A 64,976-nucleotide genomic window follows, 5' to 3' on the forward strand; every position below is an offset into this window, starting at 1 on the left:
CATGTGCAAACCTTATGCCTTCATCATATTTTTTCTTCTGTTTTGATAAATCTTTGTATGCCTGTAATCCCAATTCTAATGCAGCTTTTTTATTGGAATAATTTTTAATATAATCTTCAACAGCTGAAAATTCGTTTCCCTGTTCGAGTGTAATATCATGTATTTTGGAGTATAATTTCAAGAGTATATTTGCTTCTTCAATCTGAGAAGTTTCTATAAGTTCTAATAAGAAATTATCAATATTTTTATTCCACACAAGAAAAAATGTGAGGGCTCCAAAATGTCTAGTAGATCTCAATAAATCAAACTTTTCATGGTCATTTACATGTTGATATGTAACTGAGACTACTCTTTGATATTCAGGATCATTAGGTTCAAACTGCACACATGCACGATCAAGAATAAACTTGTATTCATAATGTTCCAATAAATTATTAAGGAATTCTCCAAAAAACATTCTAGGAGGTTTAATATGTCTCTCCTTTTGAGGAAAGTACAGTTGATTCATTCTATTTCGCAATTCCCAATCTGCTTCTCGTAATGTTCCATCGTGTTCCCTTACTACAATTATCCTATCAACATTCTTGATTCCAAAAGTAATATCTGTAAAAACTAGTTTTGATTCTTCCAAACCTTGTAAAGCAGGATCCTCTGATAAAATATGTGTCATAGGCTTTCTAACTGCAACGACGGGAGGTATTTGTAACAATTCATGGGACTTCTGCTTAGCTTCTTCAATAGCTTCTTTTAGCTCATCATCAGTCATAAACTTATAAATGGGATCTTCAAGCCCTTTGCCTCCCAGTTTTATCTTTCGATTTACTTTACTTAAATCGACTCTTGTTAATTCTCGAAGCAATAATTGTACTTCTTTATTAAAGAATTTTGGAGCTGGATCATGTTTGACATCTGCAAATAATATATTATAACCTTAACCTGTTTCATTTTTCGTTTATGTACTATAGCTTACCGTACTCAATAGATGAATAATTTAAGAGCCTGCTATAAATTAAACAAATTTCCTTATTGGCCTTTAGTTCCGATCTAAATATATGTTTAAACAAATTCTTGGAAATATTTCTTAAGGCAGCCATTCCTGGTTCCTTAAACCTTATATTTAATTTTTGGTTTGAATCTACTATTGTATGTGTACTATCTACTTCTCTTTTTAAACATAAACGAGATAAACGATCACCTTTCAAACGATAAAAATTAATTTCTCGGTTAACTTGAATTTTAGTGCAATGAACATAACCTATAGATATGTTTGACGTTAAATGTAAGCTTAATATACGTCAGTGTTGCCATATACTCAATTATTTCACACTCTCACACATAAAATTATGGGCAAGATTTAATAATGAAAATTTAAAATTGAAAAATGCATATATGATTAAACAAAAACGTGAAAATATATATATATATATATATATATATATATATATATATATATATATATATATATATATATATATATATATATATATATATATATATATATATATATATATATATATATATATATATATATATATATATATATATATATAAATGTATATAATTAAAAAAATTAAATTATACCTATAAATATTATAAAATTAAATTATATCTTACATTTAAATTACTTATAACTATAAATATTTACATTTAAAATACTTATATAATAAAAACCATTAAAATTATGTTTAAGCATTGATTATAAACCAATGGGTGGTTTATAATAGATGGTTTAAGGTAAAAATTAATAGTTTAGAAACTTTAAAAACTACAGACTAAAGTAAAGTTAAATGGAAATAAAAAAAAAGGTTAAATAAAAGAATACACTAAATATTTAGCTATATTTAAAGTAAAAAATACTATTTTATGAATGCGTTTTATTAGGAATTCAAAAATTGTGGCTTCTCATAACAAACCATTATATAAAAATTAATGGAAAAATCCCAGTAGTTGGCTGTATACAATCGTTTAAAAAACTTATATAGAAGTAAAACACTTCACATTTACCTAAGTATATACCTAAATACAAATGTGAAGCATTTTACTTCTGTATAAGTTTTTTAAAACATTATATATAATTTCGTCAAAGTATCTTTCTATTTTAAACACTCCTATACTTTATACAAAAAAATCGGTTGCCTGTAAAGTCGGTTTTACGGGCGAAGATTTTACGTGACAACGTCTTTTTCTCGGTAGAATATTTATTGATATGAATATTATTAAATTGCACAATAGTTGTTTGCAGTTGAAACGCGCTGTTTCATCTCAATCGACTGAATTACGATTGATTGCAGAGTGATTTAAACTAATAATTTACTTAACACTATCAACATTTGTCAATAGTATGACATAACCTATAAACTCAGTTTCTCAACTTTTGTGTCAATCTAACAATTAATCAATCAATCATAGTTTACGATAATGAAATATTAGTGTACAATTATTTACCTTTATTGTTGTAGTTGTTGTAAATGACGAATCTAAGCACTCCACATTTTCACTACAGACACAGCTGACGATACTTTAACCACACGTGTGAACTTGTATTATGACGCTTTCTCGGTTTTCCAACGCCAAGAACGCTCGAGAAAGACAGAGACACAAGCACGCACCGATTCAACGCGCCTAATTTTCTAGTGCTGCGCGCAGCGGACCGATCATGTTTTAGTGGGAGAGAGACGCAAGGCATTCGCCGGTCCGGCAGGCCTCTCTCTCGTTCGGTGACTCATCGTAACAGACGTGAGCGGGCGTTACACTTTTTCATGAGTGACTTCGAGCCACAACCTAATTTAAGACGTTGTCACGTCAAAAAAATTTGGCAACACTGCGACGCACAAACATATAGTTCGATCAAAGAATATAGAACTTATATTCTTTGGTTCGATGCCAAGGTTATGTTCATTGCACTAAAATTCAAGTTAACCAATTACTCTAACTAAACCACAAATGATAATAAAAGAGAAGAATGCTGATGGTGATACCGAACCGAACTTAACCTTATATAAGAAACGAAAGCGAAATTAGAAACAGAATTTGATACATTGTTGTTTTTCTGCAAATTTCATAAATTGTTATTTTCACAATTTTGTAGATACACATATACGGACATTTTTTACACCTATATTGAATTGGTGTTACAAATTATTGCCATAATTTTCAAATATGTCTTTATATGATGATTATGATGTAAAAACCACAGCTACAGAAAAAGTGCAAGGTTGGTCATCTGGCATTAAATTACTTCAATCACAATTACAACTTAAAAAAGCAACTGTAACTCAACCTAAAAGAGATCAGCTTCGTAAGTCTGTAAGTTTGGCTCCAGTTATAGATTTAAAGTCCAAACGAGATGATGATGAACTTAAATCCCTAGCAAAACCTAAATCTGATCCTTGGCCCCCAATTTTAAGTTCAGCTGGTGATGATTTAAATATAGTAAATGAATATAATCCATCCTGGCCAAATGAGTTTGAAAAAAAAGTTAAAGAATTAAGAGAACATGGTAGAGATCGTGAAAATAGGGAACCTAGGGACAGAGATAGAACTGATAAAGAAGAAAAGAAGAGGGAGAAAAAACGGAAAAGTAGGTTTAGTGATCCAGAGGAAAGTATGTCACCACCATCAATAGTTAACTCAACACCTCAGATGAGTCAGCCACAAATTGGTAGTGGCTTTTCAGGTATGTTTAATTTATATATGGCATCTTTAAATATATATTTATATATATATATACTGCGCCAAAAAAGTATAGCATCACCTATGAAATTGCAAATTTTGTATTTAACATATTTTAAAACATGGATTTTTTACTGTTGTTTTTTTTATTTCTTAAGTATGTAACAAGTATTAAAAGAAAAATGCAGAATGTACGAAAAACCAAGGTTTATTTAATTTATTTCATAAATTAGAAATAAGCGCCCCAACAGCATTGAATAAAAAAAAAATAAAAAACAAAAGTAATGATAATTTAATAAGACGTATTGCCTCCTCTAGCTCTTATAACATCTTGACAACGTTGTGGCATACTTCCAATTAATCTTCTTAGATAATCTTGATTGATATTATCCCATTCTACAGTTAACAACCATTGCAGGTCCTGAAGATTAGCTGGTGTCACATTACCAGATCTCACCCTTCTGTAAAGATAGTCCCAAACATGTTCTATTGGATTTAAGTCCGGGCTGTGCTGTGGCCAATTCAAAACTTGTAAATTTACCTCTTGAAGGTACTTAGTAAAGATTCTTTCGACATGTGGGTGTGCATTGTCATGCATTAAAACATAGTCATTATTGATAAATGGGGCGTAAGGAACAACATGCATCTCCAAAATTTCTCTAATGTACCTATCAGCAGTTAAGGATCCTCCATCTAGCTGTACCACTTCGGTTTTACCCCTAAGAGATAGTCCGCCCCAGAGTATAATAGATCCTCCTTCAAAGTTTGTCGCCGGTCTTCGGTTGCATGAAAATAATGTTGCATTGAAAATAACCATCTTATCTATAAACTGGTATTCTTCAATCCGAAGTGTATAAACAAAATCTTGACTCATCCGTAAAGAGTATGATACCCCAGTCGTTGATATTCCAGTTTATGTGCTCTCTTGCAAATGTTAGATGTGCTATATGGTGTTCTCTTGTAAGTCCCGGTGCAGTGGCAGCTACTCTCGTCCTAATTACACAGATAGACTGTCTTAAAATATGCCTAACAATTTCTGTTACATATACATACATATACATTTCGAGTCTCAGCTAAGTCATGTTGAAGTTGACTTGCAGTCACATGTCTTCGATGCGAAGCCTGAAGGACTAAAAATCTATTGTCCACATGAATAGTTGCTCTTGGTCGACCTGTTACAGCTTGTCTTTCATAAAGACCAGTCTCTTGGTACCTTACTACCACTCGTGATACTGTCAACTGATTTACACCCACTAAATTTGCCAAATCATTTTTTTTCAAATCCTGAGAAAACTAATAAGTATTTTTGACAAATTGAAACGCATAATGAAAGATTACATTATTGCTGAGGGCCAAAAGTCCCTGAAAACTTCTATAATGTTTATTTTAATAAGTTACAGGGGTGAAAAAGAAGAGAAAATTAAGTGTGATTTTTAATTTCAAATATCTCATTCAAAAAAAACTTTTTGTTTATTCTAAGAGACTTTTGGCCCTCGGTAATAATGTAATCTTTCATTCTGATTTAAAATTTTTCAAAAATATTTATTAGTTTTCTCAGGATTCAAAAAAAAATGAATGCATTTAAAAAACACTGGGCTGAAATTTTGCACCTACACTCTTAAAGAGACTTTTATTTAGTTTTTTGTATAAGTTACTAATATGTGAACTCCACTGTAATTTTGAATCCAAAAGAACTATAAATCCAATCTCACTGACTTCAGCATTCATATCACCCACATCTCTCATTGTGAAAATCACTTGTTTAGTTTTATTGTTCTTTAGAATCAACCTATTTACAGCAAATCATTGCTCAGTCATCTGCAGTGCCACCATAAAACCCTCCAGCACATCTTCAATATTATCAGCTTCAAAGACCACTGTAGTGTCATCTGCAAAGAGTGTATATTTAGTCTTACATTCCATGTTTGGAAGATCATTTATATAAATCAAAAATAAAATGGGGCCCAGTATTGAACCCTGACATACTCCATATTTAACACACTTTCTGATGACAACACCCCACCAACCCTCAAAAAATATACCATATCTTTCTGATATGATTTTATGAGCCCAATACTCTCAGAACAAGTATTATTGTCTAATTTCTGCAGAAGAATTTCATGGTTGACCAAGTCAAAAGGCTGGCTCAAGTCACACAACAGGATTGAGTTAAATTGAAGCTTGTGAAATGACTCTATGATGAACAATATAGGGTTTAAAATAACTTTTTTTGGTCAGGGGGGGGGGGGAATCTTCATAAGATCGTCAGGGCAGCACACAGTACTCCAAGAAACCTAGGTACTGTGTTCCCCCCTGGTGTGTGGATTCAGTCTGCTTTTCCGATCCAGACACACATGTGAAGCTGCAACTGAAGAACGCAACTACCTACCCACTAAAACCTCCTCATTTCTAGCCACAAGCACCTGGTACATCCTTTTAGCAAATATTACTTTGGCTGCCCTGCTGCTGACCCTCTCTCTACTCCATGTCAGTAATTCCGACAGTGATAAGGAGTAGTTCATCTTTTCTTATTTTATTTGATTTGTTTCATACAATATATTACAATAAACAATAAAAACGCACATACACAATAATAGCATACAAACAACATACACACATATAATATCCATAATTATAAGGAATAAAACTCTTACAGTCTTCTGTCACTCTCCCATCTTGTCTCACTTTTTCTTGTGTTTCCTTTTTTTCATTATTTCTGTTACTAGGTCTACTATAAAGTTAAAGTTCTCTCTCCATTTTGCATGGCTCTCTCTCCAATGGCGCTACAGCCCAAATCGAGCCTTGGCCTCCTCCAAACTATGACTCCAACCTTGCCGGTCCTGAGCTGATCTTCTCCGGGTTCTAACATCTAGCAAATTTTGCGCGTCCGCTGCCACTTCATCCTCCCATCTTTTCCGTGGCCTTCCTTTTGGTCTTGCTCCCTGCATTTTACTATCTAATTTTGCATGGCTACCGTCATTATATTCTCTGGTGTTGTCTGTCCTAGCCCTGTTCTCATATCTTGTTGTTTGTAAAAAAATTGTGTAAAAAAAATAATTTGTTCTTTTAAACCTACATTTATACCACTCTTTCACATATGGAATTAGTGTCTTTGTCTATTGTGCTTTTTCTGTCTGTGCCTCCTATTCTTGTTGCCATTAGTTTAGCATTTGTTCTCTTACCTAATTTTTTTCTTTCTTTTCTTTTCTTTTCTTTCACCCATTTAACTATTTTCGGTTGTAATATAGTTTACTAACGGATTGCTTAAAGATAACAACGTTTTTTTTTTCTTCAAAGTTCATTACAATTAATGAAAATGAACAATTTTCCTTTGATATACTAATATTGAAAAGGGACAAGTTTAATTTGATATGTTTTTTGTTGAAACATAAGAAATTTTAATAACTTCAGTAGTGAGTATTCCCTCCTCTCAGATAGTGGTAACAGCTTGCAAATGACAAGGCAAGCTTTGGATCAGATTTTAGATCAAATTCTGAGTTACATAACATCTCTTCATCTCATCCTAAACATGTTCTATGGGATTGATATCTGGACTGCGAGAGGGTCAAACAAATCGTGTGATTTGAACATCGTCAAGATACTCAGTAACTATCTGAGCAGTGTGGAGCTGTGCATTATCATGCATAAATGTTGCGTCGTTTCCAATAATAACCATAAACGGTGATGAAATATGGTCCTCTAGAACCTATGTCAGATATCTATGCGCAGTCAATATCCTATTCTCGATAAATATCAACTCTGTGCGAAGTCAAACGATATGCCTCCCCATGCCATAACTGACCCTCCACCAAATAGAAGTTGCTCGGTAATACATCCTTGAGCATATCACTCTTCTGGATTCTTGACTGGCCGTTTATAGGCCAGTTGTAAGTAGTTGTAGAAGAGTTGCTGAAAAAATTAAAGGTAAGCTAAAAATTACTTTGGATGATTTAGTACACAGAGATATACTTGAGAAGGTAGATGAACCATCAGAATGGGTAAGTAATATAGTTTGTGTTGAAAAGCCTAATTCAGACAAGTTAAGAATTTGTTTAGATCCTATCCATTTGAATAAGAACATATGTATAGATAGGCATCCCATATCAACAATAGAAGAAATAGTTTTAAAACTAAGGGGGGAAAGTATCTACAGTGTGATGGATATATCAGATGCCTTTTATCAAATAGGGTTAGATAAAGATAGCCGAAAATTATGCACATTCATAACCCCATTCGGCAAATATCGCTTTAAGAGATTTTGGCCTATCATGTAGTCCAGAAGTTTTTCAACGGGTAAATCAATATAATTGAATGGCTAGTAGTAGTAAGGATGTATACAATAATGAAAGTAATTGTAAATCTGATGACACATCAAGTGAGTGTCAAAGTGTTATCAATAGAGAAGCAAAATGTACAAGATCAGGTAGGGTCATCAGTTTACCAAATAAGTCACAAGACTATTATACTGTTACGATAAATATGACTCATCCCTAAACTGTAAACATGTTTTTCTAATAAGTATTTTTCTAATAGTTTCCCCTACGATAAAACCGGTCTTCTTTCCATGCTGTTCGAGAGAGTTCAAGGGTCGCCTGCCGAATTCTACGGAACTCTGGAATAACGGCTATTTAATATATATATATATATATATATATATATATATATATATATATATATATATATATATATATATATATATATATATATATATATATATATATATATATTATATCAATGGTATTCCGGGTTTGACTCCGCGTTAAATGTTGTTGGTTTTGATAAAAACCATTTTGACGACGTTTCGGCAAGATCTCACTTGCCATTTTCAAGTCTCTCTGGATGGTCTGCTTCTTGTCGATGTTCACTTCCACTCGAACATCGACAAGAAGCAGACCTGCGAGAAGTGAAACGATCATAGTAGCGCGGTTACAGGGAATTGTGGGCGAAGGGACACCTGTTATGATGGAGCCTTGGAACCATGACGACGAGGTTGGCCGAGGAATCATAATTGGAAAGGAACTGGTGACTTCGGCTAAACAAATACCTGTGAGACTTATCAATGTCAATGACTACCCAGTGACCATCAAGAAAGAGACAAAAGTAGGAACTTGTGTACCTGTGACATCCATAATCCGTCAGACGACAACATTCGATAATTCCAACGACAAATTCGACCAAATGGTTGCAGTTGCTGGACAGTCTCTAAATCAGATGGAAAAAAAGGAAATTAAGGGAATTTCTTCGGCAGTAGTATCGTGATATTTTCGTACCGAAAGGAGGAAAGACGGGAAAAACTACCTTTGTTAAGCATAAAATTGATACTGGTAATGCTAAGCCAATTCGCCAAAGAGCTCGACGATTACCACAGACGAAAAGAGAGGAAACTGAAACGATTGTCCGGAAACGGACCGAGTGTGAAACGGAAATGAAGAAAGACGGGATGATAGAACCTTCTACGAGACCATGGGTCTCTTCGGTGGTCCTGGTTAAGAAGGAAGACAGAACGACGAGGTTCTGTGTGGATTACCGTTTGCTGAACAACGTTACCAAGAAAGATAGTTATCCTCTGCCTCGGATCGACGACACATTGGACACATTGGCTGGAAGTAAATTGTTTTCTACTTTGGATTTAAAGTCTGGATACTGATAGGTAGAAATGGACCCAGTAGATAAAGAGAAGACAGCCTTCACCACAAGATCTGGATTGTAGCAATTCAACGTTATGCCATTTGGACTCTGTAATGGTCCTGCGACATTTGAGAGGCTTATGGAAAATGTGTTGAGAGAATTTTCCTGGAAAACCTGCCTGGTTTATCTAGATTGAATAATCGTCTTGGGGGAGACATTTGAAAATTATCTGAAGAATTTAGAAAACGTTTTTAATCGACTTAAAGCTGCCCAATTGATGTTAAACCCCAAGAAGTGCCAGCTATTTCAAGGTAAAGTCAATTATCTGGGTCATTTAGGCAGTAAAGAAGGAGTGGCCGGGGATAAGGGAGAAATCGATTCCATTAAGGAATGGCCAGAACCAAATGATAAACATCAAGTGAGAAGTTTTCTTGGACTATGTACTTACTACCGGAGGTTTATTAAGAAGTTTGCAGATATAGCTAAGCCATTAACCCGACTTACAGAGGAAGCAAGAGATTACCACCGGGATACAGACTGCCAAAATGCCCTTGAGACCTTGAAAAAAGCATTTAATCACAGCACCAATTTTAGGGTATCCACTGCCACAAGGAGAGTTCATCTTAGATACAAATGCAAGTAATGTGGGAATTGGAGGAGTGCTATCTCAGATTCAAGGAGGACAGGAACGAGTTCTTGGATATTTTAGTAAAGTTCTTTCAAAACCTGAGCGGAATTATTGCGCCACGAGAAGAGAACTTCCAGCAGTAGTGAAATCAATAGAGCACTTCTTAAGTGGTTAATGCAGTTTAAGAATCCAGAGGGTCAGATAGCCAGATGGATCGAACGACTCCAAGAATACGATTTCAAGATTGAGCACCGGGCCGGAGTTAGCCACAGAAACGCTGATTCTCTTTCCAGAAGGCCATGCCCAGCAGTGTTCCCACTGCAATAAAATGGAAATACAAGGAAGGAGCAGTGCTAAGAACAACGATGGTCAGTGGATCCAATTGTACAGATAATTCGAAAATGGAAAGAGGAAAACCGTCGACCACCTTGGCAAGAAATATCAAGCCTATGCTCAGTAGTTAAGACGTATTGGGCCCAGTGGGACTCATTTATCATGCAAGATGGCTTGCTCAAACGAGTACTGGAAAATTATGACGGTTCAGAGAAGAGAAGACAGTTGCTGATCCCAAAGAGCAGAATAGCTGAAGTACTTTGTCAGTTACACGACAGTCCATCAGGAAGGCATTTCGGTGTAAATAAAACCCTTCAGCGAATTCGGAAACGGTTTTATTAGATGAACGGTTCCGACGACGTAAAGGACTGGTGTAAGAAATGTACTATTTGTGCTACGAGTAACAGGCCTTACCGAAAAAGGAGAGGTCCTATGAGACAATATAATGTTGGAAGCCCGTTTGAAAGAATAGCTTTGGACATTGCTGGGCCATTTCCAGAAAGTGAAAATGGAGGCAAGTACATGTTGGTAGTAATGGATTACTTCACTAAGTGGGACGAGATTTATGCACTTCCAGACCAGAAGGCCGCCACGATTGCAGAAGTTCATCAAAGAATATATCAGCCGATTTGGAGTGCCTTGGGAGATCCATAGTGACCAGGGAAAAAACTTTGAAAGCGATCTATTTCAAGGAATATGTGATAGACTAGGCATAAAGAAAACAAGAACTACAGGATATCAACCGCAATCGGATAATATGGTAGAATGTATGAATGAGACAGTTGGCAAGTATTTGACAAAGATGGTCTCCGACCATCAGCGAGACTGGAACCAATATCTTCCGTTCTTCACAATGGCCTACAGATCTGGTGTTAACGAATCAACAAGCCCAGGCACCCAGAGTCCTATTCGGATGTGAGATGCGACTACCTTGTGAACTGGAATTTGGGTGTCGACCTGGAGAAGATGTAGCAAGTGAAGATTATGTGATCGAATTACGAGTTGGTCCGTTCCCATCTTCAGATCGCTAGCGACCGAATGAAAAACGGTATGATACGCAAGCCGAAAAGAAGTGCTTTAAGAAGAACGACAAAGTCTGGCTCTATAATCCCAAGAAGCGAAAAGGTTGTTCTCCCAAGTTGCAGCGGTTTTGGGAAGGTCCATACCTCATTATGGAGATCAACGATGTCATCTACCGAATAAGCAAGATTCCGAGGTGAAAGCCGATGATAGTACACCATAAACGGCTGGCGTCTTTCGAAGGTGACCACGACGTAGATGAAGAAGTGAAAGTAAACTAGTCCAAGATGTGGCTGACCTCATGTTTGAGGAATTCATGGGGGCCTATGGAGGTACTGGTAAAGCAAGACATGGTGTTACCACTGAAGAAAAACAAAATCTACTCGCGCTTCCCGATCACTACTCGCTGGCCCTTACCATCACGGCCAGTACCAAAGACGCCAATTAGATTGGAGGGTTATGCGAAGTATGGTGGAGGAGATCTTTAAAGACACCGAAGTCCAGGTGTTAGTCTGTTGCAATCCGCATAGTTACTGGTGCGGAAAGAAAACCGTCCCTTGTCATTTTTATACAACTGGAAGTTGTAAAAGAGGGTCTAGTTGCCGATACCAGCATACCGTTCCAATTTAACCCATGAAGGACTGGGGTTGCCATATGGCAACACTGGTATTGACGTACGAATCTTATTATTTTGAGGTTATGTTAGTTTGTTTTGTTTCCAAGAACGCGCCGGTCTGCAGAAAATAAGTGATTTGAAGATATACACCTAACAAAAACTTAATTCGTTGGTGTTTGTGAGATTTTATAGTCACCGTTTTTGATAGTTGTAAAAATGGATATAAGATTTGTGTAAGTAGCTCAATTTGTCAATTACTTCTGAATAACTATTACATCTAAGTGGCTAAAGTAACAATTATGCTCTAATAGAAAGGTCATTTTCCCTCTGTGAATATTTGACAACCCTTGAAAAAAAGCGATCTTTTACAATATTTTGTTTTTATTCATCGCGTTGCCATATGGCAACGCTAGTATCTACAGACATCTTGTTTTTTCAGGCGGGGTTTCTCTCTACAAGAAGCTTTGAACATGGTTTACGAAGATGACGTCAACGTTAGAAATATTTATGTTGAGCCCCCAAATATTGGAGACCTCACTGATGAAGATTCTGGCGAGGAGGATGGGGGAGGATTCATCGACAATCTGTCTAGAAAACAGCTGGAAGCAAATGTTGAGGTGCAAATGTATGACGAAGAAGCAGACAAGGAGGATGACGACATCGAAGAAGATGCAGTTCAAGCGATGGATATTTCCCAGGAAAGCAGCGGAAGTTTCATCCCACAAACTACCTCTCAAGTGAAGAAAATTGAATACGAGTCCCTAAATTGGATAACGGGTGATTTGGTCGACAATGCCGCTAGTTTCCCAGAATATAGCTACGAACCATTCAATACGTTGACACCTGTCGAGATGTTCGAATTATTTTTCGACGAGGATATAATTAGTTACATTCTCAACCAATGCACGAGTTATGCACTGCAGAAGAACTTTCCCGACCCCAAAATTTCCGCAGGAGAAATGAGGTGTTTCTTTGCCATTTTGATTCTATCGGGGTATAATTGGCTCCCGGGAAAAAAATTTTACTGGGATACGAAAGGCGATATGGGTAATGCAATGGTCATGAATGCTATGCGAAGAGATTGGTTCCTTACAATTTGGCGTTTTTTCCACCTTGCAAATAATGAAGCCATCGATGAAAGGGACATATATTACAAGATCAGACCCTTAGCTGACTATTTACAGAAAAAATATAAAGAATATTACGTCCCTGAAGACGAATTAAATTACGACGAATCTATGGTGAAATACTTTGGACGCCACTCATGTAAACAGTTCATAAAAGGAAAGCCGATTCGTTTCGGATACAAAGTTTGGTGTCTCAACACTAAAAGTTGTAAGCTTCAACCTGTACCAAGGAACCGATCCCAAAGCAAATAATCATTATTATAAAGTTTTTGGAGCATGTGCGGCTCCATTCGTCACAATGCTCGTTGAACTGCCCAATGATAAATCAAGATTACCCTACAAAATTTTCTGCGACAATTCATTTACGAGCCTCCACCTTTTGAAACATATAAAGGATCGTGGCTATAGCCTTACCGGAACAATACGGGAAAATCGCATTCCCAAAAACTGCCCTATAGAATCGAAAGCTAATATGCAGAAACGCAAAAGGGGTGATGTATAGTCGATTCTCGAGAGAGAAACTGGTATTATAGTTGTAAGATGGTTGGATAACAGCGTCGTAAGTGTAGCGTCAACATGTTATGGGGTGGAACCACAATCGCTCGTGAAAAGATATTCACAAGCTGAAAAGAAAATCATCCAGGTTCAAAGTCCATGCCTGATTGGTAAATATAATAATGCAATGGGGGGCACCGACCTAATGGACGAAAATATAAACCGCTTTAGAATAGGAATGAGGGCAAAAAATGGTACTGGAGCTTGATTACCTGGATGCTAGATGCGACTATACAAAATGCGTGGCTGCTACATAAAAAATCCGGCAACAAGTTGACACAGTTAGAGTTTAGGCGTGAAATTGTGCAAGCCTATCTGACCAAATACGGAGTGCCTGCAAAACAAGGTGGCCGACCGTCTAGTTCACTCTCAAGTCGTTCCTTTCATAGAGTATCTGATGATATTAGATACGATGGAGTTGGGCATTTACTGGAACCAGTACCAAATAAAAAGAAAATTAGGTGTGCAGGTGAAGAATGCAGGTCGATCATGAGAACAAGATGCGCCAAATGTGAAGTAGGTTTGTGCACAAAGTGTAATGTTAAATTTCATACACAGCTATAGAAAGTTTTTTGCCGATTATCTCTCAATTTCATAGAATATTTTTTACTTTTATTTCATTCGGTTAATGTAGCCATAGGAACCTAGCGTTGCCATTTGGCAACAGGCAATATTTTTAGGTTTTAATATATTTAATAATTATTTTTGTCTTTTTCTAAGTAAGTTTTGTCCATTCATAAGAGTTATTTGTATTATTTATGTAAAATAAAGATTTTCGAAAACTTCGTCCTTCATGGGTTAAGTCACGATAAGGTTCCAGGAGGAACCATCTTTTAAGAGGGGGGCAATGTTACGATAAATATGACTCATGTCTAAACTTTAAACATGTTTTTCTAAGAAGTATTTTTGTAGTAGTTTTCCCTACGATAAAACCGGCCTTCTTTCCATGTATTCGAGAGAGTTCAAGGATCGCCGGCCTAATTCTACAGAACTCTGGAATAACGGCTATTTAATATATATATATATATATATATATATATATATATATATATATATAAATATATACAAAACCACAAGTTTATTAGGGCTGTTGTCAGAAGGTTGGCCGAGATGTTAGAGAAACACTCTTTTGACTTTTTGTCGAGCTTTCGGAATCATTTTATTCCTTTTTCAAGACACTGTAATGTATATAAAAAAATGTGTAAATATTTACAAAATATCACAATTCGTTAGTGCAACTTACTAGTCGTTGAGATTATTTAAAATAAACTTTTACACTCAACATTAAAAACACAAATTTAAAATATAATAATGGACAATACATTCTAAAAATTTTGCTCAGGATAGTAAAACTTAGTTTGTTTCATATCATATTTTGATGATATGTTTTAACTCTAATACATAGAGAACAGAAAGAAAAAACCAATGTGATTAAAGTGTAATTAGTTGTTCTTAATATTGTATTTATTTTTTTCAAGAAGCAAGAGGATATTTGGATAGTTTTGATTTTTAATTATTAACCTGTCTTAATGGTATTCAACCAGTTATGCATACAAGAATATTTAGACATTTATATTTATTTTATTTTTGATGTTTTTCCAGTAAATAACAATAAATGTTGCTCAATTTATCTATGTCAGACCTTTTGTTAATGCAAGATGTACTGGATTTTATGCAACACATTTCCAAGAAAACACGTTTTGTATGGTTGTTTTCTTTTGCCAAAATACAGGCATCCTCGAAATTGAACTCATGTTTCCGAGTTATTGCATGTTCTGCGAGTGTACATGCATTTATTTTGTTGGTTTTTATGTCACTGCGATGTGAGATCACCCTATTATGGAAATTACGAGATGATTCTCCGATGTAAACGTTGTTGCAATTGACACACGGTATAGAATAAACAACATTCGATGACTCCTGTATTGTGAAAGGATCTTTTGTCTTCGTGTATAACTTCGATACCGTGTTCACATTCTTAGTTGCAATTTTCAAGCCATTAACATTTTTGAAAATGTTCATTAGCTTAGGTGTCAGAACTGGAATGTAGGGTAAGGAACCATAAGTTATTGTAGATGGTATCATTGAAATGTTGTTTGTCAATGTCACTTGTCGGATCTCATTGTTATTATGAAGATTTTGTTTGTTGGAAAATTGCGAGGGAAAAGGAGAAGCGAAAATGAGTTTATTTAAAAGCCCTATGGGGTAGGAGTTCTTTAGTAGTATAGATCTCAACTTTTTTAGTTCCTTGTCCCTGAAATCGATGTGTGACAAGTTAGCAACCCTAGTTTTTAAGGCCAAAACCAAATTTGTTTTCATCTTGGATGGATGTTCAGAATGAAAATTTATGAAACGGTTACTAAAACAAGGTTTACGATACCACTCCGTTCTTAGTATGCCATCACTGTCACGATGGATAAGCATGTCTAAAAAAGGAATCATACCATCTGCCTCTCTCTCTCTCTCTCTCAACCGTAAACTTTAGGTGTTCACATTGGGAGTTAAATGTGTTTAAAACATCAGGTATTTTTCAGTGACCCATAAAATCAAATCATCTACATATCGTTTAATAAATATATGTGAAAAGGTATATTTTCTACATACCTATAACAACGTTACACGTTGTTATAAGTTCATCCAAAACAAATTTACATAGTATTGGGGATATTTTACTGCCTATTGGAGTGCCAAATATGTATTTATAAAAATTATCATTGAACAAAAAGATAAATCAGTCAAATATAAATGTTAAAAAGTCAAATATAAATGTTAAAATTCTTATGAAATCATCTAAACTAATCTTGGTATGCGGAGAGATGCTGTTCCAGTTATTTTTGATGCTGTTCAGGATAGCATCTAGTGGTAAGTTTGTAAACAGTGACACAACATCTAAACTAATCAATATATAGTTATTCTGAACTTTAAAAATGTTAATGGCTTGAAAATTGCAACTAAAATGTGAAAACGATATCGAAGTTAGGGTGCGTTCATTACGGAGATCATCGCGTGGTATCCCCGCCTAGAACATAGCACTGATAGCCCAGGAAAATAGGCATTATTTCATTACACTCGTCCGGCCAGGCAAACGACAATTGTTTTGAGTAGTGTGGACCTCTGTAACAAAAACCTATATGTTTCCTGTAGTCGATTTTTTAGACTTAATTAGTTATTAACAAATTAAGGTCAGAAAACGGAAAATTTTTGCTTTTTTGGTCTATCAGCAAAAAATTAAGCATTTTAAACAAATTTTAGAAGAGAAGAAACTTATAAGTTACATAAAAACTTTCAAAATAGCGTTTTCTAAATGTTTCTATTTTTATTTGTTGCTAACGAAGTTGCAAAGTAAGTCAAAAATTTTGGTTTTTTATAAATGTTAATAACTTTTTTGAAAATATACTTATAACATTTATATTGCATGGAATGCTGTATCTTATAGTACTTAAAATACGATCAAAATTTCAAAGTGATCGGTCAAATATTTTAAAAGTTATTTTATTTGTTTATCCCAAATTAATTTTTTTTTGTAACAATATAAGTCAAAAAATTATATAGTTTTAGTAATTTTAAAGATAGTTTCTTAAAGAAGAAGACTTGTTCTAATATTTACATTAAAAAAAATTAATTTTAAATATTGCAAAATAATTTTGCAAAAACATGTCGTTTTTTCCTTATAAACAATTAGAATAACTTTTTAACCATTGCCTGTTAAAATATTATTTTTTTATATTTAAAAAGCCTGAATTTTTTCACAAATTTAAAAGAAAAAATAATTTATTTTTAATAGAAATATTTATATTTTACATTTAAACTTACCTTAAATATTATTAAAAAAAATTTAAACAAATTAGGTGGTTTAGTTGATAATTTATTTATTGAACTAATGCATATTCGTAATGTACGCAAAAAGTACATACAAGTTCAAAAAGAAACGTTGAAATACATTAAAAAGGAGCAGCGATACAGTTATCAGCTCCTTCTCCCTCCCTTTAGTTCCCGCGAGTTTCAAAGTCGGCTAATTTTAAAGAATACATTTTGAAGCTTTGTGGACGATTCCATTAAAAGGTAATATTTTTAGAAGCTAATACATTAAAACTATAAAGTATATTCTTTCAAATAGGGCTAATTAGATTTAATAATATAATATAATATTAATAATAATAATAATGTTATAAACAAAGCTGCTATGAATTAAATAAAAAAAGAGGCTAACTTTGTCCCAAATTATTTTAGGATAATTTTTTTTTACTTTTGAATTTGTAAAAAAATTTATGCTTTTTAAATATAAAAAAATAATATTCTTACAGGAAATGGTTTAAAAGTTATTCGAATTGTTTATAAGCAAAAAAGCGACATGTTTCTGCAAAATTATTTTGCAATATTTAAAATTAATTTTCTTCATCTTTTAAGACTTTTTAAGACTTAAGTCTTTTTCTTCCAGAAACTACCCTTACAATTACTAAAAATAAAGTTTTCTGACTTATATTGTTGCAAAAAAAATGAATTTGGGATAAACAAATAAAATAACTTTTAAACTATTTTACACATCACTTTGAAATTTTGATTATATTTTAAGCACTACAAGACACAGCATTCCATAAAATATAAACGTTATAAGTTTATTTTTAAAAAAGTTATTAACATTTATAAAAAACCAAAATTGTTTACTTATTTTGCAACTTCCTAAGCAACAAATAAGGATATAAACATTTAGAAAACGCCATTTTGAGTGCAAGTATATGACTTTTAAGTTTCTTTTCTTCTAAAATCCAGTCCAAAGTCCAAAAAAATCGACTGCAGGAAACATATAGGTTTTTGTTACAGAGGACCATACTACTCAAAACAATTATCGTGCTTTTTTCGTATTTGCTTATTTCCATGCTCTATGACAGTGAAGTGAACGCTCGAATTTAAAATAAAATGCATTTATTTGGTCGCAGCGGTACTACGGACGAGAATCGAAAAAATACTAAGCTGGAATACTATGGTCCAACTCCATGGTCCGATACCTGGCTCTATGCTGGGCGCTGCGCGTTGATGATGAACGCTGGAATTTTGAAAGTAATGCATTTATTTTATGTGGCGATCCATCCTATGGCCCGACAGAGGGTCGGCGCCTCGTTATGAACGCACACTTATACACAAAGACAAAAGATTGGCACACTATACCGTGTGCCAATTGCAACAACGTTTACATCGGAGAATCATCTCGTAATTTCCATAATAGGGTGATCTCACATCGCAGTGACATAAAAACCAACAAAATAAATGCATGTACACTCGCAGAACATGCAATAACTTGGAAACATGAGTTCAATTTCGAGGATGCCTGTATTTTAGCAAAAGAAAAAAACCATACAAAACGTGTTTTCTTGGAAATGTGTTGCATAAAATCCAGTACATCTTGCATTAACAAAAGGTCTGACAGATAAATTGAGCAACATTTATTGTTATTTGCTGGACAAACATCAAAAATAAAATAAATATAAATGTCTAAATATTCTTGTATGCATAACTGGTTACATACCATTAAGACAGGTTAATAATTAAAAATCAAAACTACCCAAATATGGGCCTCATGCTTCTTGAAAAAAATAAATACAATATTAAGAACAACTAATTACACTTTAATCACATTATTTTTTTCTTTCTGTTCTCTATGTATTAGAGTTAAAACATCATCAAAATATGTCATGAAACAAACTAAGTTTTACTATCCTGGTCATAATTTTTAGAATGTATTGTCCATTATTATATTTTAAATTTGTGTTTTTAATGCTGAGTGTAAAAGTTTATTTTAAATAATCTCAACGACTAGTAAGTTGCACTGACGAATTGTATTATTTACACATTTTTTTTTTATATACATTACAGTGTCTTGAAAAAGGAATAAAACCATTCCGAAAGCTCGAAAAAAAGTTAAAACAGTGTTTCTCTAACATCTCGGCCAACCTTCTAACTGCAGCCCTAATAAACTTGTGGTTTTGTTTATATCGACAGTCGCTATATATCTATATATATATATATATATATATATATATATATATATATATATATATATATATATATATAGAGAGAGAGAGAGAGAGAGAGAGAGGATATTTTTATTGAAAACAGTTAGTCGGATTCCTCTATAAATTTCAAAAACATCGTAGACACATGAGAATTTTTGTTCTGACCACTACAGATATCGGAATAAAACGTTACAAACTTTACTCTAGGTGATGATGATTTTTTAAGAAGTGATATAGGCCTGACGCTATTTCATTTTCACCGCGACAAACTATGAATTCATACCACTTGTAATGTTTGGATTTACCTGAAGCTCCATCATGAATAGTAGATTGTATGTCCACAACTGTCTTTTATAAAACACAACGGAAGATCTAAGAAAAGGTGTTGGTAAACATTGCTGTAGGTCAAACGTATAACATGCTTTTTTGTCACTTATTTTTTATTCTTCTTTGTAGAATTTTTTCATGTTATATGCCATATCTGCACTGGAGTAATGCTATTCGCGTTGAATTGTAAGGGCAACTTTGTCAGGATCACTAACTGCCGTCTTTATTTTCATGTTCAATAAATCGCATGTGTAGCACGTATCCTGTCTAGGTTTTTTAAATGATAAATTTAGTGATTGGAAAGATTTCTCATAAATTTGCCTGAATGAATGCCTGATACACTTGACCTTTTTTGTTTATAACAGTACGTATAAATCTTGGTTTCTCATCTAGAGTTGAGCAACATGTTTGCATACAGCATTCTGTTTCCACTTATTAAAAAAAAATAGTGATGTGTCACTTCACGTTTTTTGAGATTATCCAAATTTTTCGAATGAATATTTTTTTGTGCACAATTGATGAGAGCCGAAATGTGGGTAACTCTTCTATTATAGGAGCCTAAACACCAGTATTCTTGAAAAAGTGAACTTCGAATTTCTGGACTGAATTTCAGATAACACTTATTTCTGCATTCCTTCAACTCTAGCATTTTCCTTGCTTTTATTTTCTTGCCTTTTGCAGTTATAAATTCTTTACCGCTTTGAAGACATTCTTTTCTATTTTTTGAATGAGTGGCTCACTTCTACAGACGAATAAGCCTTAGCTGTTGGTATTGGGTGTGATTCTTCACTATCAGAATCTCCGTCAGGAACAGAGCTTGTATCACTGTCACTAAATTCACAAAAAATGTCCCATTAATTCGGATTAACGGAGAGAGCTGGTGAAGAATGTACTGAATCCGATTATCTGCTTCCCATAACTTACATAACATACTGTTAACAAAGAATTGAGTAATGTTGCCAATTTCCAAACTTTCTAAGGGTTATTAAAAAAATTCCATTCTCAGCACATTACCAGTGGCGATTAACTATTATTGGATAGTAGTTTGACCTAAAACAATAAAACAAATCTCATTTCTTTATTACAATTTGTTTTATTATAGAAAAATTATTAAAAGCTTTAATTTATAATTTTTTTGTATCTAACTGCGCAATAGTTATAAATAATTACACACCAATCATGGCGTGACAAGCAACCAAGAATGAAATAAACGAAACCCAAGTTCCCAGAATTGTATCGCATTAGACAAGCATCGGAATGTCCAATACTTGTTAAACATTCTTGGAATACCCAATTTTTTAAACCGAGTCTCTAATTCATGTCATCTGTACCGATTAAACTCAATGGAAATGAACTAAACCTTTCATAAATCGAATGCTATAAATGTCATAAGTCAGACTTAATACTTTTTTACCGCCCTCTATTCAATAATTTCCCAGTTAGTACCTTTTAACCATTGTTCTAAAATTCTTATAATAGTGCATTGACATGTCTTTTATTAGAAAAAAAATATTGCGGTGTGTTCTATATGTTATAAACAATACAGTAATTTTGTGACTTGTGACCATTGTACCGTCCTCCATAGATATCTTCTTCCAGCGCGGCGCACAAGTTCTGCCAACATATACGTTTAGCTCTTTTAATTTCTCTACTTAGTTCTTTTTTAAAAGTTGGTACTTTCTTCTGGAAGGTTATTTATTTCTCTTTTAATTAGAATTTTCTTTATCGAATACTATCATCTTCCTACCGTATTTTGTGGCCTTAGTGCCAATTTCATAAGTGATGTACCGGTGAAAAGTGAAAAGGTCATCCACTACATCCCAACTTTTAATCTTCTTGGCAACACCGTTGCCTGCTAGGGTAATATCTATATGACTTTCCGATGTAACTCTCACAAAGGTTGATTTACCGTTGTTCAACACTACGAGGTCCGCCGCAGAGATCCATTGGTTTCAAAGTTCGCCCCTCTCATTCGTCATTTAGGGGATCCTCATAAAATGGACTTTCTGATTCTTCAGCTACTAACAAATCTTTCTCTCTCTGAGACGTGTCGATTATATTTTCTTTGTGTTTTCTGTAGTGCTCTCTGCTAATATTTGGACAATATTATGGTTGCTATGGTTGCTATTATGGTTATCCTATCAATTTTTATTGTTACGTGCCCCTCTTTCTCACTATTTTATTGACGCATACCTTTTTGTTTAGTATATTTATGACTAATTCGACGTTATTATTATATATCTAGCCTTTATTCTTAGCTATTCTCGTATTAGGTTCTGGGACAATCAAGAGATCTGCTTCGATTTCTAAAGCTTTTGCGTAAATTAAGTCGTGTGTTTTCTTTGCTCTTCCGGCGTTTACTTGTAGTATTTTTAGTCTTTTTGTCCCTATCGAAATTTTGTGACCTAATACGCTAGTGTCTCTGACACTAGTGTATTAGGTCACTTAGGTGGGTTATGGTGACTTTTGTGACTATTAAATAATTATTCGGTTGACGCTGTCCACCGCTAATAGTTCCAGGTATATGTCCCTGTACAGCCTTTGGGTACATGTATACTGCATGGACACGTCCCTCGTCTTAACGAAGACCACTTTCGTAGTCTTGTTGTCTGTTTCGATCGGATTCCCGATAACTATCTTTGTTCTAGTGAAAACTTTTTCCTCCCACTGGTGACCCACTAAGATTTCCTAATCTTCAAAGGTCTTAGTGTTTTCTATATTTGTGATGTTTGCTTTCGGACCTCCATGCCACGGATCGGTCTATTTGTCCGCATCCACCATCATCTTTCCGCTAGCTCGTATCTGTGTTTCTTTAGCCAGTCTATTACTAGGTCTTTCTAAAATGTTGGGGAGGTTTTTCCAGTTTTGCCAGCACCTCTTTTATACCTTTGTGTGTGTTGGGAACTTCCACCATCAATCTGGTGAGGTTTTGTACTAATTTTTGGTAGTTCTCCAATCCTCCCATAATAGAGAAGTATTCACAATTTCATTAGCCTCTGTTGACTTATTCTTTCTTTTTGTCCCCGAAATTTTTAAAGGTAAGTTTGGAAGGGAATTTTCCCTCTTCCTTCGCCAAAACTCTTGTCTTCGTTATTGTTTTTTTTTTTGTGTTTTTTGATCCATATAAATCCCACGAGTAGCTAGGGAAATACGGCACATTCCCACAGAGCCCCGCATGCGGGAATAAGGCTTTTTTACAATAGGGTTTCGTCCGTTTCCCCAAGCGAACCGTTCGTGACCACGTGCCATGTGGCTATCGAGCCATCAGCACGGTTTCTCACATCTTAGATTGCGGTTTTTCCCGCTGGTTGTCTCCTGATGTTATGAAGAAGGTATGGCGGTTTATGGGAGGAGGGGAGTTTTTAAGTGAGAGTTGGGAGTTGTTGCCACATAAAAGCGTATTTGAAAACGCTTGAGACTCATCTTCCAGTCCGGGTCCCAAACATATCCTGTTAAGCAGTCCCTAGATTATCGCGTCGCGCTCACCTCACAAGAATTGTCGGCCGCGACCGGACAAGAGTACGACTGACTACCTCTCCGTTTTGTCGCCTTTTACGATGAATAGGATATAGCTGCGGGGATATTCGACTTGAGTGCAGAAAGCTAATGGATTGTATTTTTATTTGTGCGAAAGCCAAATTGATATTCAGGAAACATACCATTCTTCCATACCTTCTACCATTCTACTTCAAAGAAATCTACTATTTATAGTGCCATAGACTACAAACAACCACAATTCCACAATTATTGAAATAATTGGCAGTAGTAAAACTGGCGGATAATTTTCTGGCAGAGTCCCCTTTTTTGAAGATTGGACAAATTATTGCTTTTTTAACTCGTTCGCTGCCGATCATGCGCTAGTGCGTGATAGTCGTACTTGGAAAAAGGCCGATCACGCGCCAGTACGTGATATAGCTGTAAGCTCTATAGTTTTTGAATACGGCTTATATGAGTTTAAAAATAAGTGTCGGCCTACTAGGATCAATCATAGGTTAGGATTTAATTGCGCGGTTTTTAATTTGACTGTACCAGCGTATGTTGACAGTCTAGTGAAAATGGCGGAAAGTAATAACATTGTGATAGGACTTTCTCAACCAAATAAGGTAAAAATTGATTTAAAAGGGCCTTTAAGTGAAAAAGAACTACTATATTTTCTGGAACATGACAGCTCCGACGACGACAAGATGTTATTTGGTGATTTGGATGAATCGGATATGAAGTATATTCTGAGGAGGATTCTAAAAATGATCTTGGTGTACAATAGTACGTGTTACAAAATAATGATAATGAACGTCCACAAAACCTTTATCAGGATCAAGACCAGTCTATACAATTTTCTTTGAATCCAACCACAATGAAAGATATTTTTGAGTTTACTGAACAAAAATTTGTGATTTGAGTAACAGTTAATTAATCATTAATCTATTTTTATCTGGAAGAACATGCTTTAAATCCGGGATAACTAACTGGAAACAGTTAACTTCTGAAGATTTGTTACTGTTCATAGGCTTACTGTTACATATGTGCAATATTCGAATAAACCGTGTCCAAGACTATTGGCGACAAGATGAGTTATATAGCATTGGGATATTTCACAAAGTTATGAGTCGAAATCGGTTTTATCCGGCGTTGCCTAAATTTCACGGAAAATACAAAAAATGATATTTCACCAAAAAACAAATTATTGAAGATAAGATACTTACTTAATTTTTTTAACGAAAAAGTATCGGCACTGTATTATCCAGGATGGGAGCTAAGGTGAAGATGAAGAGGCTATGGTGTTATAGCGAAGCAGACTTCGATTTCGAAAATATATCAAAAATAAGAGGTATAAATATGGCATTAAATTATACATGCGGACAACCCCAACTGGTATGGTTTTAAAATTTGCCGTTTATGCAGGTAAACTGGATGATCTGGGTGGTAAAGAAAGTGGTAATGCATTTATTGGACGGTTTTTTGGAAGTAGCACATAGTGTTTATATGGACAATTATTATAACAGTTTTTTATTAGCTAGAACATTTTTGAATCATAAAACACTATACAGGAATTTTAAGATTGGATAGAAAGCATGTACCGAAGGAAATAAAAGACACTAAGTTAAAGAAAGGTGAAGTCATGGGAAGGTATGCAGATGGACTGCTCATAGGAAAATGGAGAGATAAGAGGAATTTGTCCTATATTTCTAGTGAATATCCAGACATAATGGTGGATGTACCAAATAAAAGATAACAAATTGTATCTACCTACTTATATCTATTATACATATATATATATATATATATATATATATATATATATATATATATATATATACATATATATATACATATATATATATATATATACATATATATATATATATATATATATATACATATATATATATATATATATATATATATATATATATATATATATATATATATATATATATATACCTACTTATTGTATTGTTCACTACAATAAGTAGGTACATGTCCGGTATTGACAGACATGACCAAATGCTCTCGTATTACCTGACATAGGGAAAGACATTAAGATGGCATATGAAGATGTTTATCGACGTGCTGCAATTGATGCTTATCATATCACACCATTTATATAACAAATACTCTACCCAAACAATAAGTGTTTATGACATTCGTATTCGAGTCATACCAAGTTTATTAGCCCCGGCCCAGAAGAGGGCAGAAGAAAACGAAGCACACCGACGACTCCCAGAAGCTGGTCACATCATGTGGTATTAAGAAAACACCTAGGAAACATTGCAAGTTATGTTACGAAAATGGAAAAAGAAAAGATACTATCTATACATGTAGGTCGTGCCCCAGTGAACCAGGATATTGTCTAGATTGCTGTATCATTATTATAAATAAGTTAAAAAATTTTAATGCACAGAAACAAAAATACATGTTCCTCCTCCTACCGAACTAATCTGACTGAAAAAGCTGCCAGTTTAAATCCCTCTAAGTGGACTGCTTGAATCTCCTCTTCCTTCAGCCAATATTCCGTTATACAAAGAACATCAATTTAAAAAAAATGTTTAAAAATTATCTAAAATGGATTTATAAATGTTCAAAACGTTTTCGATCCTATCAGATCTGCATCAGTGAAAAATATCTGTATAGTAGTTGGAACTATGTTGATGTGCATGTTTGTTACGTTGATTTTGAAAAAGCATTTGACAAAGTTAGACATGAAAAATTAGTCCAAATTCTAAACACAAAAAATATAGACCATAGGGACTTACGAATAATAACAAACCTCTACTGGAATCAAAGAGCACAAATCGTAATAGATAACGAACCCAGTCCAGAAATTGAAATCAGGAGAGGAGTTAGGCAGGGATGTATTATGTCCCCATTACTGTTTAATGTATATAGTGAAGCCATTTTTGAAGAAGCATTACTATCTCAAAGTGAAGGAATAATAATAAACGGAAGATTTATTAACAACATAAGTTATGCAGATGACACCGTAATTATGGCAAGCTCTGCTGAACAACTCCAATTACTGATAAACAAAACAAACAGTTTCTGTGAAAAATATGGACTAAAAATTAATACAAAAAGGACCAAATATATGATAATAACAAAGAAAACAAATAGACCAACAAACATACATTTGCGAAATGTACCGATAGAAAGGGTTGATAAATACAAATACTTAGGAATCTGGATTTCAGACAAAAATGATCAAATAACCGAAATAATAGCAAGGATAGAAATACCAAGAAATGCGTTTGTAAAAATGAAAACAATTCTCTGCAACAAAGACCTTAGATTAGAACTAAGAGTAAGAGCACTGAGATGCTACGTGTTTTCGATACTGCAATATGGGCTTGAAAGCTGGACATTAAAGCAAGAACACATAAATAAGTTACAGTCCTTTGAAATGTGGTGTTACAGGAGGGTGCTTAGAATAGCATGGACACAGAAGAAAACTACCACGGAAGTATTGCGAGAAATGGGCAATGAATGCGAAATAATAAACACAATAAAAATAAGAAAGTTACAATATCTGGGACACGTGATGAGGGGACAGCGATATGAACTGCTAAGGCAGTATGATAAGCAGGATAAGCATGATAATACAGGGAAAGATAGAAGGAAGGAGTATAGGAAGAAGGAGAGTGTCATGCTTGAAGAATTTAAGGGACTGGTTTAAATGCAGTTCTATAGAACTCTTCAGAGCAGCAGTAGATAGAATAAAGATAGTGATGATGATATCCAACCTCCGATCGGGAGACGGCACTTATAGAAGAAGTTGGAACTAGCCAGATGATGAAGGTCAGATGACCCTTAAATTACTTATTAATAAATTACTTGTAATTACATTATAATTATTAAGACATTAGGTCAAAAGTCAATCTCACTTTCCGCCAATTTATATTGTTTTCGTACCTTTATTGAATACCTCCACTTTTCTCATCTTTTTTTTTTTTTTTTTTTTTTCTTGGCTTGGACAATTGTCATTCAGCCAGTCACAATCAGCATGAGCTTTATTTTCGATAAATATTTAAAGAATTAGTGAAACATGATTAATGTACATACTATGTTAATAAATACTATATTATACCTTTATTATAATTCGTTATTGACAGACGTGAAATACATAGTGTATACATCTTACAAATAAAAATATCTACCTACTATGTTAATAAATACAACTATGGTAATATATATTTTTTTTTAATCACTACGTTATTACATAAACCCGATTCAACACCTCGGAGGTTTAGATCCTCTTAGTGATTGTTTTACTATATTTTTATTTTTTTTTTTATTTTTTTCTTTTTTTTTATTTTTTTTTATAATCCTTTTTTTTATTTATTTTTTTTTGATTAATTTTTTTTTTAATTTATTTTTTTAATCTATTTTTTTAAGTATTTTTTTATATTCCTTTTTTTTAATCTTTTTTTTTTTTATTTTTTCCAAACATAGGTTACAAATCTAATTACAGGCATACTTTACTATCAGACAAAAAGTTTATCAAGCAGTCAAACATTTTCTTTTCATTAAGTGATAGTAGAAAGAGAATATTAACAGGAAGTGGGATGTTCTTGTCTATCATTCTTTTAATAAGGTTGTTGGTGTGTTGTTTATACTTTTGACATTCAAAAAATATGTGGTTTAAGTCACTTTTAATCTGACATTCTTGACAAATATCGGAATCTAATATATTTATTTTAAATAAATGTGCAGGATAACATGCATGACCAAATCTAAGTCTACTGATGGTAGTTATATATTTGCGAGGGAGGATGAAATTGTTATACCAAGGTTTTTTTGGAATATTTGGTTGTATCAAACTATATTGTGTTGTTGAAATACTACAGTACTTTTCCCAGTGTGCTTTCCAGTTGTTCATTTGTTCAGTTCTTGAACAAGCAAAAGTATCTATAATGCAAGGATGATAGTTGGTTAGTGTTCCATGAATGATGGAATTTTTAGCTAACTGGTCTACGTGTTCATTATATGTAAGTCCTGAATGTGCTTTGATCCACATCAATTGTATTTTTTTGGTGTATTTATTAATTTCAAATAAGCATTTTTTAATTAAAAAAATGTATGGATTAGAAGTACTACATGGTAGTTGCGGTTTTTGAATAGCTGTAAGTACAGATAATGAATCAGATAAAATTACTGCTGAACTATAGGATGCAAATTTAAAATAAATTAAAGCTTCATATATGGCCGCAGCCTCGGCACTAAAAATAGAGAAATTTGTGGGCAGCTTAAACATTTTTTCTATAAATTTACCCTTTGAACTTTTAGATGCGTCTGTATAAATACAAACCGATTTTGGCCAATTTGTTAGATAGTTGTTTAAAACAATACGACTTATTAAAGGGTTCTCATGATAAATAGGTTGTATTATATGTACTTGATCCAGTAACTCAAAGAAATCTTTAAAATGTACCACTTTATTTGCAACTGTAAGTTCAGTATCTTTATTTGCAGTATTTCGAAATTCTTCGCATAAGGGTGGAGAATTCTTGTGAGTCCAATATTTATTTGTTAAGTCGAAATAGTTTAAACTACTAATATCTTTATATAAACAAGTGTTGTAACCACGAACTTTAAGGAGAAATTTTTGACTGAGATATTCTCTTCTAAATTTACTGGGCGGTTCCATTGTCTCAACATAAAGTGGTTCAATAGGGGTAGATCTCATAGCACCCATGCAACACCGCAAAACTGTGTTTATAAAAACATCTATACGGCCTAAAATATTGTTACTAGCGGATCCGTAAAGTACAGAGCCATAATCTATAATGGACCTGATATAAGAACGATAAAATAGAAGACATGTTTCAACATCAGCACCCCACCAAGTTTTTGTAATTGATTTGAGAAAGTTTAGTGCTTTATTACACCTATCAAGCATAAAATCAACATGCAGTTTCCAGGTCAGTTTTGTATCCAAAATCATACCCAAATATTTTATCGACTTACAGAGGGGAAAATAATTATCATTTAATATTATTTGTTCTCTTTGAGGCAAGTTATGTCTAGTGAATATACAAATGTTAGACTTGTTGTTTGCCAACTCAAAACCATTTTTTCTAAACCACCTACAGCAATGTTCATGAACACATTCCAATGTGTTTAAGCCGTCATTGTATTTTTTAGATTCAGTATAGATACAGAAGTCATCTGCATATTGTATTGTATTAAATGAAATTTTTTCGATACTAATATTATGAAAATCGGCTGTGTAAAGATTAAATAGAAGTGGACTTAAAACTGAGCCCTGTGGAAGACCCGAACTATTAAAACGTGGTCCAATGAGTTGATTGTTTTCCATCCTAATATATATTTTCCTGTTTAAGTAGAAATTGACAATATTTTGGGCAAGCAGGAAAGGTATTTGGAATTGTTGAATCATTTTTTCTTTTAGCATATCTAAATTAACACTGTCATATGCACCTTCAATATCCAAACATAATAGTGGAACATACGTATTGCGAGAATATGCATTTTGAATGTGAGTTACTACGGTAGCGAGTGTATCCAAAGTACCACATCCTTGTCTGTAACCGAACTGAGAATTTGGAAGTAGTTTTTTCTCACTTAACCACCATTCAAGCCTTACTTTTAGTATCCTTTCTAATACTTTGAGAACACAAGACATAAGTGAAATTGGTCTGTATGATTTTGCCAGATTCGGATCCTTCATTGGCTTTAAAATTGGGATTACAATAACTTCTTTAAATTCATCCGTACCTGCAGACATAAATTCGTTAAATATTTCCAATAAAAGATCTTTAGCGATTGGAGGAAGCAGATCAAGCATAGGATACTTAATGTGGTCATAACCAGGACTTGTGCTAGAACGATTATTTAAAACATAGCTTAGTTCTGTCTGTCTAATCGGTTGAAGTAAAAAGTGGTTTTTGTCGGTTACTATTTTCTCAGGTTTATTAGGCATAGATATCACTGTTGGAGGAGCAATTATATCAAAAAACTCTTCTATCCAAATATTTTCAAAAGATTTTTTTTTGTTGGTGATTTTCTGTATAACTTTCTAGCTTGAGTCCAAAGTACTGATGATGGTATTGATTTATTAAGAGAAGAAACCCAATTGACCCAGCTTTGTTTCGCAATACTTTTTAGTTGTTTTTTTGTACTTGCCATGTTTGATTGGCATTTTATATAGTTCTCAAAATTACGTTCTTTTTTATAATTCATGAGTGAATATTGCCGGTTTTTAATAATAGTGTCACATTCAGAATTCCACCAAGGTGGCGGGTTTCGAGTTTTTGGCTTAAAAGGTTTATATTGTGGTATTGCAATGTGAGCAGCATAATTTATACTATTAATTAAATGTTCATATTTGCTTGATGTGTTATTTGGAACTTCAGTATTTTGGTTAAAAAAGTTTTGTACTAAAGAAGTATATAAAGGCCAATTAGCTTTTTTGATGTTCCATTTATTTTTTGGTAATATTTTTTCTGTTTCGGCTTTAATGCAAATTTCCAACTGTATAACAAAATGATTTGATCCTAGCGTGTCTGAAGAGATAGACCATTCAGTCTTACTAACAAGATCCGGACTGCAGAAAGTTACATCAATCATTGAGTAATTCTGGTTAGGTTGAGTTCGTATTGTTGGTTGTCCATTATTTAAAACTGTAAATTCAAGATCATCTGCCATTTTAATCAGCTGTATTCCGATTCCATCATTTGTACTTGAACCCCAAATAGTATGATGGGCATTAAAATCACCTATTATAATTGGTTTTTGTAACTGGGAAAATATATTAATCCAATCATTTATCGTGCATCTTATTTTCGGGGCTCTATATAGTGACATAAAACTAATTTGACTATTTCCATATTTAATTTTTATAGCACATAACTGTATTTCGTTATTGTAATTATTATTTTCAATTTTTAGTTCAGTAAAACAAATTGATTTATTTATCAGTATAGCAACTCCACCATAACCATCCAACCTATCATTACGAACAAGATTATACCCATTAAAATCATATAATACATTTTTTTTAAACCATGTTTCACTAATAAGAGCTATGTCTATTTTGTTAGTTACTAATGTTAGTAATAGTTAGTGTTAGTTAGTAATGCATCATACTATTTTTATTTGAGACAGCAGAACGAGCATTCCACTGCATTATTTTTAACTTAGGTTGACAAGACATTTTTTTATTTAGTATTAATCAGAGTACCCTCCAATACCTGTTCAATATTATTGACTATTAATTGTTTATCTATAGATCGTATATCATCAAAAGTTTGTACACTTTGTAAAAGCTGATATATAAAAGTAGAAAGACTTTCAGTTACATTTCTTTTAATTTCAACGTTTTCATAATTTGGTACAATTCGATTAACAGGTAAAGGTTTATCAGGTCCAAAAACAAAAGGAAACATTGGTTTCTCAGTAGACGACTGTGTAGTTGGTGAATTGACTTTTCTTTTTTTATTTGTTTGAGATTTCGTAATATTTAAATCAGTGTGAGTAAAAACAGAATTTGGCTTGTGTGAAACTTGTTTAGATACCGGAATAATTTTACTAGTTGTAGGCAAACTAGGAAAATCCCTTTCATATTCTGCTAAACATTCAAAGGAATTGTTACTTACAAAATTTGAAAAGGACTTTTCACAGTAATTACGTGCTTCTACAAAAGATATGTTATGTTCAGCCATTATATTTTTTATTTTTTTCTGTTTTTCATATTGTGGACATTTATTAGATATCGACAGATGGTTCCTACTTTTACAATGAATACAAAATACAACTTCTCTATTACAATTATGATCTTTTTCTTTAATTTCACTACATTGAATACACCGTTCTTGTGTACTTTTACACTGTTTGGATACATGTCCAAAGCTAAGACATTTATAACACTGAACGACTTTTCCAATATACTGTTCAACAGGACAAAATACCTTATTAAAAGAAACATAATTTGGCAGAACGTTGCCTTCAAATGTGATAATTATTGTCTTTTTATCTACGAATTCAACTTTATTATCATTAACAACTTTACGTTTAGTTCTATATATATATATATATATATATATATATATATATATATATATATATATATATATTAATAACTTTAGAAGATGACTCTATAGTATTTATTAAATAATCTACGCCATACTGAGTATCTACGTCCCGTACTAAACCCTTGATTTCCAACAAATGATTAGGTATGTACGCCTTAAGATTTTCCAATTTTAATGCTTGATTATTTACTAAATTATTTGCTTCCAGTAAAGACTTTAACAAAACCTTGATGCGATTTCTACCTATGCTTTTAATTTCTAAAATATTTGTAAGCTTTAATTTTTTTAATAATACGTGACTAACAGTCATCGGATGTAATCTACCTAAATTTTCAACATTTACTTTTTCAATATAAACCCAAATATTTTTAATATTATACTTATCTGAGCGTAAATTAAAGGTTTTCTTTTCCGGTTCCATGACAGCACCTACACTGTTGACATTTTTTATGGTCATGCTTTGATTATTAGTTATTTTTAAATGGTCCTCACTATTATCTACTAACATTTGCGTCAACGAGGACGTCCCTGCACTAGTGTCCCCCATTGGGGGAACAAAATATAAGTTTACAACCGTAAAACACTTGTCGTTTAACTATATGGTCAAAATTAAAATCCTAATTATACATAAAAAGTAAATCACAATACTAATTAGAAAACCGGCTCGTTTATTATGGTTTTTGCACTTAAATTTTAAATCAATACTGTTTAAAATTATTAAAAACTATAATTTTTATCGGAGAACTTTTAAATTCAAATTTTCACTTTGACAGTTATTTGACGTATGCTTTTCTCATCTTAGCTTTAGTCAGAGTGGCTGCCTCAATACCGTAAAGGAGGATACTATTACGCAATGTGAGTCATCCCGGGTCGTCGCTTATACCTGCTATTGTAATTTTCCAGATGAGGATCGAATAATATCGTTCCTTCCCGACCGAAGGTTAAAGAAACCGGCGGAACTTTCTAGATAAACAATCAGGTATAAAACGGACGACTTGAGATTTAAAAGGACAGTCGAAAACAAGTGTCGACTAATTAATTGTTCGCGCGGCTATTTAAATTGTAACCTGTGTGAATGTTTTAAATAAATTGTATAAGTGTAAATAAATTAATATTTAAGTGTTTTCTATGTAGATTAAATAAATAAATGTATGTAAATAAACTCGTAGTGTTGTAAAGTGTAGAACATTTTTATAATAAATAAAGTCAATGAATTAGATTTATAAAAATAATTCACTATGATAAAAGATAATTCAGCCCTATTGCACATGGTTCTGCAATATACAAACTTCAAAAAAAAAAATTAATACTTGAATGTTACCTGTAGGTAGATGGAACGAGGAAGATGAAGAAGAAATTGCTCCAAAACAGCCCCGTCCTTCTGGAGGTGTTGCTATAGCACCTCCACCAAGTCTGCAAGAACCATCGGATCCAGTTCCTATTATTCCTACTAAACCTCAACCAACTTCTAGTTATGGTGGTTCAGTTGCTGCAAAAATTATGGCAAGATATGGATTTAAAGAGGGACAAGGTCTGGGTAGAATGGAACAAGGCATGGCCAGTGCATTACAGGTAGAAAAAACTTCCAAGAGAGGAGGAAGGATTATACACGAAAAAGAAATTTTGGTCCCTCCTACAATAGATCAAGTAACACAACCTCCTACTATCACAGAAATTATGAAAAATCCAAGTAAGGTAATTATATTTACTGTGTATTAGATTAGATTTAGTCAATTTATCACCATTAACAGGAGAATATTGCGCATTAGTGGATAGCAAAGTACATAATGCAAGCATAAAAACAAAACAAGCTCCCGGAATTTTAGTACGAAGAACTACAGTAAAGAAACAATCAGTGATAATTTAGCAAAACAATACTTTATCCATATGTGGGGCCGGCTCAATTAAGCATATGCTCTCTCATTTTGGCATTAATTGCTGCCACCCTTAGATGACCCTCAATATATGGATTTTGAATTGTATCCTTTTTTGTCGCTCTACTCATCCATCTAAGTATTTTTATTTTCGTCATATGTATTCATTGTTCTCCTTTTTTTAACTGCCCAGCATTCAGTTTCGTACATCACAGCTGGTCGTGGTCATTAATCTCACTTATTCTTACAACTTCTACTATGTTCTATTTAATTTCTCTATCAGCAAATATACCATCTCCATTTCTAGTATTACTGTTTCATACATACTACAATTTATGTCGTTGTAGCTTTATTATTAAGAATTGTATGATCCAGCGAAATTGTTCCATGTTGGTAATAAAATTTAGTTTGATCTTTTTCATATTCTTAAAAATCTTTTATATGTCGAATGGCAGGTTGGTGCTTTACTTCTATCCGTGTTCTTGATAATATCTTGTCTCTAGGCAATCGCTGACTTTGATGTAGAGATGTTTCATCTAATTTTTTTGTGATTTTATCTGATATAATTATCTGTTTTTAGGACACAGTTTACGCTTCGATTTTCAGTTATTAACTACTTTCTTTAGCAACCTTATTAATCCCCTATATCGCATGAATTTTAAATATGGACACTAAAAATAATTTCTTGTTTTGACTTAGCTTTAGTGATAAATTTAAAAAATCCTCTAGACGAATTTTTGAGTTGTCCACCTTTTTTGAAAAATATGGAATGTGTACTGTATGCAATATTATGCAATAAAACTGCATATAATAAATTAAAAATTTAATATGTGAAAACTTTATTCTGTATGAAAATTCTTCAAACAATTAGTTGTAGTGAATCAAAAAAATATTTTACATTTTTGGCATTGAACTTTAGGAGTTCCTTTACAATTAGGATACTTACATCATCCTTTTCTTTCAGAATATATGGGTCAATGACACATTTGACTAAGCCCATTTTTAACCTTTTCGCAAGGAATGGTATTTTTTTACTTTTCCCTGTATGCCTTGGGCACATTGGAATTAGATGGATTTAGAACAATTTACTTTATTTTTCAAACAAAGGGTTTATGAAATTTCTGCTTTGAATTCTAGTATAGGTAACTGTTCTTTTTTTGGTATTTTTAATTACAATCTCTTCTATATAAAAACCATGCTTGAACAACCATAATGTCAACAAAGCGAAAAAAGAATTTATGGTAAAAACAATTGTTCAGATATACGGTCTTATCTTTTCTTTTTGCCACATAGATATGCTCCTGCATATGTACTAAGAATAGTAACATCTTTTTTTTTATCATACCACTTCAGCACAGTCGGGGGAACACCGTCGATAATACTTTTCTGTTGCTGAAATGAACCTCTACCTTGTTTTTTCATGTCTTTGTCTGATATCAGTTCACAGCCAGCGAGACTATTTTGCCTTACAGTCCCTACACACGGTATACCATTCTTTTCTAATTCTAACTGCAAGTTGGAGCTGTTGAACCAATTGTCAAAGTACAATTTATAACTCTGGTGTTTTAGAATAATTTCTGATAACCTGATGACCACATTACCAGCTGAACCAATATCTATGTTCTTTTCCTGTATAAATATCAAATTGATATATCAAACCAGAGATATCAGATAAAACAAATTATTTTATCCTCATTTTTTAGGATTTTTTTGGTTATACTGTTTGAGACTGTTTCTTCCTTTGAAAGGAACAATTTTTTCATTGATTGATAAAAACTCTTCAATGGGAATTGTAGAACATACTTCATTCACTTTAGTTATCAACGGTCTTATTTTCTATATTATCATAATCTGGAGAATATTTAAATGGTTGTTTAGAGTTGTCATTCATATGTAATTTTTTTATGCTCTCAAATCGGTTTAGATTCATTACATCAGCTACTTTGGTTATCTTCGTGCTTGGATCACAGAACATTCGTTCTCTCGGTAATTTATATATTGACATATAGTATGACATGCCAATAAATTGTTTCATTTTAGTTTTTGTTACTGCAATTGGTTTATTTGGATTTTGTTGGATATAATGTTAATTAGAATGCTCAATCAAAAGTTCAATCAACTCATCGTCAAAAAATTTAGCAAAGTATTGTGTAGGCTGTTTTATCTCGTTTGCTGTAGGTAGATTACCTTTCCATTTCAGAATAGGTAATGAAAGTTTTGTTTTACAGACTTTTCATTTGTAAGATACTTTTACTTTTAGAGTCTAAAAAATATACTTACAGATACATCCCTATTGTCAGACTGTATATAAGAGGGATCATCAATAGCATCATCTTCATCAAACTTTCTGTCGTCAGAATCATCTAGCACTAATCTTATAATAATATTTTCATTTCTACTACCCCCATTTCCGATCAAATCTATTTACACTAACCTGAGGTAGTTCCATGGTATAAACATCGTCTCTGTACGTTGTACTACGCATAGTGTCAGGCTTGTTCCGAATAGCTCAGTTTGGTTGATGAGTACCGCATGGTAACACATGTTTTGAGGTTAGCGCCAATTCGTGATATTTCGTTTGTCTTTAAACTTATTAGGTAAGTTAAAATCTGATTTTAAAATTATTTTATATGTACCTAATTGTTAATTTTTACATGTATGTACAAAAACATAAAAAATATTAGATACTTCATATAGTTTCATACAAAAAATCATGTGTTATTTGAAACAAACATGGTAACTCAAAGGATATTTAATTGCCAGATTTCTTATTCCGAAAACATGTCTAGAAAGGCACTAACTGAAGCCATTGATTATAAACCACCCATGCTGAAGCTGAACCCCTTGATATTATCAATAATTTGTCAGATATCGAAGTTATAAGCAATGATGAAGAAAATGAAGGATTACAGAAGTCACAAAATACCTAAGATGTTGATAATTCAGATTTTGAAGGTAAGCAACATTGATCAAGTAATACCATGTTTAGACGATATAAATAAATTTTAGATAATGATGAAAGATCTAAAGAACAAAAATCTGACACTGAAGAACAAAATAAAGTAAGTGAAAACGAAAAACGAATTGGTTGGAGGTGCTGAAGAAGAGAAAGATAGAGCAAAAGTAAATATATACTAAGGTATTATATAAAACAATATTGTGAAACAAACGGTCTCACTTATAAAGAGAATATAGAGCAGATGAAAAATGTGCAATATTTAATACTACCATTATCATGGTACACATCTATTCATACTGAAATAATTGAGATACTATCCCCAATCAAATATTTTTGCAACTATTTTAATGATGACCTCTATAATTACATGGTAGAAATGACAAATTTATACACAGTTCAAAACAACATTAACAACTTTGCTCCTACAATATATTAGGGATAAGAATATTTATCGGTATTCATATCATGATGGGTAACCTACATTATCCCGTGACCTTATTATATTGTGATTTCAAATTAGGCATCCCAATTATTATGAATGATTTAATGAATATTATTATGAATGTGAATCGATTTAACAAATTGAGGCAAAATTTACATTTTGTTAACAATTTGGAGCAAGACCTAAACAACTAAGATCGTTTTTGGAAAGTAAGAATGTTGGTTAATACAATAAAATCTAGATGTAATACATTAGATATTAAGGCCAATTTGCGTATAGACGAACAAATGATACCATTCAAAGGACATTTAAACTTGAAGCAGTACATTAAGGTAAACCGTGCCACTGGGGTTTAAAATTGTTTGCTTTGTGTGGAAAAAGCGGATTACCTTATGATTTTATTATTTATCAAGGAGAAACTACTGAAGTGAGTAAAGAAAATAGTATATTTGGGGCTGGTGTGGTTACAGTAATTAAATTATGTGAAAGAATAAACCTAAATTACGTAAAATTGTATTATGATGTCTCCTTCAATATCTCAAAAGTAAGAACATATATGCTGCAGGTACAGCTCGAGTTAACTGTTTTCATAGGCCTCTTTTACATCCGACCAAATATTAAAAAAACAGCCTAGAGGTACTTCTGAGGACGTCTTTAGTAAAGATGGTATTATTGTTACAAAATGGTATGATAACAAACCAGTGTTTATGTCATCGAATTTTGTAAGTGTTGGTACAACTGATCAATGTAAGAGATGGGACAAATCTGCTAAATAATACATTAACATAGCTCGAACAGAAGTTGTAAAATTATCTAATGAATGCATGGGTGGAGTCGACAAACTAGACTTCCTCATAAGTATTTATAGAACATTTATAAGAAGTAAATAGTGGACACTGGGAATATTCCCAAAAACAAATTGTTGGATTTGATTAGTTTTAGAATGTGCATTGCAGAAGCATCCATATATGCAGGGATACCAATAAAAAAGGTAGGACGTCCATCAGGTACTAATAGATCTTGTACACCACAACCCACTAAAAGATTAAAGATGGATTAAAGACCATTAAGAGAAGTTAGTTTTGATGACGTGGATCATTTGTCCATATTTGACCAGAGCAAGCAAGGTGCAAGGTGTAAAAATGGAACCTGTCTGAAAAAGATACACACTAGTTGTAGTAAATGCAAAATTTATTTTGCGTTGATTTTCATTCAAAATAAATATGTGTTTTTTGGGTATTTCTTTTATATCCGCGACGCTTGAGTCACAATGGTCGTTTTAACGAACATTCATTTTTAACTGTTGGGTCACCATGTTCGTTTTAACGAACATTAATTTTTTCAAAAAAAATTGTTTTTATTGGCAAAATTTTATAAATCTTAAAAAAAATCATATAAATATCTCAACCTCGCAAGTTTAAAATTTTTATCCCTACAAACAAAAACTCATCACTGACAGAATTAATAATCATCAATCTTTTTTTACAACATACATCTATATAAAGTATAGATTAAAAAGTACCTTCTGGTTTATTATCAAATTCAGATTGAAGAAATTGGTACTTACTTTGTTGGTAGATGTCGTAAACTGTATTCTGCAGCTCCATTTTTGATCCCTCAGATAGATCGGTCATCATGTTTTCGGATGAGGTCTACTTTTGAAAGAATATGATTATTTTCTTTTCCTCTTTATAATTGTGCATACTGTTCGTCGTGATATTTTTAATGCAGCTGCTGCCCTCGTTCAATGATATGTATTTTGATAAGCGAACATTTATTTCAATGTTGAACAGATTATAATGGCTCCAAAGATCCTCTATTCATTGTATCTAATTCGAAGATCCGGAGGTGTTGTGCTTGAGAATTTAATGGTTTACCATGCATACTCTAAAAATAAAAAAAAACTCTTAAAAAATATTTCATATCACTCCGTTGACGTTTTAGCGTTGGTTTTAGCCATATTTAAATAACTAAATGTCAATTTAGATGTTAGAATAAATATCATATTGTTTCATATACATACAAGATAGACTGACTGCTGCAATACAGTCGCGTTCCCCCAGTGCGATAGAGAAAACTGACGCAAAGCAGTCCGTGCTCTGTGGCACTGGGGGAACGGGCTGGTATTGCAACTATCAGTCTATCTTGTATTATATGTCCATGTATTATTCGTCATTAGTAATAACATAGTAATAAATAAATAATATAAAAAATAAATAAACTAATAAGTAAATTCTTAACCTAACAAATCAAACACGAATGTAACGGCTAGTCATTATAACAACTGTTTGTTAAAACAAATGTATATTAAAAGTACGAAAAAGATTAAATATTTAAATAACACGAAAATAATTTATAAATACTCTACAAACGCTGTCAAAACAAAACTGTTTTGCCAGTCGTTGAATCAATCACCGACCATCGTTCGATGGTTGTCTTTTGGGCATGGACAGGCGGAAGTTCATCGATTCAGTTTCTGAGAGTAGGAAAGAAACGTAATATGAAAAATAAGTCGTAAATAATGTCATGCTTTTGGAAAGATCCATCGGATGGACTGTAGACTACTTCTCTGTATACTGTATTTAGAGTTCATAAAAATCATTAAGGAGAGACATTCAGGAAAAAGTACTCTTTTGTGTATGATCTAAGATTAATTATACACAAACACAAACAGTAGGGAAATGTTTCTTGTACTGAAGATGATCGTGTTCATGAGTAACATTTCTTATAAATCTCCTTTTGGTATTTTTTATTATTAACGATACAGTCTACAATTTTGCATAATTTTGTACACACATATTTTAAATCGTTTCCTTATAAAATTAATTTTACGGGGAATAAGTGTATTAAAAATTTTGGTTTTTGGATGGTACCATCTATACAAGTGAATACATATATTCATCTAGTTATTTTTAAACAAATACTATTAGTTTCTGCATAATTTATGTGCAAAGTGCTAATCGTTTGCAAATAAAAAGGCAGTAATACTTTTTCGATAAGATAAGATAATAAAAACAGGTCGGTAAAATTTAAACATCTATAGTGCAGGTGCGCACTGCAAAAGTTTACAATGGAGTGTATTATTTGTAAAAAGTTAACTGATGATGATACCATATACTGTGATAGCTGCACCATGTGGATACATAGGGAATGTTCTGGACTGAATGCCAAAGAACTATAAGTTATGGAGCTCAAGGGAGATTGCTTAAATTTTATTGAGGATTGTCAGAATGGGATAAAGCTTATTCCTAAATTGCTTGCGAAAATTTATCATATGCAACCAGAAATCAAGCATTTAAAAAATCCATCAGATTCTGTTGATAGTAATGACTCTAACACTAGTGAAGATAAAGAAGAAATAATATGTGGGATGATTGACAGGCAGAGTCGGGCTTCTAACATAATTGTCTGCAACAATCGGGAAAATAATGAATAATTTTAATATTAACAAAAATAATTTAAAAGTGTTTCGTTCGGGAAAATATATGGGAGCAGGCCTAGACCGCTTTATTATTAACTCAAAAGAAGATGCCAAATTTGTTTTTAAGAATAAATAATTAATTGCTATTTCAAGCATCAGAATATTTGATTACCAAAGGAAGGCTCAACGGCAGTATTTTAATATTTTAAAGCGAATTAAAATAAACTACCGGCTTTAATTGATAACGGTGATACTATTAAAACTATTAGATACATAAATAATAAACCAACTATAGTTTTAAAATCAATCCTGTAGAATGTTTAATTTCCTTATAACTTTCGAATATGTAATGTATAAGATTTATTTGATACTCACCTGGCTATGTATAAAAATTCCTTGAAGTTCTTGTTTTTACAAGTGTTTTGCGACACATCTAAAAGAAATTTTATCTGCGTAGTTAAATAATTGTCATATTTACGTTTTAGCTTCTACAATCGTAAAACAAGCTTCATCTGCACACAACACTTTGCACGGAAATTCGGTTTCTCTTTCGATTTTGTTTTGAAACCATCTACAAAATCTTAATCTTCGAGGTAAATCGCCTTGGTGTAAATCTTGCACTCGTTGGTAATGGTAAGAATGTAACAGTTGTTCCGTAAATGTCTCGTGAACAATGTTTTTTGAAATGCCAACCATTCTAGCCACAGATCGAGTACTTACCCTTGGATTATTACTGACTATATCCAAAATCACATCTTCTGCATTTAGTCTACGGTTACTTCGTGTTCTACCGCTAGTTTTTTTAGGTATCACACAACCCGTCTCTAATAACCTTTGGGACACGTTCACAAAACTTCGGGCATTAGGATGTCGTCGTTCGGGATAGCGTTCAACATAAAGTCTAACAGCCCTATTACTGTCACAGTGGGCTTCACCGTACGTAATTAACATATCGTGATACTCGCGAATCGAAAACATGACAATACTATTTATTCTTGAGCTACGGGTAATTACAACTGTTTACAAATAATGTACCTTTTCTGTTCAAAATAAATTAAACTATCGCATTCTCCCCATACCTTTTAGAACGCAACGTTGCCGGATGTATTTGCTTTTCTGTGGGCACTAATCAAATGGATTAAATTTAATATATATTTTTTTTTGAAAACGGTTGACTTTATAAAAAAATGTTATAATACTTTTTTGTTTTAAATGCTACACTCAGCCCATACCTTTAAGGAACGCACTATTTTCCGGGACACCCTGTATATATGTGTATATATGTATATATATGTATATATATATATATATATATATATATATATATATATATATATATATATATATATATATATATCCTACTATCATTTTCGCATCGATACATTATGCTTTTACCATCAATTTAGCATCGTCTTGCAAAGTAGCATCTGTATATCGACGCTACTTTACAAGACCTTAATAACTGTTTTCCCGTACTTGTTACAAGAATTTTAACTATCTCATTGATTAGAGTCTTGATACCGTGTTGGTATTTTAAAATATCCACTTTCTCTTTTTATCCCTTACTGAGTTATATAAGTTTATTCCAGAAAATGTTTGAGTCTAAAATGATGGTACAGTGAAAATATTATATATATTTAGTTCAGGGTTTTACCGTTTACTCGCTGCCATTATATACATGAAAATGTATATCCCACTTTCATTATCAATCATTTTAGCATCAGAAATTTGGCATCGTTGTTGAATATAATATTACCCACGACGAAATAGTAAATTTAAGAATATATATATATTTTTTTCATCTACAAATCATTCTGGCATCATGTTTGGTTAAAAGTATCGGGTTATGATATATTGCAACTACCTATTATATCTTCGCTCCAATTCGTCCAGTCGCGACGTACAGCACCTCAAATAATAGGATTTAACCAATAAAATACAATAAGACAGAAAAATAAAATATAGCAGCATGTCAAAAAGGCCTTAATTATATATCTTCGTTTCTATAAGTCCAATCGTGACGTACAGTATCTCAAATGACAGGATTTAACCAATTAAAAACAATGAAATAAAAAAATTAAATACAGCAACATGTCCAAAGGGCCGTAGTCACGTATCTTCGGTCCTATTAGTCCAATCGTGACGTATGGTACCTCTAATGATAGGATTTAACAAAAATAATACAATGGGATAGAAAAATTAAATGCAGAACAATGTCAAAAGGGCCTTAGTTGTGTATCTTTAGTTCTATTAGTCCAATCATGACGTGCAGTACCTCAAATGAAAGGATTTGACAAATAAAATACAATGAGGTATAAAAATTTAATGTAGTAGCATGTCAAAATGGCCTTAGTTATGTATCTTCGGTCCTATTAGTCCAATCGTGACGTACGATACCTCAAATGATAGCACTTAACCAATAGAATACAATGACATAGAAATCAAATACAGCATCACGTCAAAAGGGCCTTAGTTACGTATCTTTGTTTTTAGTGGCCCAATCGTGACGTACAGTACCTCAAATGATAGGATTTAACCAATCGAATACAATAAGATAGAAAAATAAAATACATCAGCTTGTCAAAAGGGCCTTAGTTATGTATCTGCGGTCCTATTAGTCCAATCATGACGTTTCGTACCTTAAATGATAGAATTTAACTAATATAATACAATGAGATATAAAAATTAAATAGAGTAGCTTGGCAAAAGGGCCTTAGTTATGTATCTTCGATCCTATTAGTCCAATCGTGACGTAAAGTACCTCAAATGGTACCATTTAACTAATAGAATACTACGACGTACAAATCAAATACATTAACACTAAAAGGACTATAGGTATATATCTTTGCTCCTATATATGTTATGTCAAAAGAGGCTTAGTTGCGTAAACGAATTAACGCACAGAAGTGTGTGGCATATTACGTGACAGGATTATTAGCGAATACCATACGATTACGTCATACATCTCTTTGCATACGTCCACTTTTAGTTAACTACTTAGTATGTATTCAGTACTTTGCTTTACGGTTGTTGAGGCATTAACTCTTAAACAGAAGAATGTTAAAAATCTTGAAAGCTTTGAGATGTGGTGCTACCGTCGTATACTAAAAATAAGTTGGGTGGATAAAATTACAAATGAAGAGGTAATACGCAGAATAAATAACGATCCAGAAGTTATACTGAATATAAAAAAGAGAAAACTTGAATAGTTTGGCCACCTGATGAGAGGACAAAAGTACACATTCCTACAAAATATAATGCATGGAAAAATCCAAGGACGCAGAAATCCAGGCCGTAGAAGAATGTCCTGGATGAGAAATTTAAGAGAGTGGTTTGGCTGTACCACTAACGAATTATTCAAAACAGCAGTAAATAAAATTAGAATCGCCTTATGATATCCAATCTCCGATAGCAGAGGCACTCAAAGAAGAAGATATGATAAACTCGAAAAATCTCCAACCTTCACTGTTAGACATATGCCTCCCGTTCAGTATACACATTTACTGCTCCTTGACGCTGTGACGAGAATGAGATAGGATTTAACAAATAGAATGACAGAAAACTAAAAAAGACAATGTGTCAAACGTGGAATGCGTCGCAGAACGTGAAATATTAGCGTAAAATTATATGATGCCATAGACGGTTCTTTAATACCCAGCAAACTCGCTTTGTAAAGTTACATAGCAGGGATCTGTGCGAGAAAAAGTCGATCATTCGTTTTATAACCCAAAGGGGACCATAAAATATTCAACGTTAAAATTTGACATAATGTAACGGTATGACAAATCTTTTTTCTCCCGCATGTGCTTGCCTGTGTACCTATACAAGGGAAGTCGTGCATAACCTTTAAGTTGATCGTAATACATAACTGCAACAACAAGTATGTTGACGACTTGGGTTAGTATATACAGTGCATTCCGTACGTTTTTTAAACATGGTTAGGAAATTGTTGACTGGAGGCTATTAAAGAAGTTCTTAAAATAATTGCGGGTCACCGCCTTTTCTGTAAATGGAGTGAATATTGTTATCGATTTAATTTTTTTCTTCAGTTGAATAATTCCTGCTGGTATTTGGTCTAAGCTTACTTCTTTTTCTCATTCAAACTGTTTCATAGCTAATTTTACTTCCTCTTTATAGTGCCCTGTTCACCTGTTTTGGTAATTTCGGACTATTTCATCTCTTATAACATAAAACAGTTGTTTCAGATATCTTTATCGCGTTTCCTTTTTTTTATGGATGAATATGCTGCTGTTTTCATCTCCTACTATTTCATATGGAGCTACACGATTAACAATTCCAAATCAATAAAAGACAAATAACACTCCGAATTATATTATACAACTAATAGTCGAAAAATAAAGAGCAAGAGGTAGATAATCAGACAATTAAGATGAGCGCTACATGATGTACGCAATGCCACATTTGAACACTACATTAGTGCATTGTCTAAAGAAGATCATTCACTATGGATAGCAACAAAACACTTAAAGAGACCTGATCAATACAACCCACCAATTAAGAAAGATGACGTTAGTTGAGGGAGATCAGACCAGGAAAAAATGTCAACATTTTCAGAATACCAGATAATAATAATCAAGCAATAGAACACTGAAAACTTTTGTTTTTAACTGTACGCCCGTGAATGACTTATTATTTTTTAAATAACACTTAATATTGCACTTTTTTATTGTATTTTTTTCATCTTTCAAGATAATTCTTATAGGAATATATTTATTTATAACATACGGTCTTATGGGAACAAGAGTTGCAGTAAAAGATTTTTCTAAATATAGAATGTAAACCATATTTCCAATATATTTGTGAAAAAGAACCAGTTTATAATATTCCGGACGACGTAGTAAAACCTTATTTTAGACTATTGGTCGATGAATTGAAATCATTGTTCAAGAAACGAATTATTCATGTGCAGATGTTTTACTATAAAAACATGTAAAACCAAAATCTCGATTAAAAAAATTGCAACCATTTACTCACGATGAAACTTAACCCCATTATTGATTTTACAAGTAATAAAATGGGTCGACAAAAGACCAGTTTTAATCCTTACAACATTTAAACATAATAGTTATATCTTGGTTTAATCAGATGAAAAGAAAAATTATACACAAGTACTAAAACCACAAACTATTCTCGATTATAACTTGGTGAAAAAGAGTGTTGATTTTAGTGATTAAGTGGCTTCTTACCAAAGCCCAATACGCAAAATTCTGAAGTGGTACCGGAAAGTGGCAGTGGAATTAATATTTAATACCGCATTTAATACCGCAGTAGTAAATGCTTAGTTGCTAAATAATAGAAAACGTAAAAAAGCGACAACCTATCCTTGAGTTCAGACTGGAGTTCGCGAAGGCATTTGCAAATAAAGAAATGTTGTAACCCTCATGACCAGTTAAACCCAAAAATATCATCTAAGGCAAAGCGATGTAGATAATACAAAGAGAAGAAAGTGTACAAGATGTTACAAAGTTTTAAGAAGAAGCGTGACTAGTAGAAAGGCCGATAGAAAAGTTAAAAAAGTTAAAACATACTCTGAAGAATGTGATGGCAAAACTGGAATATGTCTAGTGTGCTTCAATGGAGCACATTAAAAAACAATTTTACTTATACAGGAACTATTATTGAGTAAAAACGTATTATACCTCAAGTGGCCTTATAGTATTGGAAGTCGTAAGTTGATAGTTTTAGTAGAACATTTTAATTGTTAATTACCTCCGTAAAAGTGAGTTATAGTATTTATAAAAAGATGGATGTAAATAATATGCCTTCGACATCTAAAAAAGCTAAATGTGAATATAAACGTAGATTGACCACTGCTGAATTACAATCATTGTTAGAAGCATCTGGCGAGGACGATGTAGATTAAATGAATGGTGGAAGTGACTCTGATTGACTCTGACGAAATATTTGCACAAAGTCGTTCAGAAAAATCGAGGATTGCGTTTTGGAAAGAAACAACACAAACAGAATTTAAGACTTTTCTCGGACTTATGTTCCATATGGGGACAATTAAGATGAACCGTCTGAATGACTACTAAAAAAGTATGGGTAACTTCTATAATAGTGTTGACTTGACTAGATAATTGCTCATAGCCCATATTAAGAAATAAGCGAATAGATAATCCTCACTTGTCAAAGAAACTGAAAAAACGTGAAGTGGTCTAAAAACTAAAAAGTCCCCTATTCAAACTGGTTTTTAATAAAAAATTTAATAATATGTTAAAGTTTTTTTAATATACCCTAAAACTAAAAGCGAAAAGAATCGATTGCAAGTTACAAAATACTACAGTAGAGTCATACTGTTTGGACAAGTACAGTTGTTTAAATAATCGCTTTCTGTCATAAACAAATTGAATAAATTGTAAAATATTTTTTGATCTGCTTGATATTTAGCACACTTTAATAACTCATCAATTGCCATAATTGCCTGTCGTTAGGCCAAAAACAAAGTTATTAACATTATTTATAAATTACTACAAACATTTTTTTTTTTTAAATTCAACTAAATTGCAACTAATGATTTAATAATGTACTTTAAAGTAACCAAATTATGCATAATAATTATTTTAAATTAAATGTTTGAAAGGCCATCCATCGGTTTCTTGACAATATGCGAATCTACGGACACATTCATCAAGTACATTGCGGATGACTTCTGGAGTAGTTAGACTCATTTCATGTCTAATTATATCTTTCAAGTCCTGTAAGTTTTGGGGTCTATTGACGTAAACTTTTGATTTTATGTAACCCCACACGAAAAAGTCTAGATGTGTTAAATCTGGCGACCTTGCTGGTCACTCTATAAAACCTCGTCTTCCGATCCACCTCCTGGGGAAGCAATGATTTAAAAATTGACGTACTTCACATGCGTAATGCGAAGGAGCTTCATCTTGTTGAAACCAGATATTTTCACTAGGTAAATTTGGATTATTGTTATTTGGATACATGTTAGCAAGGAAAGGTATAAGTTGATTTCTCAAAAAAGTTAAATAACGTTCTCCTGTTAGATTTTCTTTAAAGAAAAAACGGCCAATGATTCTGTCATTAATGATCCCTGCCCATACATTTACTTTCTGAGGATATTGCGTGTGTGACTCAGTCATCCAATGTGGATTTTCTTGATTCCAATATCTGCAATTTTGACAATTCACGGTACCATGTATAAAAAATGTGACTTCATCGGAAAAAAGGATTTGATTGATGAAATGTAGATTGCGGATACATAATCCTGCATAATTTCAGAAAATTGAAGCCGGCGATCGGGATCGTCGTCGTTTAATTCCTGATGTAGATAAATTTTGTAAGAATGGTATTTTTCTTTTTTTAAAATACGTAATACCGATTGTTGGGAAACTCCAGCATATTCACCCATTTGTGTTGAACTACTGTGAGGATTGTCATGTACATTTAATAAAATATCAAGTTTCACATTGTTCAATTTTAGGTCGCCCAGCGTTTGGAATATGTTTAACGCGCTCAGTTTCTCCAAATTTTCGGACTATTTTACTTACTGTTGATTGGCTGATGGGTCTGTCTGGATATTTTGCGTTGAATAAATTGCATACCTCGCATACCACATAACCTATTAATGGCATAAGGATAATCAAAATATGTAAAAATTAGCGACAACTAAATAATGGGACAGTATGAAGTAACTGCTAAAAACCACACACGATAATACAATTTGGCTACGAAAACAATGCAGCAGGACACTCCAACAAACGTCAAACTATATTCTACAATTAATTTCTTGTCAAATTGAGCGAGTCGCTGTATTACTTTAATAAAATGGTACCTGGTATCTCTACCAATTAAAAAATTAGAATTGGTGATTAAAAATTATTGCCGCAATAAAACAAGCATTGAAAGGGTAAACTGGAATTATGAAACTGGATTAAATCTGTCAAGGGAATGTTGTCGCAAAGTACAAAGATAAATCTGGATTAAGGTTTTATAAGGTAAAATTACAGATAACAACTTAAAAGTGCACTTGAAATTTAATATATTTTATTTTATTATGTTTTTTTTTTTTAATAAAGGAAAAGCCACTGTTAACAGCAAAACATGAGCAAGTCAGGCTTATTTGAGTAAAATCTAAACTTTCTTGGTTATTAAAAGATTAATCCCAAGTAATTTTTAGTGAAGAATCAAAATTCAATGTATGTGTTGATGATTAGCGCAAACGAGTTATTCGCACTAAGCGTCAGGCTTTTCACAAAGACTGAAACAGACCGTAAAATTTCGTAAATGAGTGATGATTTGAAGTTGTATGGCAGTTTCAGGGTTAGGATGTTTTTAATATATTTAGGATACCGTAAATGCTGCGAAATATCAACAAATACCTTAAAATAGCCTGCTTCCAAGTAGTGTGCAATTAAATGCTTACAGGAGTTATACTTTTCAGCAGGATGAAGTGCCTCTCATACGATCGGAACCACTTACAACTGGTTTGAAAACCACAATATAAATGTCATTTTTTGGGATTCTAACAATTCTGACTTAAATATCATGGAAACAGTATAGCATAAAATGAAACAGACACCATCGAATAATCCAAAACGAACATTACACAAACTTAAACCCAAAATAAAGCAGATTTCCAATTAATTTACCTCTAAACAGTGCAGATCCTTCGTCGAGTAAATGCCCAACCGAATTTTAGCGTCCATAAAGTCTAAAGTCGGTGCTACTGCGTTTTAAAAATACATATTCGTTCTGTGTCCCATAGTTTAGTTGCCCAAACATTAACATTCCTTATTATTAATTAGTTTTGTTAGAGTAGTATATTTTGTTTTGTGTTGCTAATTGGACCTATATAGTAATACATAATATAGTATATAGTACTGACCTATATACTAATACCTTACATAGTAATACGTTAAAAAACATGATTGAGAACAAATAAACTGTCAACTATCTGAATTTTGCGTGTATTTCAGTTAGTCCCGTTATATAGTTGTCAGGGCTCGTACATGAAACATTCAATTGCAAAATAGTACACGTTGCACGTGTTAGGCTGAATTCAATTAATATATCTCTTACTACGGCTAGAATTCCTAATGTATTAAAAATAAATACCCAATACTCATAATAATCAAAGCTGAAGAATTCCGACCAATCAATACTTTATCTCTTATAGAAAAACTATTAGAAATTGCTGTTTATGAACAATTATTGGAACATATCACAAAAAATAAAATTTTAATTAATAATCAATCAGGTTTTCGAAAACAATTCTCTTCTGAATCAGCATTACAAGTTACATTATGTCACTTAAAGAGTAATTTAGATAAAAATATGTATGTAGTCGGTGTATTTCTTGATTTAAAAAGAGCTTTTGAGACCATCGACAGGACAATATTGATTTCTAAACTAAAACAAATGGCATAGGATGTACAGTAATTACGTGGTTCGAGAATTATTTAGAACATCACAAAGAGAAAGTGCGTTTTAAAGACCAATTGTCATCTGAAATAGATAGTAATACAGGGATTCCCCAAGACAATGTATTAGGCCCCTTTTATATATTCTGTACATTAACGATATCGATATTTTTGTAATCTGTGAATATATTAATTCTTTTACCGATGATACTGTTAAGTCTTTATTAATTCTAATTTATTGTTCTTATCTTAATTTACTAAAGGTTCAATATTTATAATACTTACGAATTTAATTTATTTATATTAATTTATCTTATAATAATTTATATATCCGAGCGTCACATTTAAAATACCCGATCGCGATATCTTCTTTTGACTGACTTCTTTCAATGAAAGCTCCGTTATTATATATGAAAATACAGCTATTCGAGAGTTCAGGCGAATCCCTCTGATTATACTAGAAAGTAAATCGGCCGGGTCATCATTCGACCGGTTTCTGGAAACTTCGAAGCGACCGTTTCAGGTAGATTTCTGCCAGCTGATCGAAGGATCTCGTAGAATCTACAACATATTAGTGAATAAACAACATGTTTACAGGTTTTTAATATGACTCATATTTTTACGTAACAATACTCTAATTTGTTGTAGTGATGAAAATTTTGATGTAGCTATTCAAAATATAAATACTATTTTATATATGGTTGATAAATATTTTAAAATAAACAAACTGAACTTGAATGTAAAAAAAACAAATGCAATGTTTGTCGCTATAAAACATAAAAAATTGAAGTGGTTACAATAGTTAAATTTTTGGGATTGCAACTTGACAATATTTTGAGTTTTGATAGTCACTTCGAGTAGATCCATAAAAAAAATAAAAAAAACTATACTTTCTGAGCAGAATATCTCAAAATTTGTCAATGGAGGCCAAAAATCGCGGTATATAGCACAATTGTTCAACATCATTTTGACTATTGTTCATCAATTTTATTTTTATTTAATCTTAACAAATTTAACATGTTGCAAAAATTACAAAATCGAGGAGTGAGAATAATTCTTTAAACAAATTGCCATACCTCAATTGGGACGATGTAAAATTGGTTGTCTGTAAAAAATAGAATGTTTTATTTCACCATGATTTTCATCTTCAAAATAGTAAATGGCTTAACACCTGAATATTTTCAAGAAATCATTTCTGTCAACAAAAATGTACTATGTATAAAAGCACGATGAATTCGCTATTTTTTAAAAGCTTGTAGTTGAAGATACTGAAACGTGTACATGACTACCAGCCAACTTTAACAAAGAAATACAATTAAAATAGTGTATTTATGCTATATAATTTGTTTATAATTCAGTAAATACATAGACAGAATGTTGTCAGTAATAAGAAAATCATTGAAAAGTTATGTTGGTATTAAAATTGCAATTTATTTTTAGCGAGAGTTTGTAAATTATGTATAATACCGCTGTGCCGTCATATTTTGAATTTGATTAAATATTACAAATTTTAGGTCGTATTACTAAAGAATATGGTAGGTCCTGGAGAAGTGGATGACGAATTAGAACCAGAAGTAAAAGATGAATGCAATACAAAATACGGTCCGGTTGCCAGCGTCATTATACATGAAATTTCCAATGATAATCCGGAAGAATGCGTACGGATATTCGTAGAATTTTTAAGAATCGAAAGTGCTATTAAAGCTGTTGTTGATTTAAATGGACGATTTTTTGGAGGAAGACAAGTTAAAGCAGCCTTTTATGATACTGAAAAGTTTGACAATTTACAATTATTAGATTAATTGTTGTAAACTAATAATTTATTTGTAATTTTAATTTCTGCGTTAAATATATTTTTTTATGTATGTTTCAATTTCTGCTTTAAATATATTATAAAAATTTGTTATGATATTTGTATCTAATTACATTTACGATAGAGTATTATAATGACTTAAATATTTAATAATATTCGCTATATAGAGTCCAACGTTGACGGTACATAAAACGATTGTTTAAGTTCGCCCTACCGTCAACTGTTTGAACTAATTAGGTAAGCGGCGAACGCCAAAAAATGCTTTAGTTTTCCATAAACCCGTAGCTCTGTGGGTACCGGACAAATTTGGTACCAAAATGTTTTTAGTGGTACAACTTTTCTAAGTAAAATTTTTTGATTGGAGTGGGGAAACAAATAAATAAGAAAACTGTGATTTTATAATTTTGATAAATTTTTTTATTTAACTCGCGATATCTCGGCTCGATTTTGAATTTTGACACAAAATAGTTTTGTTTCTGCAGTGGTTTGCTTACCGTTTGTAAACTATGCACTCTGCGCAGACGTGAAATTAAACTGTTTCCTTACCGTAGACAAAATTTATGCTGCACGAACGATTTGCTGATTGTCAAAATGAAATTAGTCTAAACTAACCTTTTTCTGGTTAATATCGAGTTTCATAATTTTTTAATTAAACAAATGTATTGATAATATGAAAGGTAAGTACTACTTACTTTTTTTTTTTCAAAACAATACCTTCGTCGAAAGTGAAAGTTTAACAAAACAATAATGAACCACATTTTTCTAAACCGCAATTAAAGGTTACATTAATTTTAGATTTACAGGACTTTATAATTGTAAACCAAAGCCCATCGACAAGTGTTTCGGTCAGTATATCTTGGACCCACAAACAGACAATGTCATTGATAGGTTTTTATAAAAACTAAAGAGATATGGTAAGGAGTTTCCAAATGAATTCCATGAAAATAATGAGATATCATAAGGTACTATGAATACAAATAGATTTACTATAAGACAAATTTGGATTTATTGACTTCAAGAGAGAAGATATAACGAATATATTCAGATAGAAAAAAACAAACAAGGCAACTACTAAAAGGCCACTACACAGTATCTTCATTACTATTGTACGTATAGCTACATACGAGATATCATAGGGCACTATGGATAAAAATAATTTAACTAAAAAACATTTTGAATTATTGACTTAAAGAAGGCCTCTGGCTGTATACAAAAATAAACAACTGAGCGAATCCTAACATGTGACATTCCAAATGAAAGGGGAGGAAATTAAGAATAAGTAAAAAAAACAAACAAGGCGACTATAGTATTTTTCATATAAAATTGCGTGCACGTCAATATTTATATAAAGTGGCGTCACTTACATTTAAAATTTCCAGAACGTGAACCTTCAGAGTTTAAATTTTCCTAACACAGCTAATAATACAAAACCCATACAGAACTGCTCGATCTTTCATAGGCGTCAACATGGTATAATAATCAGAAACATGTAATCAATATATTGGTAATTTTAGAACTATATTGATTAAATAACCAAAAACATTTGTTATTATTAATAATATAAATTTTATGAAATAACTCTTTCAAGTCTAATATTCCACAAAATAATATTTTAATTAACTATATTAGACAATTGTACGCAACTGATACGGGAATACTTCAAATTTTTTGAGAGTCAGCGTGTGGCAAAATTATTAAAGTGTTGCCACTTTGTTAGAGTAAGAATTTTGTTTATGTTTTCATTTCTTACACAATTTGATCATAATATATTATATATTAATACGCATTTTTATATGAAAAATACTATATAGCATAATTCACATAAAAATGTCTGCACATCATTCAAGATTTACAACGTCCGAACCTCACAGCATTGCCAAAACATCAGAATAGTTAGTAAGTGAGGAATTTTTAAGATGTCAACTATTTGTCAAACTATTATATTAACAGGAAATACACTTAGTTTTAAGACTACTGCAACACACTAAAATACATAAGAAAACATTTTAATACAAAATTATATATTCTAAATTTTAAACTTACCTCCTTTAGGGCTTTAATAGTAAAAATGACCCATTATTTCTTGTTCAAAAGAATCTATCTTATATGAAAGCTTATCAGCTTTCTACAGACTATTTATTTGTTTTGGCATAACACAATCACAATACACAACAATAATTAGTTTTTAAAGCTATTAATCTAAATTTAATATCTATGTATAAATACAATTTATTAATGTATAATATATTATAATCAAATTGTCTAAGGAATCATAACGTAAACAAAATTCTTATTATAAAAAAGCGGCAACACTTCAAAAAAATTTGCCATACGCTGAACTGTCAATAAAATTTGAAGTATTCCCGTATCAGTTGCGTACAATTGTCTAATCTATTTAACTAAAATTATTATTTTGTGAAATATTAGATTTAAAGAGTTATTTCATAAAATTTATATTATTAATAATAACAAATGTTTTTGATTATTTAATCAAATTAATTCTAAAATTTTCAATATAATGATGATTACATTTTTCTGATTATTACACCATGTTGACGCCTATGAAAGACCGCGCAGTTCCGTATGGGTTTCGTATTATTAGCTGTGTTAGGAAAATTTGAACTCTAAGGTTGACGTTCTGGAAATTTTAAATATAAGTGACGTCACTTTATATAAATTGTGACGTGCAAGCATTTTTATGTGAAAAGGCTATACCAAAAAGGTACTACACAGTATCTTCATTAATAATGAACGTATAGCCGCCATACGAGATATCATAGGGTACTATGAATAGAAATTAATTTACTATAAGACAAATTTTGATTTATTAACTTAAAAAGGCCTCTGGCTAAATACAAAATAAACATTGAATCCTAACATGCGACATAGCAAATGAAAGGGGAGGATATAACGAATATATTGAGATATAAAAAACAAACAAAGATACTACCAAAAGGGTTTTACACATAGTTTTCGTTATTAATGAACATATAGCGACATACGACATATCACATGATACTATGGATGATAATAGACATATTTGCTTTATACAGGGTGGTCCTTAAGTAATTGTACAAAAAGAAATAGTAGATTCTACACTTTTAAATATTATGATTTAATCCAAATTGCTGTAATAAAATGTTTATATTAAGAAAGATACAGAGTGTTAAATGCAAATTTAAAATTTCATTTTTCGCTGTAACTTCCATGTTTGTAAACATTTATGTATAAAAATTTATAACTAAGGACTTTTAAATATGAGAAATTATAATTTGATGCACACTTTGATGTAGCTGATAAAGGACGCCACGTATGTGGCATAAATTGCACTTAACTTTTGGTTCTTTAAGTTACTTGTATTTGTGACACAAAATATTAAAGATAAATTATTTTAACAAAAAAAAGTTATACCTGTTAATAACTTCAAAACTCAACAGTTTTCGAGGTAATCGCATTTTACAAATCAGCTGCATAATTTTGATTTAAGGCAATTACTCCGGACAACGAAGGAAAAATAGACAAAAACTAACTGAATTTTGGTATATAATATCTTTAACTAAAGTTAATAGTTATTCAAACATCAAAATCAAACATTTTATGTTAAATTAAAGTCATAATCCAAACATTTTGTTTACAAACCAAATTCAGAAATAGTTAAACTAGATAACATAACTTTTTGTCAAAGTAAGAGTTCAATATGTCCACCAATTTCTTTAAGTCATTTGTCAATATATTCCATAAAAGATCATCTCATATTAAATAGTATCATTGGTTCTAAAGAAACTGCTGCAGTATTTATTTATTCCCATAGTTGATTTGGAATGTTTATGGGTTTCTTATAGAGACGTTGTTTTAATGCGCCCCATACACCAAAATCAAGCGGATTAGATTTTGGGCTACGTGGTGGCTATATTATATAATGGATGAATATATTCTTTTGGATACATATCTAAATCTTATGGAACTACATCTGATTTGTCGCAGAGGTTGAATAATGTGTGATGTATCTCGTTCATTGATTACTTATATACACACAGAATAACCTATCGATGACATTACTTATTTATATATTTACGTTACAGCTTACGAGTAACTATAATTACATCTCGAACAAATGGACTATTATGATTTACTAACGAACTAATATTATGCTGAACTAAATTGTCTGTGTGTTTACTTTATTTATAATAATATCGATTAAAAGGGCAACGATGTGGTTTTTGTAAAAATGCTGAGTCTTTATGGTTATATTTGTAGAAAAAGTATTACGAATCATGATACATATGTGTTATTCAATACCTGTGATCTAGTTTCTAATTGTCCTATTAAAAATGGATAAACAATTTACATAATGAATAATAAGTATTCTTTTGGTATTTTTTATGAATTAAATCCACGACCAATCCAAATTTCAGAAAAGTTATATTTAAGTATGTTCTCACTGCCCTCTCTCTAGAATGTGGTGGTGTACCATCTTATATAAACCACATATTTTAGGTTTTCAGCATTTTACAATAGAGAAAAAGTAATACAACACCGGTATAGAAACTTAAGAAGCGATTGAAAAGGGAAATTTTAAACATGATGACGGCCAACATCTGAATACGGACACTGGTAGAATTAAACGGACGTTTGTTCAACAAATTAGGATGGCGATATTGCTACCATTTAGAGCGTACTAATTCTTGTAATTACTTCCAATCCGAAGGACCACCCACTGGCGTGGGAAATAAGAACACAAGCAGTTCAAACAATACGTAATTTAATAATTGAATATTACTACAACTAAGTTAATATCTAGCCAAAGTTTTAGCGCAAGTTCTTTATTGAAATAGCCCCGATCACTGTCTATACACTGGTCCACGACACTACAAACACAAGCACTAATACAGATTAAATATTACTACTATCACTTCAACTAAGGACGTTTTCTTATATATGAATAAACTTAATAACTAATGAACGTTCAGCTTTTAAGTCTAAGCTATGTAACGATAATTACAATATCGGAAGATAAAACTCTAAAACAAGAAGCGACCAGCTCAGCTGGGATACAATTTGATACTGATTACGCTATAGTCTAAAAACTCTTAAACCAAAAATGCATCGAATTATATCGAATTCGAAACTAAAAACTAACTAATATGCGAGCGACCAGCTAAGCTGGGGTACAATATTATACTGACTTAAAATTCCGATTTTCAATACCTGACTATTGCAAGGGATTTTCGAGCGGCGGGGGACAACTTCGATAGTTCTATACAGAGGTAGGTAAAAACCGACCTTTTGAATTCTTGTCTAACAGAGAAATTTTTGGAATTGGTCGGAGAAAGTTAATCTACGGGTAAACATATCTTTTAAATACATTATCGACTGTCATGAGAATGTACCTAGGTAGAAGTTAAGAATTGTTGTTATGAAAAATTAATTGCTACCATTGGCGTAGCAACACTTGGATACATTTCTTACAGAAATTTATCCATACTGGGGGGTGCACAGTTAGGTGAAGTATAACTTCAGCTAGAAATATCCTAAACTTACTTCTTAAGTACAACTACAGTGCTACTGAAGGCTATCGGCTTCAGACAATGAAAGAGGAATCATCTTAGTGATAGGGCGAATATATTCTCCATCAGCAGTATGGACACGGAGAATTCTAACTTTTCCATCTTTGCTGCTAATTGATTCTATCACTTTTGAATTTACAGGAGTACTTATGGGCTCCACAAACTTTTTAAAAATTATGAAACTACATGTTAACGAATCGACAGAGCCAATATTATGGAATGGTCAAGCGAGCTCCCTATATCGGCGGCCACGGAGCGGAGCTCACTTGAACCTGAATTTTAATATGTGAGGAGTCCACTTGATGCCGTAGATATATATATATATATATATATATATATTATTAAGATCTACTTTGACTCTATTGATGTTTATAGATGTAATCTACTTCATTTAATTATTTCATTAATTAAACAAATCAAAACATAAATAAAATATAAATCTCAAGGCTGAATGATCCTATCAGTACTTACTTTAAAAGTAAGTACTGATAGAGAATCGGTTATTTGAGAAACCCCATAAGTCCAAAAACTAAACTTTCGGAAAAACAGAAAAAAATGTGTGAGGAAAACACGAAGATTTCTACATCTTAAATACTGACCTAATTCCATTTATATACTGCTTGCTGACTTTTTTTATCCAATATTTTTTGAAAAAAAGATTGAGAATAAGCTCAAAGTTGGTTGACTTATGGGGTTTCTCAAATAAATTGTTCAGCGTCACCTAAAACTAAACTTTATAAGGAATTAAAATGAAAAAAAATACACATAGCACTGTAGTTTATATTAAAAAGTACAAAAATATTATTACAATAATAAAAAAAAAAAAATTCACGTATATTATTGGTCGTTGTGGGCCAGTTGAACAATTCATTATAATAATCCTGGATATTTTCTACATCCGGTATATAACTTTGTAGTTTTTTTATATCAACGATCTTCTTATAATTGATCGGAATCTTTCCACTGGGATATGCCAATGCTTCAGGCAATATTAGTGTATTTTTTTATTACTGTTAAGCCTGAAGGTGTGATTGGTTAATCCGTTAATAAAAGGGTGTGCTACAACCAAGTTTGCGTTCTCGTAGGAGTGGTGAAAATGCATGAATTGGCTTATTTTTAGTTGAACCTTCTGATTCCTTGGAATATTTTTGCCACTGAATGGTTAATCCGTTAATAAAAGGGTGTGCTACAACCAAGTTTGCGTTCTCGTAGGAGTGGTGAAAATGCATGAATTGGCTTATTTTTAGTTGAACCTTCTGATTCCTTGGAATATTTTTGCCACTGAATTCCGCGGATAACATGGTTTTTTTGTAGTACTCTGGCCACCAACTTTTGTAATTAATTACGTCTTCAGCATTGACCAATACCACATTAAAGCGGTTATTTTTACATGAAGTTTTTATCAGTTGTCCATATTCTTCGATGGTGTATATACGGTCTACTTTTCTAATTTTTCTTTTAATCACCGCAAAATCCCTATCACAGGGTAGGAAGGAATGACCCCTAATAGGAAAATAATGGTCAATAGTCTTAAATTTTTCGAGCGAAATTAAAGCGGAAAAAAATCTTAACACAGTGTAGTTTTTATTTTGCGCCCCACACCCGTCAGAGAAAACATGAAGACATTTCACTAACGGCACGTTTTCTTTAAAATATCTCATGAGAAATGAGAAAACTTCATTCGGCCCCTTCGTACCGTTACCCTCATGATACAAGAAAAACGTCGCTTTTCCTGTTATATTATTGTGAATATAAAAAACGTTCACAATTACCTGGCGAAGATAGAAAACCTCTTGTACCGGAATTTGTATCAACTAAAGATTCTGCATAAAATCTATAGAAATAACCCCAATTTCCTCGTTGGACTCGGCCATTTCTTTAACCAATTTCATTTGAAATACCAGAAATTTCATTGCCTGGAGTATTTTTTCCTCGTTTGTCGAATGGTGATTTTCCTGCACTTAAAAGAAATACAAGTCGCCTCACTCGATCAATTGATACTCCGTGAATAAAACAGAATTCTAATTTACAAACGGTATTTTTTCTATTAGGGGTTGATATGGAGTACACATAGCTACTACTTCTATTAGGTTTTGAAGACTCACCAAGTCCTTTTCTTCTACGTCGTTTCTTAACTTCAGTTGCGGAAATTAGGCTTTGTAAGTAACAATCCTGCTTATTTTTTGTAGTCAGGTCCCTAAATCGTTGGAAAATCTGAATTTTTTCATCGTTACTTATCAATGAAAAGCACTTTCTCCTGCACCTAAAAATTAAGTACATATCAACAAATTTAATTTGATCAGTCAACAAAAAATTGTTTTCAAAGAAAACTTTTTGATAGAAAATTAACAAATTATCAACTTACTTGCAATCTGTGGAGGATGGAGAAGGAACTGCACACTGCTAACAAATTTAATTTGATCAGTCAACAAAAAATTGTTTTCAAAGAAAACTTTTTAATAGAAAATTAACAAATTATCAACTTACTTGCAATCTGTGGAGGATGGAGAAGGAACTGCAGGAACGTTCTTCCCCTTCCAATTGATGTATTCGTTTCCTTTGACTCTAGCTCGTTTTATTATTTCATTTATATATTCGTAGGGTCTTTTTATTCCTTTTTTTTTCTTATGAGGTAAATTAATATCGTTATGATCACTGTCGCTTTCACTCATTTTAAAATGTTTTTGTCAAGATATAATAGAAATAAGTAATCCATAATATTATTACTACTGTGTTCGTATTCCTACACATTTATTTATCTACGTGTATTCACAACACAAGATTGAACTTGACTGCAAATTATTGGCATTATTGCATCATCCATATCGACGACATGCGCGATGCATAGGAGAAACGCCTTTAGTCATGGACTTATGGTGTTTCTCTAATACATCGCCAAATCACACCGCTGTAAATAGGTTACGAATAGGTTACGAATACACTGACTGAAGGCGTTTCTTTACAAAAATGTGTATTTACAGTTTAAAAGTTCATTTTAGTGAAAAAACTATTTTGGTAAAATTATGACTTATGGGGTTTCTCAAATAAGTGATTCTTTTGTGGCTTCAAATAATTCTCAGTGGTTTCCATATAGGGATAGACAAAAGAGAATCAAAATAATACACATAAGTATTTCAATTAGAAATTATAAAAATTGTTTATTTTATCAAAACGAAAATCGATATTCAATATAGTAAATTTTATTTATTCTCCTATCTTTATTTCATATAACAATTATAAAAAAAATAATCTTATTTCTTTTTGTCTCCAATTTTTTTTTAAATCAATAACTGTGAATCTCTCTACTTCTGCTTTACAGAATGTTCCCGATGTTCAATTTTCTTGATATAAAAACAATTTTTATTTATCATTATTATTTTATCATAAAAAAGTCAACTACAATGATTTATAATAAACAAAACTGATTGAAATTTGATGATTTTATAATAGTGAAATATGTAGTTCCATATGCCCTGTGGAATTTAACACGAAAAACAATATATTAATATCATAACAGAAAACGACTGACTTGTGCTGATGATTGATTATACACTGTCTTAACCCGTAACACGTTACCTTACTTGCTGGTATTTCGATGAAAGGAAAACTCGTCTACGTCCCCCAAGAATGTCCCTGCTCCTCTGCTAAATTTTGTTCTCCTTTTCTTTCACTGCTTCGTACCGTGTTCGTTCCGGCTTTCTCCTGATACAATCTTTCGAGTTTTTGAATCACTTAACACAATACTGGATACTTTAGACTCAAGAATTTATATCATCTCTCGACTAGGCCTATTACTCGTTCCACGATTTTTTTGATGATGCTTGTAACTTTTCAAACACAAACCGGCCTTTTCCTTTTTTTAGTACACTGCACTCAAAACTGGACTTCTCCTTTCGATCAACAAAACACACTGCTCCACTCTCCTCATTCATTCTCCGGCTTCCAAATCGTTCCCCCCACAATTAATTTTCCATCCAATCAAAACCAACTTTCAATCATGTCGCATTATTTTCCCAAAACTACCTCTCTCCTTAATCTAAACAAATTTTCAAATTTACGTATCTTTTTGTCTTTATGGAGTTCCAAGAAAGAAATAAAATTCCGTATCCTTATTCTACTTTCTACAACTAATCAAGTTCTTATCTATTTTTGAGAATCTTAATACAAAGGTAGATTTTAACTATCTACTATGTACCGTACGGGCAAATGAGTTTCCTACGCGCATATTTCGAAAACTTAATGGTCTCTCCTTTATTTAACTAAAACATATTTTCCATGGTTTTAATAAACAGTTCGACGAACAGTTTCTTAAACTATCAGCCCTAATTGTCTCTAATTTTTTGCTTGAAATACATTGTTCATGGGGCTTGTAAACAATTCTGAGAAACACTCTTTTAAAACTAGCTATAATTCTTTTTACAAAATTGCTGTAAAAAATGCTGTCAGGTCAAAAGTGTACCAGATCATACTTTATATTTACTTGGATTATATGCGAAAGTTTATTATTTTAAAAATTTAATGAATAACTTTAGATGAGAATTGATTTTATCCCCCTCACATTCTATAAACAAATCTATATTCGCTATATTCGTATACAGTCCATTGCGTTGCCTTAATGCCCTATAGTCAGATAATTTTTTCCATACCTGTATATAATACATGTAGATGTTCCCCAGTAGTCGCTACAACACCTTGACGTCGGTTTGGGGATTAAGCTAACTCTTTAGATAGAGCGTAGGAAATGGAACAAAAATAAGTATGTGAATGAATAGAATCTCCCTAATAAGGAGCTTTCCGTTGAATGGGAAGTATGAACGGATGTGAAATGACCGCGCTAGAGCAGTTCCTGCCACCACTTAGCTTTCTGGAATATCTGATATTCTTTCCTACGTAGTCGAGAGACTAGGAAAAGATGAACAGCTTCAGCGATTAAGAAGCAGTCTACTCAAGTTAACCTACCCCTATGTGGTTGTACCACTGCTCCCCCTATTGAAATTCAATTAGAATATTCTGGCATTCATAGCCTCATCCCTAGTCTACGATACTAGACATATCGCCAACGTATAGTCATTTAGATACGATAATATCTATTCTATGTATCGATCATATATTCCGAGTACAACCAAAAAATGGTTATCTATCCTTCTTCCCAATATACCTACATCCCAAGAGACAACCTACACCTAACTAAAAATCGATGGAAAAAACCCGTAATCCAAAGTGTGAGACACCGTGCTGAAGGATGCATAACCACACAAGTGGTCTCGAACGGTTCCCTCCGGATACCAGGTGACCTCCTAAAAGTACCTCTATAAAAGACATCTCCAAAGTTGGAGAAGAACAGATCCTGGAGTACCCTTAAGATAAACTCGAGGGCAAAAGAAGAACTAAGTGGGGATGAAAAGCGTCTGAAAGCAGGAATATCCTATGAGAAAGCTCTAGAAGAGGTACTACAAACCAGAAAACCTCCAAAAAAGAAAGAGAAAGAAGGGGTTAAACCCTCTTCTACCAAAATTCCTGGGAAAAGAATCAGGTCAGAGGCAAGCACCCTGAGGGTGTGCAAATGAAACTATCCCGAACCGAGGAGATGAATTACAAAGCTGCAACTAGCGGAATCAAGGTGGGAATAATCCACCCTGAGCACTCAGTACAGCTTATAGATAACTGCAACAAAACAGCTTCCAAGGAAGCAGCAGTGCTAAGAACAACGATGATGGTCAACGACGAGTGGATGACTACTGAGATCAGAGAAGAACAAGAGAAAGATTCAGTTTTACAAAAAATTCGAAAATAGAAAGAACACCGTCGATCATCTTGGCAAGAAATATTAAGCCTATGCTCAGTAATTAAGACGTATTGGGCCCAGTTGGACTCCTTTATCATCACAGACCACTAATAACTAGACATTTCACGCAGGTAGCTCAAGGTCAAACTAAACTAAATGTCATTTGTAGTACCGATACAAATCTTAAGATGTCGCTATACTCTGTCTATAGTCTATACTCTGCAGTTTAGGTTTAGAACCAAACTAAAAATTATAATTGTCAATGACCCTAATTGTCAGTATGTAATTGATTAGCGTCTATTCGCTCCGTGCGTGACTGACGCGACACCTACCGCCTTCATCTGATTGTTTTGGACCTACCAATTTTCAGGTTAAACATATGACATATGTTTGACATTGTTAAATACATGCGAAATTGACAATTATTAATAATTAACTGTTTAATTATATTTTTTCAGTTTATGTACAAAAAAAATGTAGTATTAAAAACTGGGTTTCTCAAAATTCATCATAATATATCTTTTTAACCCCAAACGGAAAAGAAAGGGAAAAATCTAGTACTGGCAAATCAAGTTTTTCACGTGAAAGAGCATATTAAAAACAGTAATAGTAAAAGTTATGATATAAAAGCTAAAGTCATCAGGCACTCTGCAGTTAGCTTGAAGCCTTATAAAATATCATTTAAGGTAAATTATTTAAATATTTAATATTTCAGTTGCATAAAAATGAGGTTATGTGATATTTACTTTTTCATATTAATAGCACGGATTCATCTTTTTCTTTTCTCTAATTTATATGTAATCTTTGGGAACCTATAAAAACTACACTTACTATTTTTGCTATTATTAGCACAATTAAATACGCAACATGTATTTGCACACATTTTTGATAAAATTTATGCGTAAAAAGATTCCATGATTCCAATTTTGTCATATTTCGCCGCTACGCACGCTGGCATCGTTTCAAGGTACCCCTACCATGGTCACGCACGGAGCGAATATAATCAGATTTCAGATGGTTATTATTCATTCGTCTGATTTGATGGTTATTATTGCAAAGAAAGCAAACTAAACTTGGTTTAATATCTCTGGGTTATTGTTAGCATTAACCTCAAATTAGTTTGTAAATTACAAATCACCTACCTCAGTGGTCTGTGTTCTAAATGTTCCTGGCGTTCAGATAGTATTTTGCAGATTAATAATAATTAGTTATATATGGTTTTTCACAATAAATGTTGTATCCTACAATG

General features: G+C 32.5%; 2 protein-coding genes across 2 annotated transcripts in view; one reads left to right on the forward strand and one right to left on the reverse strand.

Moving 5' to 3' along the window:
* The window catches only part of mRpS22 (mitochondrial ribosomal protein S22), a 1,314-nt gene extending 81 nt beyond the window's left edge, over window positions 1-1,233 (reverse strand). Inside the window, exons 1-2 of the mRNA XM_072537684.1 lie at window positions 971-1,233; window positions 1-909 (exon numbers count right to left, since the gene is read on the reverse strand). The exon at window positions 1-909 is cut by the window's left edge and continues 81 nt beyond it. Of these exons, the coding sequence (XP_072393785.1) occupies window positions 1-909; window positions 971-1,094 (1,033 nt within the window). The 5' untranslated portion in view covers window positions 1,095-1,233. The remainder of the gene's footprint in view (window positions 910-970) is intronic.
* A 1,715-nt stretch (window positions 1,234-2,948) lies between these two features.
* On the forward strand, window positions 2,949-52,464 carry Spf45 (splicing factor 45). Its single transcript, XM_072537685.1, has 3 exons — window positions 2,949-3,676; window positions 33,793-34,160; window positions 52,077-52,464. The coding sequence occupies exons 1-3, from the start codon at window positions 3,160-3,162 to the stop codon at window positions 52,362-52,364; spliced, it is 1,173 nt and encodes a 390-aa protein (XP_072393786.1). The 5' UTR covers window positions 2,949-3,159; the 3' UTR covers window positions 52,365-52,464.
* The last annotated feature ends 12,512 nt before the right edge of the window (window positions 52,465-64,976 follow it).

This window comes from Diabrotica undecimpunctata, chromosome 7, assembly GCF_040954645.1.
Source record: "Diabrotica undecimpunctata isolate CICGRU chromosome 7, icDiaUnde3, whole genome shotgun sequence".
NCBI lineage: Eukaryota > Metazoa > Arthropoda > Insecta > Coleoptera > Chrysomelidae > Diabrotica > Diabrotica undecimpunctata.

Excerpts from the sequence above, each read along its gene's own strand:
- Spf45 (XM_072537685.1), top strand. The coding sequence starts at position 3,160 with ATGTCTTTATATGATGATTATGATGTAAAAACCACAGCTACAGAAAAA. Across the intron at positions 3,677-33,792 it reads AATTGGTAGTGGCTTTTCAG|GTAGATGGAACGAGGAAGAT; the intron begins GTATGTTTAATT and ends TGTTACCTGTAG. Across the intron at positions 34,161-52,076 it reads TTATGAAAAATCCAAGTAAG|GTCGTATTACTAAAGAATAT; the intron begins GTAATTATATTT and ends TACAAATTTTAG.